At 45.3% G+C, this 72089-nt stretch overlaps 1 pseudogene; it reads right to left on the bottom strand.

Moving 5' to 3' along the window:
- Positions 1-37179: 37179 nt before the first annotated feature.
- On the bottom strand, positions 37180-38582 carry LOC144752496 (uncharacterized; annotated as a pseudogene).
- Positions 38583-72089: the final 33507 nt, after the last annotated feature.

The following is a 72089-nucleotide window of genomic DNA, read 5'->3' as shown; positions in this document are numbered from 1 at the left end:
AAATCTATTTCACAAAGCATTGCTTCCTTTCATACGTTTGCTGATTTTTACACCCATAAGAAAAGTGGTATTCTAAGCATAGTCCCCATTTACTTTTAAACTTTAATTGTACACATAAATCTCTGCTGTGGCAAGGTCAATGTATCTGGAAACCAGAGGCATGGCTGATTGCCTTGTCTCCTTCTACAATAGTGCGAGTTAATTAAAAGTAAAGTAAGAAAGCCTGTACTTTTATTATGAAGGTTATATATTTTCCGTTTGGCAGTGGACTCATTGCCAATGCGCAAGTGCCTTCAAGGTAAGAAAGAGGTTGAAATTCCAAGCACTGTGCAGCTCATGTAAATCTTTTCTAGTGTAGAACTCTCTCCTTTATTCTTTGGTTCCATGCTATCATTACCCCCTCCCCATGCCCCCAACACACTGCAAGAAAACTGCCATTTTATTTTTTTAAACTGAACCCCCACTATGGGGGCAGGTCTTGGAAAATACACACTTCTGTCCAGTCCTTAATGCCACCATGGTGTGGCAGGCCTACTGGCATTGAGTAAGCTAAATGAAAATGAAGTCGCTGGGACAACGTAACACATTTTGCAAAATATCACAACGCATATGATGGGCCTCTTTCAGTATGGCGGTGGACCATTATGGACTGTGAAGCAGGTCTCCACCAGTCCAACAGCTTGGCAGCCCGCCCACTTAGAGTTCCATATGGGTATAAATTTGGATGCCAGTTTAGCTGCTACTTTTGACATTAAAAGTGCTCCGTATGTGACATATATAGAGCATAACCCAATGTTGGAGATGTCCCTTTCTTCAGGCTCATCTCCAAACGTTTTGCTTTCCTCCTCCCCTTTGTGCCGAATTCGTTTTTGTTGGCTTTATGACTGTATATTTTACCACTGCTAACCAGTGCTACGGGCTTGTGCTCTCTCCTTAAGCAACATATGAGGAAAGGTACCCGCTAAAAATGCTTTATAGGTCCAGGAGCTAGAGGGAAAAAAACAACAAGAAATGTAAACATACTCCCACCAGACCTGTATTGCTTCTCTATAGGCTGCCTGGAGCTCTATGGGCTGCTCATCACTGAATTGTGTTAAATCAAAAACATAGGCATGCTAATATTTGTATTTTTATTCTGTTTTTGAACTATTTGTAAACTTGTTCATATTAGTGCAATTAGATAACCTGATTATACAAAGTTAAAAACCTGGTAGTAATGCCACAACTTATTCATAAGTGCAAGTGTACAACTCTTCCACGTTGTGATACATAAAACATTTATCCAATCATACTAAAACAAATCAACAAACTATACATATACAATAAAACACTTGCCAACGTTGACATATGGTATGTCCCCTATATCTAACAACACATACCAATTCTGATCTCATACATAGAAAAACATTCTCATATTCACATCTCGGACAAAACCTCCCCAACCACTAAAACATACTTCAATAACAATAAAGGAGAGAACACTTCAGGGAATATCCATAGTTGTGTTGTGGGTTGGGAATTCAAAACAACTAGGTCAACGCATGTTGCGGTGGGATAAGCAAATTACATCCACCTTCATCAGGACCACTCATTTATCTATTTTTAGGTGAGTGGTAGTGGGTATCGCCTAGATTTGGTTTGTACGTTTCATAGGCCAGTCTATCCAGTCAATAGCAAGAATGTCCAAAAGAGCAAAACTGAATCAATACAGTAATGTCCTTTTAATCATAATTTCATATCCAGGGCACCAAATGCCTAAGTTTCAACCTTTAATACTGAGTCCAGCTGCTCTGTATGTCTAGCCTTACTTGATGTTTTGTTGTGCCTTTGTTTGACCACGTCTTGTGTCAGACACTGTAAAAAATAGAGGTAATGCCCTGTGCTCTCTCCTTAAAACATGGTGGAATTGGCTTAATCCAATTAGCATATTTAATTTACTTATAAGTCCTTAGTGAAGTGCACTACATTTGAACAGTGCCTGTTAATTTAAAACCCTAACTTATGGTGCAGCCAGAATTTAAATTACCATTCTGAAAATGCCACTTTTCGAAAGTTGTCATTTTCTTGCCTTAGACACACGGTACCTGTAGCGTGTCTCTGGTCACATGACTGAGTGTACTTGACAGTTGAGCTTTGTGTATTCCTACTAGACAGCTACACACAATGGGAGCTTGGATGTGACTGAATGGGCCATCACTGGCAGGAGGAGCTGGGCTCATTCTCACTTATACCTGAATAGGCTGTGTCCTTTTGCCACACAAAGGGCTGCCTACCCCCTGTAGTTAGTCTGGAGCCAGGGTAGGGAAGGCAGGGATTCTGTGAACTTCAGGGGCATGCCTCTAGAAGCTTCTCCTCACCTCAAAGGCACAATTGTGTAGAAAAGGAGGACGTCAGACACTAGCACTTCAGGACACTTCTGGACCTGTGGATACTTCCAGGAAGAAGGACTGCTGTGAAGCTGAGGACTGCTGCTCTGAAAGAATTACTGCCCTGCTGCCCTCTTGCTGGGGTGAGAAGCACTGGACCCTCATCTCTTGAACCCAGACTGACTCCACATGCTAGTTGGCTGGCCCACTGATCTGAAGCTTCAAGAACACAACGGGCTTCCAACAACCTTGTAACTGCATCTGTTCTCTGCCATCTATGAGTCTACCATGCTAAGTGGTTCCACCCCAATCCTGGACCCTTCGGAGAGGGTTTAAGGTTTTTGCCAGTGAAAATGATGCATCTCCTCTGTTGAGCAGCAAACCTCTGAGCAGAACCAACACATCACAGTTGCTGCATGTATTGGACCTGTCGCAAAGAACTGCATCTTCTCTGCAGTCCTCGGAACCGACACATCTCCCTGAAGGTATGGTGCATCTATGACCCAGGTCCTCGCAGCTCTCCCTGACGGCACCCTCGACGACCGACTCCGCATTGCAGCCTTGCAGCTCCTTGGAACTGGCGCATCACCAGATGCATGCTACATCTCCGACACCAGACTTCTCATCACAAGCCCCGTCTACAGGTTTCTTGATGACAACACAACAGGACCTCGCACAGCACCCTTACCGCATCTTGGAACTGACGTATTGTTTTGGCTGCAAGTTCCATCTTTCGGGGTAGATCCACACAACTCTCGGCAACCTGGATTTAAAGTATTTTGTTCAGCAGGCTCAACTGGATCCCTGTAGCCAGCCCTGCTCCATTGTGTTCTGCCTGAACTTGTGACTTTGTCTCAGACCAGCATGACCAGATATCCCTGGTTGGCGCTTTATGCTTATAGGTCCCATTCTATAGCTTATTCTTTATTCCGAACTCCGGTTCTACTGATTGAAATTTTGGCATTTTGGTTTTATTTATTACATTTTGCACTATTTTTTCAAACCTGTTGTGGGATTTGACGTGTTGCACAAATAATGTACACATTGGCTTTGAGTTAAGTCTCACTGCTCTGTACCAAGCTAGCAGGGAGTTAAACACAGGTTAAGTTGGGGCCTTACCCTGACTGGGATTGTGGTTGCTGCTTGACAAGGGCTTACAGCCCAGTCAACCAATTACCCAATTTCTAACACCTAACTACAAAACAAGCACTATAAATTGTGGGATGTTTACAGTGATACAGGAGAAGGTGGGTATAAAAGATAACACATCAATGCAGGTGATTACAGTGAAAAATGAAAGGGAGCTGGGTAAAGCTTATTGAAAGGTCAAAGCAACAATGAGAGCTTATCATGTGAGATAGATGTGACAGAGTTGGGGGTAAGAACTCTTCGTCAGTGAACCGACTGATGTGATGAGGTGCTGTCTATAGATGTGGCTTTTCAGATCCTGGCAGGAGTGGAGAAGGAGAGGTGCTTGGTGGATCTGCAGATGGTGCAAAAAGTCTTAAAAGTGATGTGGTAAGGCAGTGGTAACCAGCAGATTTTCTGAGGATCTGGGTTATCCTGTCACACTTCTGAAGACCTTTGATGGGGCTTTCTGCTACATAGAGGGCTCTCCTCCGTGTACACAGGTGGATCTTCCGAAAACAATCCACCAGAGTGTTGATTCTGCTCAAACGGCACCTAGATGGAGGTTTTGAAATCTGCTCCTGATAGGGAGTCCTCGCTTTTGAGAAATCAGGATAAGTTGACGCCAAGAACTTTTAAATTTGCACAAAGTGTAAACCCTGACGCAGAGGTTGGCGTCAATGTAGAAGCTCGAAGCTCTGGTTAAAGTGAAGTAATGGGGTTTCTGCTCTTCATTTTCTCTTTGCCTTAAATACCCTTGTAACTTAAAAAAATGGGAACAACGTGTACCTGAGGTATGATAAGATGAAAGAGACTGTTTTATCAGTTTTAATTCGAAAGACGAAAGGCAGGAGGGCACATTTGCATTATATTTTGAGGATCAGGATAGTTAGACTGGCGCAAGCAGTATTCTTCCTTAGCATATCCCTCTGGGCCTCTGGTAATGAGCGCTTTACTGTGGAAAATATTCACTCTGGCTGCAGAATAAATCCATATGGAAGCCTATTTTATTGTGTGATTTTTATAATAAATACAGCCCTACTCCTATTCCATCTTTCCTTCAGCATCACTAAAGTAAGTCCATGTGCTTTTTCCTTTCTTCAGTTTCTTATGTGCCATGTAAAATACTAACACAAATTAATAATATCTTGCTTGGTGTGCTTATCTCTAGCTAAAGAAAAACATTATATTAATGGCCACTTTCTGGATAATTAAAAATACAATCATCTTTCTTAGCAATTGAGCATAATCTTGAGAATTCTTGTGTGGTGTACACATATTTCTCTTAAAAAGGAGATCAGATATTTAAACTCTAAATACAAAATTGCACGTATCACTAAAAAGTAAATCTAGGGCATTAAGAAAGACATGCACTAAAAATAATAAACCGCAAATGTAAGTCAAGTACCTCAACTTGAAAAGAAAGGGGAGGAGAAAAGGTTCACATATCACAGGTTTGCTTTAGAGTTATCTTGATGTTACAAAACCTGCAAGTTGGGTGAAGTGCTGCATCCTTTCTCTGAAATAGGATGTTGTTAATACAAGTGAAAGTGTTAAGGCTGAAGTTCAGGAGTTGCACGCTGGTGTGGGCAAGTATACTGAGAAGCCACCCAAAGCGTCCCTAGCCTGCTCAATGTTACTATAACTGTGACAAAGAGGATTTGGGGCACTCTACCCTGGAAGAGGTTTTTAACTGAAGTATCAGATGTGAATACTCAATAGATAGGGTGACCAGAAATTTCACTGGTTCCCCTCTTCATGTCTGAAGCCCACTATCATGTTTTCCCCACACAGCGTTCAAGAGAATAGAGATTGCCACCTGCACCCAAGGTGTTGGTAGAAATTGTGAAATTGCCCCTGCAGATCTATACAGAGTAGCCTTTATCTTTTCTACTCTGAACCTTTACCTTATTATTCACAACGATGCTGTGGCTGGTGCTGTGCCACCTACATCTCTTCCTCCTGCTTTTTTCCTCTCTTCACCTACAACATGTCCACCCACATCACCCCTTCTGCTCAGTTTATTGATGTCTATCAGAAGAAATATCACTCTCCTCGGGATGTGGCAGAGCTTCAACCTCCAGTCTGGGTGGGATCTGCTGGTTCCATTGATATGTTTATAGGGCAGTGATAGCAAACAAAACTCTGTCCAGTTCAAAGTCAATTCTGAAATCCATCCCCTACATAGAGCTCTAAACAAAATCAGGCACAAATCAAGAGCCAGTGTGAAATCTCTGAAACTGCAAAGGCGAATGCATACACAGCACAAATGACACAAAATAGTCACCACTTTCTATGCCAGTTGAACCTCTCTCACTCTTTTGGAATCGAGTCCCAGCAAACCAATTCATATTTATTAAAAAGGTACAGAGTTTTTCCCGTAAATGGTTGGTCAAAGAGGCGAGTCCTAACTAGCTCACCTTGTTTGCTTATCTAAATGTGAAGTGTAACCGGAAGAGGCTCCAAAGCGGTATGGGGGCTAAGTTGAGATGGCGAGGTTCTGTTTTTGGAAAATTAAAAGGGATAACTAAAGATAAAAGAGAAATGTTAAAAAACACCAGACAGCTTGTTCCCCCAGAGCAGTAACGGTTAGCCTCTTCCTTCATTTGTCTTTCTCTGTGTTCCATCCCCCTTCGATAGTTAGTTTTATATTGAAGGATAAGACCACATTACTCATTAAGGGGCTTATTTACAAGCCCATTGCGCCACCGATGCGTACATTTTATTGATGCTCCGGCACCACAATGGGTTTCCCCATATTTTCAAGGCCATGTGAAGTCACCTTGCATGACCTTTCATGGCCTCGTACATATGTTTCCCTTTCACGCATAACTCTGCGTGAAAGGGGCGTTCCATGGGTGTTGCTGTGAGTGTTCCCACACAAATCCAGGGAACTTGACGCATTCCCAGATTTACAACATTTTGTAAACCTGGGACTGCGTCAGAATCCTACGCCTCCATTCCTGCACAAAAACAATCATCCCCTCAGCACAGGCACCCTTGCAAAATGATGCAAGGGTGTCTGCGCTGGCACACAGCTGCTGTTTGTGCACCAGTGCAGTGAAGAAGGACAGGAATGTGCCGTATCTTTTAGATACAGCACATTCCTGCCCTGGTATTTTGACGCACGGCAGCACAGCTAGAAGGCTTGCCATGCATCAATATATTGTAAATGAGGCCCTAAGTGTTTATGTGGCAATTTATGATCTATCTTTTATATTATAATGTTGCTCTTCTACTGGTCAAATGCCAAAGATTAGCTAGTGACTCATCATTTAAGACTAATTATATTATTTTGTATTTTGTACATTTCAAGGCTTTCACATTGTTAGTGTACTTACAAGAAGGGAGGCTCATCTAATGTTTCTCAACTAAGGTACTGATTGGCTTGCTCTCCTGGTACCGTATTACAGAAGTCTTTGACGGCTCAATGAGCATTTGCACCCCCTTTGTGCACCACCGGGACACCTTGGTCTTACTGAAGAGGCCACAGGTGCTTGTGCGGCCCCTTCTGAAATACAGTTAGCACTGGTGCACATGTTGCTTCAGCACTATCGCAATGGACATTCCCTCATTTGCATGGGACAGTCAGTGCACTCCGTGATGGGAACACTCTGGAAAGGGTCAAGAGATCCACTAGACATCCCCTTGCAGGTGGGTGAAGTTACTCCATGCACCCGCCTGCAAGGGGATCTCTCTCCCCTCTTTAAAGTGCAGGCGAGTTGCTGCCCGCACAGTGAAAGTTGAGTGGCTTTAAAGCAGCTGTTCCCTATTTCACTTGAATGCGCTGCCTCCAGGACAGCACAAGTTTGCGGCTTCTCTGAGGGCAGTCATTCAACCTGATAAGGTGCACTTTCCCTATTTGTGCCCGGCACACCTGTTTGAAGGTGCGCTGTGGCACAACTGGGAAAGTGCACCCTGTACATAATAGGGCCCCCAGAAATCTCTCTCTGTGAGTTCACTGAGACTACCCTAGACGGTATGGATATATCATTAAATAAATAAATAAATCTAGGCACATCAAATATGATCTTTTGCTATTTCTTTCTGAATACGTGCTTATACTGCCAAATGATCCTTGAATTTACCAATGATGTGTATACCTGTGCAGATTACACTCCACTAACCATGTAATTTACTACAGGGTCATTTACGTTAGCCCACAATTTCACCACATGCTTGCTTAAGACTGCTAAATGGATGTACACCAGCAACCTAAAAACTGATCCAAATTATTAGTTTTAGATGCTCCCCTGGTCCTTGATTGTCAATTATTCTACCTGAATGATAGTCCCAGTCCAGTACCCACTGCAGTAAATCAGAATGTATCATTTGATGTAGACTTGTCAATGAGATTGTATTTAATAGCCTTACTGAATAATGTTTATTTTGAACAAAAGATTCAGAATCATATCTTTTCTCTCATAACTTTGCCGGGAAAGTCTAGACCAAAATGCCAATTAGATTGTGCTAACAGTGGGGCAGGTTTTAAAGAAGTAGTAAATCCACACTTACAGATGTTCATCTACATCCAAGAGAAGATTTACTACTTTTGAAAATCGCAAACATTTCCAGGAATCTGTACGAAAAGCTGTGCCAGGTGCTGGTTTCCATGTAGATTCCTGGAAAGTTATATTACTTTCCAATTGGGATCCAAATCCCTCAGTACAGAACTCTCATTGATGCGATCTCTGCATAGGGGGAATTGGATCCAATGTGCAGAGGTACTTGTTTTTGTTTTGTTTTCTCCTATTCTGAAAATATTTTTCCTTATGACGAAACTTTTCCCCCTGCACTCCATCCAGATCTGGGAGTGTTTCATTATCTTCCCACCCTGGCAAAGTATCTGCACCAGCACTGTGATGAAGTAAATATCTAACCCTATCTAGGCAAGCTAGGGGGATGATAGGAGTTTTTGAATGACCCACAAATATAAATGTTTGTTGGCATTCACTATCTTCCAGGGCTCCCCTACCCCGAAAAGCCCAAGAGCACCCCCATTCCCACCCCGTGAATGAAATTTAAATGTGAGAGCTACGTGCTAATGTCAGACATTTCTGCCCTTGTAAATGGCTTACTGATGCTAGGAACTGTTTTGTGTATTCCTTGCAGGTATGGGTAAAGTAAAATTGATCGTAAACTAACTTTTATAACAGAATTTACCTTTCTGAATAGGTCTGAGTGTGTTTTTAGGTCTTCGATAACATAAATGGATCAAATGCAGAGAGACTCGAGCTTTGCTTCATGATTTTCTGTCTTATTCACCAGAACCAAATTTCTCTCACCTTTAGATCTCGTGAGATAAGAGGAATTTCCGTCCATTGTAGAATATTCCAGGCATTCCATGACTGAGACATCTATTCTAAGAGAGAAAAATAGAGAATCAGAATCCCTACACCCCTCAACACACTACGATTATTTTCACGCCTATGGTCCTATATTGAAGAAAAATAGGAGGATTACTCCGTTCTCAATCCTCAGAGCCACCTTAGGTCGATCCCTATAAAGAGGATTAAAAATCATCGTAGACTATCCTCATCACCAGTGTTGTAAAACAAAAGACGCGATGAATGGTAAGAATGTGTTTATTTCGAAACACCAATACAGTCAGGTGCTATTTCGTCAACTCTAATGCAAGATTCCAGACGACAGAACGTACCAATGTAAGGGAGGTGATGGGAATGGTGGTCAAATGAGATGTTTTATTTATATAATGTGGTGAAGTAATGTTTAGTATTGAAACAGATTACAACAAATTGATCCTTAGAAGTCTACTTGTTCTCTTACTGATTTCAGAGCACCTCACAATATTCTATTCCGTTAAGGCTCATAGGACTAGGAGATCACATTTTGTGATGCATGATAATCTCTAGGCGAGGACAATCACATTGTAGCATTATGCTTTGCATATTGTTATGAAAAAGTAACCTAATATGTATTATGCTTTGCTTCTGTAAAACACATTAACATGAAATAGATTTCTGTATTAGATATGCCAATAAAAAATAGTTTAAATAGAAGTTGTTTTCTTGAGGTATTCCTGGGGCTGGAGCATGCTGTCTCTGAATTTCATGCCTTTACTTCTTTGGGAACCGTATACGCAGGATTTCTCCTGGTACTCTAACACATGATCCACAATGTCACTCAACAGAAAGTTGTCAGATGCACAATTGCCTACAGCTCAAGTTATCAAGCTGTAAATTTCAGGAGATGTGGTTCCCAAATTAAGAAGAAAATACAAATAACTGTATACGATTTTGTATAAAGATACCTAGGGCCTGATTTAGAGATTGTCAGACATAGTACTCCATCACATTTGTGACAAGATAATAAAACTAATCAATTAGGAGGCCAAAGGTAAATATTTTGTAAATGTCACCAAGAACCTTGAGATGGGTTTGTGGAACTTGATACATGTTAATCATTATACATTGTTTCTATAACATCTTTAATTTTATCCTACTGGCATGAGGAAAGATGTATATATTTTTCAAACAGAAAAATATTTATAGAGGGGTTTGCACTGCTATCTTCAATATTAAAACTAAGGATCGACCAATTCAGACTAATCTGTTTATATTATTAATTTACCTTCGATGGGTCACTCAGTAGATTGTGTTTAAGATATGTTATTTTTTCTGAGCAAAGTTGCACTGATAAAAAATGCATTTTAAAACACACAGTTATAGAAAAGATAAATTACTACCTTTGATTGTAAACTTCAGACCCCACCCTTCACCCTCCTCCAAAACACCTCCCACATTCCAAAGACCATAAAACAAAAGAAATTACTCCCTCTTTATACCTGTCCTACACCACAACACATCACAACACATCACAAGTAAACACAAAACTTACACAAAATTCGAACTATACCACTCCACCTACAACATATCACAAGAAGCTCCACCTCCACCCTACAAATAAATCCCACAATTTAATTCCTAAATTCTTGGAGCAGGAAAATGGCCCCACTGAATATATTCATGACCACACTAGGAATGCCATAACTCTAATCACATCTACCCTTGATAATGTCTACAACTTTACCGGATCCTCAGCCTTCTGCCACCAATCTATTCCTCCTATACACCAGCATCACCTCCTGAAATATATGGTACTTAATGCGTAATCAGTGTGGAAGACCTGCCCCTGTAGAGTCTGTGCACAGCTTGTAACTGCCATGTCGACTTGGCAAGTGCACCCACCTGCCAGGCCCTAACCTTCCCTTTTCTTACATATACGTCGCAACTAAGGTAGGCCCAAGGTACCCCTGAGAGCAGGGTACTGTGAATGTTGAAGGTAGGACATGTACTAGTGTGTGTGGCATGTCCTGGTAGTTAATTACAGTGCATTTCGTTTTTCACTCTGGAAGGCTATCTGTCCCATAGGGTAAATGGGAGTTTTGCTTATAACATCTTATGAGCATAAGGTCCCATTGTAACAAGATACGGAAATGGAGTTTAGTGTGTCTGGTTTCAGAATGTAGAAAACCATCTTTTAGTAAAGATGATTTTTATGTTCTGAGTTAGATAACTATGAAGAAAAACAAACCTAGGCAATTGTATATTCCTGTCTACACAATGGTATATGGGAAAATTAACACATCAAAACGAATTCTGTCTATACTGTCGAAAGTTTTTTTTTATTCAGTCATAAAAACAATTTATTTTAATACATTCGTTAAAAAACTGTATAGCCATACAGTCTAAAATAGATCAAGCATAGATTAATAATTAACAATTCATTCGAACCAACAATTTCAAAATACAAAATTAAATAAAAAATACAAATATACAACAAAGGCAGAGAATAGTGGCACAATAATTATCGACGCGCGTTTCGGCGAACTAGCGCATTCTTCAGGATTAGCCACAAATTACCTGAAAAGAGAAAAAGGTTCATAAAGAATACTTTTAATATAAAGCATTACATTCAATCTATAACAAATATAACAACAATACACAGTATATTAAAAAATGAAATTCGTTAGCTCATCTCATATTCATACAAAAACTGCATCCACAGAACTCAGATATTGACAACACTAAATCCAATTTTCCCAGAATGGACAAGTCAGACTTATCAACAATTTAAGTCTATAGATGTGGTCTGCATAAGTGCTCATCCATATTTGCAACCAAATGTATTAGAAAAAACAAGGGAGCCAAGATACCTCGCAAAAAGCTGAAACAGTAGCTATCAAGGATATAATAGCAGTTAACATTTAATAACGATACTTACTAAATTTCAATCACGGCACCCATACGAAAGGTACAGTCAAAAACTGCCAATTACACTGATAGTTAAAATCTTCAGAATTCTGTAAGTAAAGGAAGCCGTCATCAACCATAATGATAAAGGACAACATAAAAAAAATAAAAAACAGACGGCATATCAAGTTTGCGTCTATAAATTGTGATATTTACCTATAAGGGACTCTCAAGTTTCACCCTCACGTTTGACGCTTTCTTAGTACTAGTATGTGAATATCTGAGTTAGATAACGCCACTTTTAGAAAGTAGGTATTTTCTTGCTTAGCCCTTATCTGTACTTTGTTGGGTTTGTGGATTGGCTGTCCGGCTTTGGAGTGACAGTGGTTGGGGATGTGCATTCTCTTCAGACAGCCACTGGGGTGGTTGTGGTGTGTCTTGACTTTCCAGGACGAGTCAGGGCTGGGCTGAATAGACCTGGGCTGCATTTAGCGTAGCGGGAGGAGATTTCCTTGCACCTTAATGGGTCTGGTCCGCTGTGTAGACAATGCTGTCTCCGAATCACTGACAAAATATCGACGTTGAAAATATCGACCTACAGGAATATCGATGCAGAAATATCGGAGGCAAGAATATCGACATCCTATCTACAACATGGTAAGTACAAAAATATCGAAAAAAAATATAGATGTTAAAAATATCGATGTTAAAAATATCGTTTTTTTTCTGTAAAAATATAAATGTAAAATAAAGTAAATAACACTAATAAATAAAATAAACATAGTTAAAAATATCTAATAATGTTTAAAATTAATAAATAATACATATATAATAATAATACATTAATTAAACATATACAGAAAATACATAATATATACACACTTAACAATAAGTTGTAATAATTATTTTAATAATTTATAAATTAATAAAACATAAATTACAAATATATTTACAAACATAAAACATAAACATAAATAAAAAGTAAAGAATTATGTTTAATATACCTTTAATATTTTTAAAATTAATTATACACTACATTATCTAAAATTATACAAAAAAAATAAATAACTAAATAAATAAAAATACTATTCAAAATCCATAAGTAAAAAAATACATTAATAAAAATGTTGGATAGCATAGAATTTAAAATCACCATTCCCACTCCAGAGAGCACAATAGTAGAGAAACCGTTGTATAAGCGTAGAGGTAAAAAATACTATTCCAACTCCAGAGAGTGCAAAAGTAGGGAAAACATTGGATAGCATAGGGGTAAAAATTACTATCCCAACTCCAGAGAGTGCAACAGTAGGGAAAACATTGGATAGCCTAGGGGTAAAAATTACTATTCCAACTCCAGAGAGTGCAACAGTAGGGAAAGCGTTGGATAGCGTAGGGGTAAAAATTACTATTCCTACTCCAGAGAGTGCAACAGTAGGGAAAACGTTGGATAGCTTAAGGGTAAAAATTACTATTCCAACTCTAGAGAGTGCAACAGTAGGGAAAGCGTTGGATAGCGTAGGGGTAAAAATTACTATTCCCTCTCCAAACAGTGCATCAGTAGGGAAAACATTGGATAGCGTAGGGGTAAAAATTACTATTCCAACTCCAGAGAGTGCAACAGTAGAGAAAACATTGGATAGCTTAGGGGTAAAAATTACTATTCCAACTCCAAACGGTGCAACAGTAAGGAAAACGTTGGATAGCGTAGGGGTAAAAATTACTATTCCAACTCCAGAGAGTGCAACAGTAGGGAAAGCGTTGGATAGCGTAGGGGTAAAAATTACTATTCCCACTCCAGAGAGTGCAACAGTAGGGAAAATGTTGGATAGCGTAAGGGTAAAAATTACTATTCCACTCCGGAGAGTGCAACAGTAGGGAAAGTGTTGGATAGCCTAGGGGTAAAAATTACTATTCCCACTCCAAACAGTGCATCAGTAGGGAAAACATTGGATAGCGTAGGGGTAAAAATTACTATTCCAACTCCAGAGAGTGCAACAGTAGAGAAAACGTTGGATAGCGTAGGGGTAAACATGACTATTCCAACGCCAAACAGTGCAACAGTAGGGAAAACATTGGATAGCGTAGGGGTAAAAATTACTATTCCAACTCCAGAGAGTGCAACAGTAGGGGAAGCATTGGATAGCGTAGGGGTAAAAATTACTATACCCACTCCAGAGAGTGCAACAGTAGGGAAAACGTTGGATAGCGTAAGGGTAAAAATTACTATTCCAACTCCAGAGAGTGCAACAGTAGGGAAAGCATTGGATAGCGTAGGGGTAAAAATTACTATTCCCACTCCAAATAGTGCAACAGTAGGGAAAATGATGGATAGCGTAGGGGTAAAAACTACTATTCCAACTCCAGAGAGTGCAACAGTAGGGAAAACATTGGATAGCGTAGGGGTAAAAATTACTATTCCAACTCCAAAGAGTACAACAGTAGGGAAAGTGTTGGATAGCGGGTGGGTAAAAATTACTATTCCCACTCCAGTGAGTGCAACAGTAGGGAAAACATTGGATAGCGTAGGGGTAACAATTACTATTCCACTCCAGAGAGTGCGACAGTAGGGAAAGCGTTAATAGCGTAGGGGTAAAAATTACTATTCCCACTCCAGAGAGTGCAGCAGTAGAGAAAACGTTGGATAGCGTAGGGGTAAAAATTACTATTCCAACTCCAAAAGAGTGCGATGGTAGGGAAAGCATTGGATAGCGTAGGGGTAAAACTTACTATTCCCACTCCAGAGAGTGCAACAGTAGGGAAAACGTTGGATAGCGTAGAGGTAAAAATTACTATTCCAACTCCAGAGAGTGCAACAGTAGGAAAAGCGTTGGATAGCATAGGGGTAAAAATTACTATTCCCACTCCAGAGAGTACAACAGTAGGGAAAACGTTGGATAGCGTAGGGGTAAAAATTACTATTCCAACTCCAGAGAGTGCAACAGTAGGGAAAGCGTTGGATAGTGTAGGGGGCAAAAATTACTATTCCAACTCCAGAGAGTGCAACAGTAGGGAAAGCTTTGGATAACGTAGGGGTAAAAATTACTATTCCAACTCCAGAGAGTGCAACAGTAGGTAAAGCATTGGCTAGCGTAGAAGTTAAAAATAACATACTTATAGATAATTGATGTAAATAAAATAATGAAAAATTGTATTTTTAAATAACTCTACATCATTTGCAAATACTCATTAATAATTACTAAAAACATAATTACAATTGAATAATTAATTACAAATAAATTAACAATAAATACCAATAAATATTATTTAAGAAATATAAATTACCAAATAATAAATATTGAACACTAACATATTTTTAAAAACAAAAAACATATTAATATTTAAAAATGGATTAACAATAAAAAAATGGTAACACATTTTTTTTTGTAATCAAAAATTATTTACCAATTATTAAAATGAATTTCCAACTAATAAAAAGTAATTAACAGTTAAAAAAATCAATTACCAATTAAAAAAACTAATTACCAATTACAATTATTTAATTACCAATTAAATAATGTAATTACCGTCGTCAATAGACTGGTTCCATTGAGCACCCCCAAACCGGTGCCACTGTGAACTGACGTTCCCCGCGGCAGATTGAACATCATCTGTGATTCCAAGCAGCGGCGGATAAAGGGACTCAGCGGAAGTTGAACACTTTACTGCATCCTGATACAGTTTGTTTTTCCCACAGGTTGATTTCCGTATGTGGGTTTTTTGCGATTAAAAAATGGGAGGGATGTAGAGTCCTAGCATGAACACGGTCTAGTGTTCAGGAGTGATGTAACCCACTTTACACACACCCACCACAGACGTCATGGTGTCACATGACGCTGCTAATAAAAGGGACCGAGCGCACGTGCTCGAGGCCATTCCCACTACCCCTAAAAAAAAAAAAAAAAAAAAAATGTAATTACCAAATACAAACCTTAATTACCAATTAAAAAATTGAATTGCCAATTAAAAAATGCAATTACCAATAAAAAAGCTTAACTAGCAATTAAAAAAATTAATTACCAATTAATATTTAATTATAAATAAAATAATTATCAATATCAATTAAAAATAAATAGTTAATTACAATTAAATTACTTTCCACCCAATTCCCCTATAAACCCACAACCCGCTACAGGACTTAAACGCAAACATGATTTAAAATCAATTTACAATAACTAAAAATTAATAATTAATTTACTATAATGAAATTACTTCCCACCCTATTCCCCTATAAACCCACAACCTGCTCCAGGTCTAAAACATAAAATTAAATAAATATAACATTTTTAATATATGAAAAATAGTACACATATAATTTAAAACAAATAAAAAACTTAACAAAAAACATATAACACATACATATAAAATACATAATAAAATACATAACAACAAATAAATATCGATATTAGTAACATCGAAATCAGTAACATCGATATAATTGATATCGATATTACTAACTTCGATATTACATACATCGATATAAAAAAAAATCAATATTACTTACCTTAGGGTCGATATTCTGTCCAACGATATTCTTGACCTCGATATTCTTCACCTTCGATATTTTTAACTCGATATTAATGTTGGTCGATAATTTGGAATCGATATTTTGTCTGTGCACCGCTGTCTCCACCTCCTGCTGGGAAACTGGGCCAGAGAGGACCAAACTGGTTTGAAATAAGGTACTCTCTGCCTGAGAGGACAAAGGAATTTTGAGTATAAATATTGGGGCCCAGACCCCAGGACTTCAGAACTATTTTGGAACCAAGAAGACTGCCAAGAAGAAGAGATGGAGAAGCTGTGAGGAGGAACTACCACTTTGCTGTGTGGATGCTTCTGTCTTGGGCAGTGAAAGGGGTGGACTCAACTTTCAACAACTTCTTTTTGTGAGTTTCTCATGGGCTTCAGGTAGAGCTTCCCCCTGTTCAAGAAGTCTCAGGAACAGCAAAGACTTCAAGTTCATCTGTTACCAGCACTGGGGACTGTGTGATTTGTGCTGCAACAGAAGAAAAAGCAACCCGACGCCATCAACGATGCCGCTGCCGACTCCGTGTCCTGAAGGCACCACAGAGGGCACCGCCACACTTTGCACCGCAAACCCGGACTCACCGGCGGCGCCACTCAACGATGCCACCCAGCCACTCCTTGAATCGTGACCTGTGGGCATGGTGCTCCGCACTGCTTCGCTTCATGGCGCCGCCATGGTATCCCTGATGACGACGCTCTGCAACGACATCGACGTTGTTGCTTGCACTGTGGTTCGAGGGCACCGCTAGTAAGTTACACAATGCACCGTTCTCATCCTGCACTGTGGCCTTGGCCTACCGCGTCAGCGCCATCGACTTCAGTTCATCAGCGACGGCAGCGATTCAGCAACAACAATGACGCTGCTTGCACAACGACGAGCACCACATCACTTTGCATCGCAGCCCTGGTCTCACCGATGCCGTTGGACAACTGTCACCGAGCCACTGCCTACACAACGCAACCTGAGGGCACAGCAAACCGCACCGCTGCACTTCGCACTGCAGCCCCGACTCCTGCCAACACCGGTGCTCCCAACTTCAAACGTGAGGAGTCCGATCTACAAAGTGTGTGACTTCAAGGGTGATGACTCCTGCACCGGACTCCAGAACCAGCACCTGTGGACGCCAGCTCTTCGGGGCTTAGTGAGAAGTCACTGACACCCTGGATTTCTAAAAGGTAGTGTTTTCTGGTTCTTCCCGACACTATAGCTGGCCTGCGATGCCGCGGTCAGCCAGAACTTTTTGGATTTGTTGTTCACAACGCCGTGATAGCCCCAGACGGAGCTATCGACTTCAATGAACTGTATTTCATGTGTATGTTTGACTATTGAGATTCCAGACAACTGTATTGTGGATTTTTATTATTTTTGGTCAGTTTTGGATATAGAGAAATATTGTATATTTTTCTAAACTGGTGTGGTGTCCTTTGTAGTGCTTTCACTGTATTACTGTTGGTTATGTGCAAATGCTTTACTCACTGCTCTGAGATAAGCCTGACTGCGCTTGCCAAGCTACCAAGAGGGTAAGCAGGGGTTATTTTAGGAGTGTAACTTCCATATCCCGACTAGAGGTAAGCGTCCCTACTGGGATTAAAGGAGCAAACAATTGCCAACTAGAGACCCCCATTTCTAACAATGACAAACTTTCAGGATATCACCAGGTGCAACCTCTTTTTCTTTCCATTATCCAGGCAGCTGAGATGATGCATCACAGGCTGCTCCATCTTCCAATAGATCTCCAGGCATAGATGTATGCCTTTTTTGTAATAAATGTGAAAGGCGAGGGGAATTATTAGAAAATGGGGACTATTTATTAGTCAATGGGAGTGGTTTAGGGAAATTTATCAAGGGATTTAAGGGGGGAAAGATAATTTAATAAAAAAAACAAAAAAGAGTAAGACAATTTGTGTTTTTCACCAATCGAAATCAACTACATTAGTACTACTGACAAAATAGGCTCAACTTGCTTCTTGTCTAGCCTTAAAGTAAATCATGCACAACACATGGCCAATCACAGATACTGTAACATTCTCATAAGGATCAATAGAGGAAAGGAATATCACACACAAGAAAAAAATGGAAAATTAAGAAAACATTTTTAAATGTCTGAAAAATTATATTTTTATAATGTTATATATTTTTAGGTTTCTTAACATAATTGGAAAGATACAACCATGTTTATGAGCAAGAAATATAAATCAAATATTAGAACGAGGCAGCTTCAAACAAATGCAACACCTGCTGCTGCAATAGGGGAGCAAGCAAACATTCAGGAACATACCACTCCCATCGACAGCTGAACCGCACTACAACATCAACCATTCACAGACAGCCTGCCCACATAAAAGCAAGTGACATTGCAAAAAAATGTTGGTTCACTTTTTTAGAAAATATGTTTTTTTGCTTTTCCCGTCATTTTGAGGAACACTTAGTTAAGGATGAGAGAGTGGATTTAACAAGCAAGGCATCAACATATTGAAAAGTCTTGGGTAGCAGTCATTTCTACATGCTACTTCTCTCCAGATGTGCTCAGTGGCATTGTTGCAAACTGGGAGGACTTCAATTCACATCCAACCTGTTACCCAGCATTACCAGCACACATCAAAATACTGACTCTACTGCCTATCCTGGTCACTGGATCTTCCCAGAAGGTCAATGGGGACACCCAGCATATCTCAGGAAATCCAATCACAATGCTGACAACAGTTACTGATACGCATCACCAAATGAGTGCACCAGTTTATCACCATGTCATAATCACTGACAGGCTATGTTCAGCAAGAGAATTCTAGGCAATTGCCCTATTCTATCAAATATTAGATGCCTTATTCTTCACCCACGTGGCACTTAAGCAATCCCTCATTGGGGAACACCATTTCCACAACAGACGCTGCTGACACTCCATGGAATGCTTGATTGATGTGTATGCTGCCTTTCCTGGAATTACCCACATGCATATGTATATTTACATACATCCAACAATTATAACATGACAAAAAAGGATCAGTATGCAGATATTTTGAAGTGAAGTCAAAAGGCAACAGATTGGTATAAGAACAATTCATCATTCACATGTCCTAATGAAGTCTGTGAAGTTCTGCTGGATCAAAGCAAGTGGCATGAACTAGGTATCAATTTGACACACACAAACACCACATGCAAATTGTTAAGAAACCAACACATATGAAAAACAATTCAGATACCGTTATCAATGTTCAAATAGATCACAAGTGATGGTAATTACGTAAATATAGCTATACTTATAAATACAAATTAAAAAAGAAGGATGTATTGTAGTGAGCATATATTATAAAAGTAAGGTACATATATCTACACTTCACAAGTCACAAACCATACATGCAGAGTAAAAAGGTCTTGTTAAACAAACATACAGATTAATAGAAAGGATTATGGTTACATATATTGCAAATGAACTTACCAGCATCATCCATCTGTCTGTTGTCCATGGCAAAGCCACTTCTTAGTGCAATTGTTGGAGCAGAAGAGGAGGCTGTGGCACTTGGCTGATGGGCAGAGGACATAGGGCCAACATAAATTTCAAAGGATATGCTAAAATTCACGAGCTTATAAACCTACACATTATCAATATAAGTATAATAATATTATTTGAATAAATGTAGCGAACATATAAAATAAAGACACAGGTGCGTTACTGATGATGGATTTCAAATCAAAAGCCTACATTTGGAAATATCATAGTCGAGTAAGACACACCTTGCGAGCATTTAGGGATATACCCTCATTGTCGCCCTGCCACTGTATATGTCAGTCCTGTTCCGGCAGATGCTACCAATGTGCTTGAGATGGGGACTATTTAAAATAATGAAAGCATACTCAATAACCTTTTAATTAATAACTTCAATAAACTTTGGATTGCAAAATTTAATGTGTGAGTAAGATGTGTGTGAAGTGTACTGGTTGTGGTGGGGTAAGATGTGTGTGAAGTATACTGGTTGTGGTGGGGGGAGATCATGATGGGAGGGTGGAGTAGGGTAATAAATTAAAAATACTGGTGTCTATTTTCAAAACCAAAGCAAACCCAAGGAGATGAAGAACGGAGCGCTGAAAATTTTCAAAACACTCACCTCAAGTCAGCGATCTGGGTTGAATCCATCATCGTTCTTTAGCTCACTTCACCACCCCGGTTCAGACCTATCTACATCCAAACCAGTCTTGACCCTGTCCCTCATGGGAACAGTCCAGCCCAAACTGCCAAGCCATGTCCTCCCTGGACTGGAAACAAGCATCCTGGGACCGTTTTTGGGCTAACAGCCCTCATCAGCATGGCTAGCTTGAATCCAGTGGCAAAGTGAGCAAGGGGCCCACGTCTGGGCATACCCTGCCAACTTAGGGTGAACAAAGCAAACACAAGGAGATGATGGACGGAGTGTTGCAACTTTTCAGACACTCAACCCCGTCACAGATCTGGGTTGAATCAATCATCGGTCTTTAGCTTACTTCGCCACCCCAGTTCAGACATAGCTATATGCAAATCAGTCTTCACCCTGTGCCTCATGGCAACAGTCTAGCCGGAAATGCCAAGCCAGTCCTCCCTGGACCGGAAACAAGCATCCTGGGACCGGTTTCAGGCTAACATCCCTCATTAGCTAGGCTAGCGTGAATCCAGTGGCAAAGTGAGCAAAGGCCCCACGTCTGGGCTTAACCACCAACTTAGGGCGTACGAAGCAAACACAAGGAGATGATGGACGGATCGCGGAAACCTTTCAGACACTCGCCCCCAGTCACAGATCTGGGTTGAATCAATCATCTTTCTTTAGCTCACTTCACCACCCCAGGTCAGACATAGCTATATGCAAATCAGTCTTGAGCCTGTGCCTCATGGGAACAGTCCAGCCAGAACTGCCAAGCCATGTCCTCCCTGGACCAGGAACAAGCATCTTGGGACCGGTTTCGGGCTAACAGCCCTTATCAGCTAGGCTAGCTTGAATCCAGTGGCAAAGTGAGCAAAGGACCCACGTCTGGGCATAACCCTGCCAACTCAGGGCGAACAAAGCAAACACAAGGAGATGATGGACGGAGCGCTGAAACTTTTCAGACACTAACCCCCAGTCACAGATCTGGGTTGAATCCATCATCGTTCTTTAGCTCACTTCGCCACCCCAGTTCAGCCATAGCTATATGCAAATCAGTCTTGACCGTGTGCCTCATGAAAACAGTCCAGCACGAACTGCCAAGTCATGTCCTCCCTGGACTGGAAACAAGCATCCTGGGACTGGTTTCGGGCTAACAGCCCTCTTCACCCAGGCTAGCTTGAATCCAGTGGCAAAGTGAGCAAGGGACCCTTGTCTGGGCATACCATAGGGCGAACAAAGCAAACACAAGGAGATGATGGACAGAGCGCTGAAACTTTTCAGACACCCACCCCCAGTTACAGATCTGGGTTGAATCCATCATCGTTCTATATCTCACTTCGCTATATGCAAATCAGTCTTGACCCTGTGCCTCATGGGAACAGTCCAGCCCGAACTGCCAATCCATATCCTCCCTGGACCGGAACAAGCATCCTAGGACGATATAAAGGTGCCCTGACTTTGAGGTAAAGACACATTTAAGAAACAATTGTTCAATTAGACCACAAAATATCACCCAGTGAAAAGTTAGTACTACAAAGGTAAGGCAAAGAACAATGAAATTGTAACTAAATAACGTTTATGCAAAAGCAGTATAGCATGAGAAATGGTACCAAGTGCACTATTCTACATGCACAAATGAGTTTGCAATAGTGTAATTGCGCATTTCATTTTTTTTCTTTTTTTGATCCATCCCGAAAATAGTTTTTCTCATGGAGTAATCTCTTTCCTGTATGCAATTTGTGTGTTATTGTCTTCCCTTACTACCCTAGAAACCTTTGAGAGGAGAAAATATGCAACTGTTTGAAGGATAGTGAGTAGTTGACAAGTTTGCTCACATCCATCAACTCACAGGTTTGTGGCTATTCCCAAACTTTCCAAGGGTAGTCACACCCCGGAGTGCATACCCACATCTCACTGAGGGTAGGAGATTTACGTGATTGCGATATTACACAATAGTGGTGCAATATTACCCGAGTGAAATCAACAATTAATGGCATACACCTTTAGTCAATTACTAAAGTGCACTTGCTCTCGTAAATCGATTAATTTGCAAGTTGAGCATATATGTGTAAAAAGCTTTGTGATCAAGTAAATGAAGATATATTGACTATTTAAAACAAGATGCTATAAATGGTTTGGCTGAAAAGTAATGGAGACCCACCTCACACTCAAGGAACACATTGTCAAAAAACAGAGACAGCCTGGCCTGGTACCAGCTCTATCTCCTAAAGAAAGTGAAACTATTTCTTCCAGAAAGTAACTTCAGAATGGCTGCCCTACTCCATGGCCTCCCACACTCCACATTGGCCCACCTTAAGGGCATCATAAACTCAGTAGCATGTCTCATCAGTGCATGAAGAAATATTATTCCCCACCCTTTCCTGAAAAAAATAACTTGGCACCCCAGTGCTGCTGCACCATGTTTAAAACAAGCTCCATCATTTACAAAAGCATCCCAAAGCATTGCCATTTGCCTTGCAGGCAGGCTCACTATTATGGTGCCTCTCAGAACTTCTGCAGCCAGGAAACCATCAGAGTAGATACTAAGGGCCTCATTCGTATGGCTGGTGGACTTTGTCCGTCCGCCATACCCCCAGGAAATGGGACTGCCTGCTAAGGGTGCGGCGGTCCCGCACATCCCATTAGGATACGCCCGCCACACTGGCTGGCGCATCCCACATTTCTGACATTGCGGCGGGCGGTGCTTTCCGCAATTCCAGAAATGCAAGTTGTGCATTTGACAGTACAATGTGACAGGCACCGCGTGGTGCCTGCCACGTTGTACTGTCAAATGCAGGGGGGTACCATAGATACCCCCTTGTGCCCCCGCCACCCCCCAGAATCCCTGGGGACCCGCTACGGGCCCTCAATGCTGAGAACCGCATGCTCTTCCATGGTGGCGTTGCCGCCACGGAAAGGCATGTCCCGGCATGTATGCCAATATATATGGCGGTGTCTACCAGACACCGCCACCATATTAACAGCTTTTCCACCCGGTCGACGCTTTGACCAGGCAGACAAGTAGCGGACAGTCTTTCCGTCCGCCGGGGTCCCCCCCACCATGGTAATGTGGCGGGGGAAATTTACATGCAGTGAGGGAATATGTTGGGTGGATCGCCACCTCCATGCAGGCGGTGGCGATCCGCCCGACATTCTAAATGGGCCCGAAGGGTCTCATTCACAAGAGGGCTGAGATACCAATGTGTCAAAACTTTTGATGCAGTGGTGGCGCAGGGCATATGCGATATTTACAAGGTGACACCTGTGTTCAAATGCGCCACTTATAGAAGCGCTGCATTGGAATGTAGATGGATGTTAACTGGCTGTAAAATATGCAAGGTTGCTGTTCCCATGCTAAAACTAGCAAAAAACAGACGCTGTCATATTTATGGGTTTTAGGGGAAATGACACATTGTCGGCAAGCGGCGAGCTGAGACAGAAATGCATCAAAATTCCTCTGCGTCAGTACCCCAGTGGAAGGGAATGGCTGTGGTATATGAAGAAAAGACAGATAGAACAGTTTGGCAAGCACAACCCCACCATGGAAGTGCTTATTTTGCAGCTGGGAGTTCCTAGAAGATGACCATCTACCGCCCTCCACCCACCCCATCCCCTCACCACCACGAAGGCAGCGCAGGAGAAGGGAGTGCATTTATTGCCTCCGAACTACTCTAACTGATTTCAGGAAGGATGAGGTCATCACCTACTACCGGCTCAGGAGGGAGTCCATTCTCTAACTGCTACACCAGATAGCGCCATGGTTCCAGCCATCAATTCCCAGGGCCGCCAACATCCTTCTGCAACTCAAGCTCATGGCTGTCCGCCACATTTTTGCATCTGGCTGATTCTTCCAGCCATCTTTCTCGGCCTTCCTACCCTCGGTCCTGGAAGTCATTGTCTCCCTAACACCCCAACACCTCCTTTTCCACAACACACAACACAACCATCGCCGGGTTCCCACACGTGTTGGGTTCCATGGACTGCTCACATGTGCAACTGGTTCCCCCTGCATCAACATCTCATCTCTCCATGAATGAACTGGAGGCACACAATCTACCTCAATGCCCGGGCAATCGTGGACCTTCAAGGGATGTTCACCAATATGCTGTCCAAATACCCAGCGAGTGTGCATGGCGCATGCATCTTCAGGCACTCCATCATCTTCGAACGCTTTCAGAATGGCCAATATAGAAATGGCCTACTTGAAGGCAAGCAAAACTCAAGTACCTAGTAGACCCACTAACAGAAATTTATGACAAAATACCCATCTTTGTGTCTGATGGAACAGATCGCCACATCAGTATGAGGGATGTGCCCCATACATGCACCACGCCACATGTGACAATCTAACCCCCAATTTACACATGCCAGGACACTTAAAGTCATCAATATCCAACCTGGAAAAGGCACCACAGTGTACTCGAGACACCAATCTGAAAAGGCAAGGCATACAACTACACAATCCCCTACAACTTCTACTACTCCACATACATGTGAGTAAAAAGTGTATTGGGACTACTCATGCACTAAACAGCTCCTCATTATAACATCAGTCTGTCCCACATGAGCATGTCCCACATTGCAATTCATATGTGTGAAGCAAAGTGCATTATGACAACTATTATGCTCCCCAAAAATGGTGGATGGCAGATAATGAATAACATAACAATCCATGTGACATGTGTGAACTGAACTACATGTAAGAACTAATATCACATGGGCAAGTACGTGTACCATAAAAGGCTTGTGCCAATGTCATGTAGGCCACCAATAACATCTGTGTTTATCATGGTCATATGCCTGTGTGAGTGTAAACCATGTTATTCATGTCACTACCTAGCTAGGGAGGACCAACTAGCCAATTATCAGATCTCCAATCTCTCACTTCGCACATGTCATGTAGCCAGGACCATCTCCAAACAGCCATCATAGAAAGCTACAGGATCAATATGTATATTAGGATGTAGAAGTGTACTATGTTGCAGCACATGCTCAGCATTTGCCATTACACAGAGTAATGAAGGAGACATGTGTACACCTTTGACCAACTCTATGAGTAACACATATTGTGAAAACCATTTAAAATATGTATGACCATTTAGCTGCACATTACACACATGCACCAGAATGTATCTGTAACAGTGACCCAAAGCATTGACAGTTGTCCTATCTTTTTTAACTCCAGCTAACCAAGGATATGTGCTCCAGCCATGGGTCATGATCCCATATGCACACTCCCAGACCGAGCCAGAGAGAATTACAACTGGGCACACTACAAGACCCGCAATATTGTTGAGAAAACCTTTGCTCTGCTCAAGGCCAGGTTTCGATGTCTTGAAATGTCACGGGGTAGATTGCTGTACTCAGTCCTTAGTGTGTCTGTGCCATACTGCACAATATATGTGTACAGACAAATGTCCTGTGGGTTGGGGACCAGCAACAGCAGGACCCAATGGAGGAGGAGGGGGGATGGTGGAGACATCCAAAACTCAGTGGCTGGCATTAGGCGACGCACCCACATAGCACAACAGTTCTTCAGCTGAATCACATGTATAGTGATGGAGCTATAACTACTCTATCATGAATGTTCTACCTGCAAATAAATGTTTGAACCTAATCTTTGTCTTTGTGTTCATGTCACAGTCCCAGTAGGCATCTACTCACCCAAATCTCGTCAACTCGAAGTAGGCCTCAAAGGCTTACAATTAGGTCATCAGAATTGAGCAACATGGACTCATGCTGCACATCTATGAATTGTACATATGCAGAAATGCTACATGAAACTGTGTTCTGCACCATGAAAGCAACGAGGCACACATATGTGCACTATTAACATGCACATGTGACACATTACAAAGCCTACAAGCAAGTCTGCAAAGAAAATTTGAGGAAGAAAAGTGATCCCTGGAAGTGTTTACCTGCATTGCAACAATCAATACACTGTACCATACACAAAGGGCTAGTTGCGTCAATGAAAACAAATGCATTTCCCATTTCATTAGGGAGTCGTCAGACAAAAATGGCGTTTTAGCAGGAAACTTGATGCTTTAGTAGGAGTGGTCACGCTTTAGTAGGAGAGGTGACGATTTAGTAGGAGAGGTGATGCTTTAGTAAATGAGAAGCTTTAGTAGTAAAGGTGAGTCTTTAGTAGAAAAGGTGACACTATAGTAGGAAAAGTGATGCTTTAATTGGAAAGGTAACGTGTTAGGAAACAAGACGCTTCTGTAAAAAAGGTGACGTGTTAGTAGGAACGGCGATGCTTTAGTAGGAAATGTGATGCTCTAGTAGTAAAAGTGATGCTCTAGCCAGGAAATGAGGCAATGGCTCAGCTATGCTGCAAACCAGGAAGTGTGAACTTCCTTTCACTTTCACTTAGTATTTGTGTCAGTGCTGGCTGGTGGATGTGTTTGTTGTTAGTTCTTGAGGTTTGGTGTGTTATTTGGTCTTGTTGGTGTCTCTGCAATCCCTGTTGTGTAAGTTAACAGCAATTTGTATTTTATAATTGTATTTTGTGAAGTTTTGTATACTGTATTGTCTGGAGTTTGTCCATTTAGGGGTTATTAGTTTTAGGGGTTGGGGAAGAAATTGTTTTTGTGCTTTTTGGTTTTAGGGAGGCTAGTGTAGGTAGGGAGATGTCCGGCAGGGCCAGAGCAAAGAACCTGTCTGAGGAGGGGATTGGGAGCCTGCTGTGGCTGTTGGTGTGGTACATGCCACACATGATCACCAGTGGAGGTAGGGTGAGCCAAGGCTACTCTACACGTGAGAGGCAAGAGCGTTGGGAGAAGCTGTGCTTCCAAATGAGTGTGATCTTCAAGGTCCAGTGGACAATACACCAACTGATGGGCCAATGTTGTCAGCCTGGAGGCAGATCTCCTTGATCACCCGGGGATTGAAATTGGTGGGCCTACCAGTAAGCCTCTAAATGCCATTAGCTTGTAGTTCTGTGGCTTTCACACACATCTTTACATTTTTTTTCTTCATGAAGGCCCAGATATGTGTATGGGTTGGTATGGCATCATGCAGTCTAAGTCAGTTAAATAAACAGAACATGTCACAGGTTCATTACAATAGCCAAAACATACCATGCAGTGCAGGGGAGGTCCATATGTGCTGTGTGACCTATCCAGCACTGTGTAGGGAGTAGTACTATAGGTATTTATTCAATCATTTTGAGATCAGTCACTTAAAAAGCAAAACAGCTCAGATTATACCGTAAAAACTTAAAAATATTTATAAAAGTGCATCATAAAAACAACAAAGTTACAAACTTGATTACAATGATGGAACATGGAATATTTAACAAATTAAAATTCAATTAATTACTTAGTCGGGAAGGATTCATATGAATTCCATCATGGGGAGTCACCAATTGTATGTGAGCTGATATAGTCCTTTTCACAGATGTCGGAGGAGGGTCCACTCCTCACAGTAATCATTGCACATATTGGTTCCTAGATGGTAGATAACATCCTAATCTTAATGCACCAAGCATAAAGCAGATATCTTGTTATTGTAAACACCAGCCATTTAGTTGTGTCGGATCTAAATACATATAAGGCATCTGAGGGCTGTTTGAAGGACAAGAGGTGACACGCAGGAGTTATCCACCTTTTTTCTAATATGTGCATAGTGGGGACAAATAAAAATAAAATTCTCAATTGATTCTGAGTATAATCTACACAAGGAACACAGTGGAGATACGGTTGCATTTTTCCATTTACTTTTGGTAGCATTCAGTGGCAGGACCCTAACCCTGAAGTATATGTAAAGTGCATGTGCATGAGGTTTAATTTCATCCAGAAAATTTCTAAATAAAAATGATTTTTAATATCTAGAAATCTATCAGTAAAAGTGCCTGGCACCGCTTCGTGCAAACATGCGAGCTCAGTATAGTCCCAAAATCTGTTTTTTAGATGAGGGGGAGGATGTCTCTTGGATCTTGGTCCTCCCAGAAGATCCCCAATCCCAATTTATACAACCAGTACTTAACCTCCTTAAACCAACCCACCCACCAAACTTGTTTTTCAAGGGTAAGTAGTTCATCTGCAGCTTCCTTGACCGGGATCTGGGTATTACTGGTCCACAGTCTTACCCAGAACACTAGGATCTTGAAAACTGCAATGAATGAGATAGACTTTAGCCATCCGGTCTGCCAGGTCATTACTGATTCCAAACTGTATGTTGCATGGAACCACACTCACATATCATCAGACCACAGGTTGCACAGGGTGTTTGGTTTGCCCCCATGGTGGCAACATATATGTATATATTACGTAAAATGGAAATACATCCTTTATGAGCTTGTACAGGCCTTGAATAAGCATTGATCATTCACAGTGCACTGGTCATATGTAAGGAGCGTGGTGAAGAAAACAATTAAGAATGATAACTGTCTGATGTGAGTTGCATTGTAGAGAACATGTATTGACTTGAGAAGGCCTCAGCATTGTCATACTGTGCAGAGTGTGGTTAGTCAAATTGGACTATTCACATAGCCATCAAAGCCAGGCACCCTTGCATCATGTATCAAGCTAGGCTGGTTTTGTATCTTATCTGCACTCTGTGGACCTAATATGTGATGTGCCTAGTATTACCTAAGCACACTGCAACATGGCTTACATATGCCCAGCATTAGGGTAATCCAATTTAGCTTTATGCTGCAAGTCCAGTGCACAAACAATACTAGGCATTTGTTAAGTCAATGCACTGTGCTTTATTTGTACATAGAGTGCATGTTCAGCATTCACAAAGCAATGTACCATCATTTTGTCTTGTAGCTGGACCAAACCCATTCACCCGTGGCAAGGTAGGCAGCTTCAGAGATCCCAATGCTACCAGTGAGTGGTTCCAGTACTCTGTAAGGATTGTGAGTGTTCTCGTAAATTAGTTGCAATGAGATTTGTAAGGGGTATCATCAGTCAGCGGAAGGAAGCTTTAATTAACATGTAGATTCACAACAGGAGCTGGACAAAATTACGTGTGCAATTGGTACGCCCAAATTGGTATGTGAAATGAACTAATTCCCAATGTATGCAGGTCCACATGATGGATGGCTCTGAATCTGCTGTGCGAATGTTGTGCCAGCAATGGAGTGGATGCTTATGGCACATATACCATCCCCTGCCCCAAAGCCAACTGATGAGAATTGTTATAATGTCTCTCTCACCCATATTATGGACAGAAAGTGACAACAAGTTACCTGAAATATGTGACAAGAAAGGTTGAATGGGATAGGCTGTGATTTTCCTGAAACAGTATGTTTGCTCGAGTCACAATTTGAACATGAGACAGGTATAGTTGGGGTGTAACAAATATCCCAGACAATCCTTTAAATTGTCAGCATCACATCTAATGTTGTCATGTTCAAAGTGGGCAGCTTTTCCAAAGTACTGGCCTCCTATTGTATGTTCATATCTTACATTCATATCCCTGCAAAATAAGTTCCTCTACCCTACCAAAATTGGCACAGTCTAAATGATTGGAGGCATGTCAGACATTAATGTCACTCAAACAGCAAATTGTTATCGGATCCATACATGGACCTGTTGTCCAGCCTCTAGCCAAAGTTTGGACTCAAATGAACTTGGGTGAGTAGACTCAGCATACCAAAACATAGTTCCTTATTAGTATAGATGCTGCATATGTATTTGTGATGTGTCATATTTAAACAGTATTATTTATGATAACAAAACCAGTGGGCAAGTTACATATTCCCATTTGTTGCAGTGCATGTGTAAGTCCATTGTCCATACCAATGATTTACTTGGGTTCTCCCCTTAGCCCACTTATATCATGATTTGTGGCAAATGTCATCCCACATCATGGTGGCCTGCGCATCCCTAAGAGGACTGCATATCAGTGACATGTTAGAAAGGGTGACAGAGGAGCAATTGCCAAAATGACATGATGATATAAATGATGCGGTCACAAAAATCAATGTGCACTTGGATTTGGAGGGCTGAACTTCAATCTTCTTGTCTGGTGCACATTGCTAGTATATGTGTGAACATGGAAATGTATTGTCAATTTTTGTGTGGCAGGTCCACACAGGCCGTGATGATTCCTACCTCAGTGCAGACTTAATAGGTATGAGTTGATGTGGGGCATGTCACCAGTCCACACATACAGATGCAGTTACATGCCTGACTAATGCCTTCATATACCCCATGACCTACAATATCCAGATCCATCCCTTGGTAGTGTTTTCTGAGGAGTTAGGCTAATATGTTGAGTACCACAGGCATGTCATTTCACAGTCCACTTACTGCAGCTGTTACCCATACTGTTTCCACCAGGAATCGTCACCATTGAAACCTTTTGGCCAATTACCTGCAAGATATAGCACAATATACTCAAATGAGATATATGAGATCTACAACATTATTAACACAACCGCTGTGTGACAAGGCTGACTTGCCATGTCATGACACATATTGCAACAAAGTTACACCGCTCACTGGCCGTACCATTCCTGCATGTGTAATATTAGGTAAGGTTCACCTCTACCTTGGTGTTTTGCTTTGTTTTACACAATGCTTATACTAATTGTATTTTGATGTATTGACACCACGACTGTGCACATTGCACCTAGTCCCCAGGGTCCCTGTCACCAGTACTCTTCCCATAACTCCTGTAAAAGCGATGGGGGTTTGAACATGAATTAGGTAGGATCCTGCAGTCTGCCTTTCACTCAGTACACCACGCACTCTGCCTTGTTGTGCTGTTTTGCATGCACATTGTGCTTTCATGTGAGCAAGGGTTCCGTTTTTCACACACATCCTGCACACCTCTACACAGCTACCAACCTTGCCACACTCGATGAATGATGTGAGGGCATGTACTTATCATGGGTTTCCTATTTGTCTATACTCATGTGATTTAATTGCACACACAGTTGGCTCTAAATTTGTGGACAGTGGGTTCTGTGTAGCAATTCTGAGGGGTCTGGCCCATTCAAGCTAGGTAGCTTGCTAGCAGTGATGCTCAGCCCATTTAATCATTGCCAGTACAATGAATCGATAGAGGGATGGACAGGTGAAAGGATGGCAGAGTAAAGGGATAGATAGGTAGATGAGCAAGTGAATGGATAGGTGGATGTAAAGGGTAAAGGATGGCAGAGTAAAGGGATGTATGAGTGAATGGATGGCAGATTAGATGAACGTATGGATGGGCGGAAAGCAGGGTGTATGAGTTTATAATGGATGTATGGATGGATGGCAGAGTAAAGAGATAGATGGCTGGAAGAGTGACTGAATGGATAGTTGGATGGACAGGGGAAAGGATGGCAGAGTAAAGGGGTGGATTGATATGTGGATGGACATGTGAAAGGATGACTGTGTAAAAGGATGGATGAATGAGTGGATGAAAAGACGAGTGAATGGATGGCAGAGTGGACAAATGGATGATGTGTGGATGGCTGAATAGATGGCTAGATAGATGGTTGGATAGTTGGATGGTTGGATAGTTGGATGGATGTCACACTTAATAGATGGATGGCAAAGTGGATGGATGGCAGAGGAGAGGGATGGATGGCAAAGTGGATGGATGAATGAATGGGAGATTGGTTAGATGGAAGGATGGATGACAGAGTGGTTGAAGAGTAAATTGATAGATGGATGGGAGATTGGTTAGATGGAAGGATGGATGACAGAGTAGGTGGAGAGTAAATAGATGGATGGATGGATTGAAGGGTGGATGGCAGAGTGGATGGATGGAGGAAATAAGGAAAGATTGATTGATAGATGAAAGAATTAATGGATGACAGAATGTAAAGGTGAAATAGTGGATATCAGCGGGTGAATGGAAGGTTGAAAGTATGAATAGATATATTGTTGGATGGAAGAGAAAAAATAGCTTTTCTATCGAGGGCTGGGCTCACTTGCTTCGATTCCTTGTGCGATCAGAGGTTTAGTTCAAAGTGTAGGGTATTTTAATTTATTCCCTTGATTTCAACACACATGGTTCTCCGGTATACATCACTTGCGTTCACCCCTACACCCAGTCTGATGTACTTCATGACAGGAGTTCAGCAGAATCCTATCATGGCAGCTGACACCTGTATGCTCTCACCCCCATGACGGGACAGCTGTGTGCTATGTAGTTTCCTGCAGTTTACTATACATGTGACTCTTGGCATGTTCCTATGTGTATATCCTTCACATGCCCCACACCTGATCCAACCCCCCCCTCAGGCGTACGGTTTCTCCTTGACAAGCCCATTCCATTCTATTCCTTCACAGTCCAGATTTGTGTACATGGGCCCAAGTTCGACACAGTGGCATCATGGTGCAAAGTGGCCTGCATTGTAACAGTCAGGTTGGGCAGGATTAATGTATCCATGCATGATGTGTTGTTCAATTCCATGTTTTTTTGCTTTGTGTTCTGGGTCTTATAGTTCTGGTGAGTCATGTTGTACATTCCACTACAAGTATCAGTATACAAAGGTGAACCTGGTCTGGTACTGCACTTCACACATGGAAGGGAGAAACATGACAGAGCTGTACTGAGCTGTGCCACATGTAACTGGACAGTGTGACTTAAACGTATGTGATGATTATCGGTACTCGACCCAAATTCCTATCCTTTGCCCTGCACACAGCGCAATGGAGTGCATGGAGATATGTAGCAGTGCTGCACAACATGACCTTTTTAGCACACGTTGGGCTTTTTTGCAACTTACCCTGTTAGTCTTGTTGCTTCTTGTGGGTTGCACTGTCCTGTCCCGGAACTCCTGCCACCAACTCCTCTGGGAAGACAGCAGCCACCCATTCCCCCAAGGTATCCAGCTCCTCCTGAGGCACCTGACTTCCTCCTTTGGTCTGCATGGCCCCCTTCAGGTTGTTAGCCAGTTTCTCATTCGTCCTGCACTTATAGTTGTGCCAGCATTTTTTTACAAATGCAAAAACAATAGTTGATGGACAGAATGCAGAACAATGTCATACATTCACCCCAGTACAGAGATTTGGGCCTAAATCCATCATTTTTTGCTCACCATGCCATTCCAGTTTGAGCCCAGCTATATGCAAATCAGTCTTGACCCTGTGCCTCATGGGAACAGTCCAGCCCGAACTGCCAAGCCAGGTCCTGGACCGGAAACAAGCATCCTAGGACCGTTTTTTGTTGTTGTTTTTTTTTGGGGGCAAAGACTTTTATTAAGTGCTTAAAAGTTTGCGATACATAGTTTTCAAGGAAGTAGTACCTCCCCCTTAGGGAAGGCAGTCCACTTTAACTTTTTAATCAATGCATTAAAACATTTACAGGTCATCAGTTTGGGGTTCAGAAATGTCTGTAGATAGCGTTTGCAGTTTTTAATGAGGCCACTTTAAGAGTACAGTGGGGTGGGGGGGGGTTTGTTACAGTTCTTCCCCTTCCTCACTTTTCTGCTTGTCCATGGCTGCATAGTCTCTGAGCAGGCTGAGCACCATCCTGCGGCACCCTTCTCGGTTCACCACCTCTCCATTGGTCACCAGGCGGGTCCTGGCGAACAGGAGAATGTCTTTAATACAGCAGAGGAGCCTCCAGCACCCCTGGATAGCTTCCTCTGTGTGTGTCCCCGGAAACAGCCCATACATCATGGACTGTTCAGTAATGTTCTCGTAGGGGATGAGGGCTAGAAGTTCTTGTCGTAAGGCAGCCCTTAGCCTCTGGGCAAAAGGGCAGGCCCAGAAGAGATGGTGTACAGATTCCTCTGCGGGGCATCCCCTTGGGCAGTTCCTGTGTGGGCACAGGCCTCTGCTGTGCATGAAGGACCTCACTGGCAGGCCCCCCTTCACAGTCATCCATGCTATGTCCTTGTGTCTGTTTGTCAGACTTGGGGAGGATACATTCCCCCACACGTGCGTTGCCGTTGCTGGTGGCAGGTCGCTCACTGGTTCGGTGGTGTCCCTGGCCCTGATCACTTTGCGGATTGTCTTGGGCTTCCAAAGGCAAGGAGTGACACAGTTCAGCCCAAATTCACCCACAAACGTTTCCACCTCCCTGTAGGACCATGGGAGGTCCCAGTTGAAAGTCACTGCATTTTCCCACTTATCCCATCCCAGCCATCTCCACACCAGGAGGAGGAAAAAACGGAAGACTTTGAAGGCAGAGTGGTCCTTGTTCACATTTAACAGGGTTATTCGGACGCAGCCACACACAAAGAAAGCCCTGAGGATCGTTGGGATGTCGGGGACTGCCTTCCCCCCTTTGCGGTGTTCCTTGTGCATGACCGACCGTTTCACCCTGTCCATCTTCGAGTGCCAGACGAAATGGAACACCATGCTGTTGATAGCCCGTGCTACGCTGGCCAGGAGTGGCAAGGCCTGTGTCACATAGTGCAGCACGGGCAGGGCGTCGTTCCTGAGCACCAGAGCCTTCCCCTCAATGCTCAGGTTTCTCAGGCTCCAGAGACCCAGTTTCTGCTTCACCTTGGCCAAGCATTCATTCCAGCTCTTCGCTGCTGCCCCTGGTCCTCCAAACCAGATGCCGAGGATCTTCACCAGTCCTGCCTCGATGGGGAAGGGGAGAGGCTCGTTGCAGAGGTCCCATCGCCCCAAGAGTTTGGCCTGCGACTTGTCCACGTTGATTTTCGCCCCCGATGCCTTGCCAGAAGTCTGTGCATGACTCCAGCAGGGATTTGACTGATTCTCCATCCGCGCAGAAGAGGGTGACATCGTCCATGTACAGCGAACATTTGACCTCCTTCTTCGCGTCGCCGGGTGTCTGGATCCCTCTGATGTTTGGGTTCTTCCTGATGTACTCGGCGAGAAGTTCTATAACCAGAACAAACAGAGGTGGCGAGAGCGGGCAGCCTTGTCTTACCCCAGACCTGATAGGAAAGGGGTCTGTTTTACAACCATTTACAATGACTGAACTGAAGATGTCTTTATACATTACTTTAACGTAACCGCAGAAGCGCTCCCCCAGCCCAAACCCGTACAGTACCCTCTCCATGAACTCATGGGAGACGCGATCGAATGCCTTCTCCTGATCTAGACAGACCAGGGCAGCCCGGATCTTGCGGTCCGTGATGTACTGGATCGTGTTCTTTATCAGTGCCAGGCTATCTGCGACCCTGTGCACCGGGACCCCACAGGTTTGGTCTAAGTGTACTAACTCTCCCATGGCGCCCTTCAGTCTGTTCACTAGTGTCTTTGCAAGGATCTTGTAGTCTACATTCAGGAGAGAGATGGGACGCCAGTTCTTTAGGTCACATCTCTCCCCTTTATGTTTATACAAGAGAGCAACCATTCCTTCCCTCAGGGTGTGGGGCATGATTCCCTCCCTCTCCATCTCCTCATACACCTGCAGGAGATCCGGTCCCACTAGGTCCAACACTGAGGCATAGAACTCAACTGGGAGACCGTCACTACCCGGTGTCTTTCCTGACTTGAAGGATTTAACTGCAAGGTGCAGCTCGTCCAAACTCAGGGGGGCATTTAGGGCTTCTCTCACTGTTGGGGAAACAGTTCTTGGGATACCAGACAGAAACTTTTCTGCCTGGTCTCCCTCTGACCTCTTCTCTGAGTAGAGGTCCCCATAGAAATCTGTCACTACCTTCCTAATGTCCTCCCTTGTGTCACAGAGGGTTCCCTCCTTATTGCGCAGTTGAACCAGAGGGGTGTGCGCAGAGTGGATTTTCTTAAAGAAGAAGGAGTTGCATTTCTCCCCCTTCTCCAAGTTCTTCACCTTGGAACGGAAAATGATCCTCCTGGATTCTTCATGAAAGTGCCCGCTCAGCTCTTTCTTGACTTCTTCCAGGGGGCTCATGACGTCCCATCCCCGGAGTGGGAGGTCGTGCAGTTCTTGCAGCTCTTGCTGTAGTCTACTGAACTCCCTCTTTCTCCCCCTTTCAACCTGCCTGCCCACATTCTTGAAAAAATCCTGGAGCCTGCCTTTGACCCATTCCCACCATTCCCCTGTGGACTCGATTGTGTCTTTCATGGCCTGCCACTGGGTGTATGTCTCCCTCAACACCTCCATCACCCCCTCTTTCTCCAGCAGAGAGCTATTCAGTTTCCAAGTGCCTGGACCTGTCAGGAACTTGCCCGTCAGTTCCCCATGGAAGTGGATAGCTCTGTGGTCAGAGAAATGAACTGTCACCATTGAATGTTGCTTGAGCTTCACTGATTGAGAGGTGAAGATGAAGTCTATCCTGGAGCGCAAGGAACCATCAGGGCGGCTCCAGGTGAAGTTCCTGGCGTCTGCCCCCATGGACCCAATGACGTCTGTCAGGGAGGCCTCACCCACCATCTCTACCAGTAGTTTCGCAGCATCATCCATCCATCCTTCCCCAGCCCTGGCCCCACATCTACCACCTGCTTCTAGAATACAGTTAAAGTCCCCACCCATCAAAATTGTTCTTAAGGTGACCAACTGTGGCCTGAGGCGCTGAAACAGCTCCCATCGCTCGCCTACATCAGAAGGGGTGTACACGTTGATGAGTCTAACTGGCTCTCCTGCCCACGAACCGTCGACGACAAGAGCCCTGCCGCCCTCCAGCTCGGTGACTGAGTCCATCGTGAAACGCCTTCCTCTGACTAAGGTAGCCACTCCTACAGACCTACTGCTGTTCCCCCCAGACCAAAAGGAAGGCCCTAGGGTCCAATGCTGTTCTAGGTGTGCGTATGATGTTGCAGCAAAAGGGGTGGAGCATTCCTGAATCATGTACACATCACACTCCTGGCTGGCAAGAAAACTCAAAGTACTAGCACATCTGCGCCTGTCTCTAATACTTCTGACATTTACGGAAAATAACGAAATAGCCATCATTAATTCGTTTTTAAGAGTAAACTTAATACTTAAAGACTAATTATCAAGTCAAGGCAATTGGTTACAAATACATTCGACAAGGCTACTTACAGGGCTAAGTCAGCCTCCTGTCGGGTCTCTTGTGCTGGGCCTTCCTGCTCGGCAGCTGTTGCTTGCTGTTGCACGATGGCTGCTCCACCCTCTTGGCTGGGCTTGGGGTCTGCCTCCTCTGGGGTGACGGGCAGGTCTTGCTCTTGGCCTTCGATGGTGGTCTCAACCTCCTCTACTCTTGTTGGCGATGGGGGTGGGGACGCTTCCATGGAGCTTGCCAGCGCCCTCATTTCCCTCAACACTTCCGTCACTTGCTTGAGTTGCTCATTCGCAGTGTCTTATTCTGGCTGCATTTCTTCTTCTGGATCCTCGAGCGCGGAGGAGGAGTTGTGGGTGCTCACGGGTCTCTTGCTTGTTCCTTCCGAGTCCTTTGAGTGTCTCCTTTTCCTGCGATCCTGTGTTGTCCCAGCACCTTCCTCCGGGCCCTCGGTGGCAGTTGGGGTGGGGGTCTCCATTGACTCAACGTGCTCACCGGGGTCAGGGATGGTAGGTGGGGTATCGTTGGGTGTTTGTGTCTCTGGGACCTTGGCGGTGTCCTGCTTGGGCTTGGGCGCGTTCTGGTTGTGGCCCTTCCCTTTCCCAGTCCCCTTCTCCTGCCGCGGGGCTTGGACTGGATGCAGGGTCACTTCTGCCTCCTCTGGTTAGCCTCTCCACGGGGGTTTGGCAGTTTGGGTGTAGGATTTGGCTCTTTTTGGGCAGTCCTTAAAGAGGTGGCCTACACCCCCGCAGAGGTTGCATGGGGTTTTCTCTTTGCAGGTTTTTGCTGTGTGGCCTTCTTTTTTGCAGTTCCTGCATACTTGCGCTGTGCAGTCTTTGCCAGTGTGGCCTGGTTTGCTACACCTGTTGCATCGTTTGGGCTGCCCAGGGTAGTACAGGTATCCTGAGTCGCACCGTAGAGAGAAACTGGAAGGGGGGTGGTGGATTCCATCTGGGGCCAACGGGTCCGCCTTCAGCTTCACCATTGCTGTCCATTTACCATCCCAGATGCCGTCACTGTCCAGGTTACGGGAGGGTTCTTTAGTCACTGTGCAGTGGCGGCGTAGGAAGGTTGTCAGGTCATGGACATTGACATGTGGGTTGTAGACGTGCACGGTCATTCTCTTGACCTGCAGCACAAGCTGGCATTCCAGGGGTCCAGAGAAAGGTTTCTCCTCCCGTCGTGACCAGTACATCTGCCAATACCTCCTGCAGATTTGTTCGGACATGAACGTCAGCAGGTAGGTGCTTTTGGGTGCATCCGTCATGATGCACCAGATTTCTGCTGCTGTGAACCCCATCTTGGTTACCAGCAGCTCAGTGAATAGCTTCCTGCTTAGGTGTGGTGTGGTGCCATCTGACTCCACCTTTCTCTGCAGCTTACAGTGTTGTGGAACCATGGATTCAGAGGTCTTCTGCTCATCCTGCTGCTCTGCTGTGCTGTGCCCAGGAGAAGAAGAAGGATTCCTCATGAATGAGCATACCCGTCCCACTCGGGGTGACAAATGCAAAGACAATAGTTGATGGACAGAATGCAGAACAATGTCATACATTCACCCCAGTACAGATATCTGGGCCTAAAGCCATCGTTTTTTATCTCACCATGCCAATCCAGTTTGAGCACAGCCATATGCAAATCAGTCTTGACCCTGTGCCTCATGGGAACAGTCCAGCCCGAACTGCCAAGCCAGGTCCTCCCCAAGTCCTCCCCAAGTCTTCTTTGACCTGCCTGCATATACCCACTCTTTGTGGTACCCAGGCTTCAACAGTGCCTGGTGGAGCCTTACACACGGGTCCGGGAGATGGAGGAGGGTAGATCTGAGGACGTCCACACTGAGCTGTAATCCTTGCTCACACAGGAGCAGAGCCGTGTGTAAGGCTCCTCCGGGCACTGTTGAAGCCTGGGTACCACTTGGGGTAAAAGCGTTATCCCTGATTTACTTTACCTTTGTTTACCTTATATATTTTTGTAGATAGCTCTATTTTCTAGATCCTGAAGAATCGCAGGGTTAATACACCATTAGCGAGAAACATGTTGACCGACACACTTTAACAAGTGCACATAGGCACGCAAATAGTTCGTGATAGCGCCTTGTTATATTGCTTTTAATTAGGACAGGAGACCCCCAGAATAAAGTTTGTGCTTTCTAGGTACTCCCAGCCCTATTTTATCTCACATCACAGCATCTACACTGTAACGGCCCCACACCCGCACTTCACCATACGGCAGTTGGATAGAAGATCTTCGACAAAGAGCCCCTTTTTAGGGAGCCCGTTGAGGATTGCACCGCTGCCCCAACGAGGAGCAGCCCAGATGATGAAGTATGACACCTGAAAGGGTATGTGAGGGCATTATGATCCAACAAATGGAGCCCCACTACTACCCTCTCTAGGGAATAGTGAGATCCAGCCACTTGGCTTCTCCAAACAGCTACTATTTTTAGAGAGGAACAACATAGAAAGAATCCTTTTTGTATTACACTGAAAAGTGACGCTAGGGTGATTAGGGTTGCTTTACCTGCTGCTAACTAGACATAAGTCATTTTTGCTCCCGATGTGTACGATTCTGATTTGATATCACACCTGCGGAAGCCTCAAATTGTTTTGATGAGGCCTGTTCCTTAGGGAGAAACATAGGGGTCCATTAGGATGTCGGGCGGTGGCACTACCGCAACGATGGCGGGGCGGAAAAACAGCTTTTTCCGCCCGCTAGCAGTGGAATTCACGTCCGCCACATTAGGATATGTAAACACAGGTCATTTCCCGTCCGCCGCGGAGCGCCGCGCTCCGCCATCAAGGTGCGCCCGCCACCGCGCCGGCTGCAGCCAATCGAGACCATCCGCCGCGGCCGATGACGTCCGCCCCGCTCGACAAATTAGGATGGGCCAAACAAGCTGACGCACCGCACCGGAGACACCGCACAGCTCTAGCAGGCGGAAAGTCTACAGCGGAGCACGCACGCCGAGACCCGACATGAACCCCATGGACCCAGCCCTCCACATGCATCCGGTCATGTACCTGCTGCAACACTATCGCCAGATGGGCCGCCGCGGACGCCGCCGCAGGTACGTCACTACACATATACACCACACAACACACATGCCGACACAGGTCCCAAGCACCACACTGGCATCCTGCTGGGGGGCACAACACATCCACATGGGCACCCACACATCACCCACCTCAGAACAAGGCACCCCACGGCATCCGTAACACACAACGTCGGCCAACCTGCAGCAACGTCACGGTCACGGACACGTCACCGCCGCGGTCAACACATGCGCACTATGCAGAAGGCAGGGCAACACCAAGGCATGGACACTTTCCAAACATCACAGCGACACACCACCCCGACCAACACTGCACACCACCCGAAGTAGTCACAGGCCAGGTGCCTATCCCGTGCACCCCCTTGCACATCAACAAGCACTGTAACAACAAGCACAATACACACACACTGCGACACACAACCAGGGACAAAGGCACAGCAGGATTGCCTGACAACGGACACACAACACCAGTGCACTCCCCACAGCCCACACAATTGTATACAAACATCCACACAGGGCAAGACAAAACATACAACAGGCATACAACTCCTGCCTGACACATGTGTGTCTCACACCATACAGGGGCACACATACATACACTACAAACTAACACCCTTCACACTGCACACCTCTGCCACACACATGCCATGTAAGCCATGCCACCAGGACCAAGGGCCAACACAAGACGACCATACACATACACGCCAGGGCACACAGAAAGGGAAACACACACCTCATCACATCATAAACATCGACTACACCACAGCACAGCTGCACACCCTGTGCTGCCAGTGTCCCCCAAGGTGACCTGTGAACAGTGTATGCAGCAATAGCAATTCACCCACACGAAAACTGCATGGCCTGCCAAATAACCATCACAGAGTACAACATCAGCAGGGCCACAATGGACTGAAGACCCTGTCCCCCTGTCTAAAAATCATATGGGCACATAGAACCTTGCAATGGTGATGTACAAAATAGACCATGGAACTCAGTCAAACAAGAAAATGACTTTAATCAGTAAGGAGACAGAGAAAACACACCATAATGTACTGTATTTATTCACATATTGCACAGATGTAGCTACACAACATAAGTAGACACCAGCAAGTCTCAAAATCATGTGCAAATGCCATAGACTATGCACTGGTGAATCACAATCGGGAAGTGCAAAGTCCTTGGCAGGGCAGGGTACAGCACATCAGAGCAACAGGCCCAGTGTCCTTGGCAGGGCAGGGGAGAGCACATCAGAGCAACAGGCCCAGTGTCCTTGGCAGGGCAGGGTACAGCACATCAGAGCAACAGGCCCAGAGTCCTTGGCAGGGTACAGCACATCAGAGCAACAGGCCCAGTGTCCTTGGCAGGGCAGGGGAGAGCACATCAGAGCAACAGGCCCAGAGTCCTTGGCAGGGGAGAGCACATCAGAGCAACAGGCCCAGAGTCCTTGGCAGGGTACAGCACATCAGAGCAACAGGCCCAGTGTCCTTGGCAGGGCAGGGGAGAGCACATCAGAGCAACAGGCCCTGAGTCCTTGGCAGGGGAGAGCACATCAGAGCAACAGGCCCAAAGTCCTTGGCAGGGTACAGCACATCAGAGCAACAGGCCCAGTGTCCTTGGCAGGGCAGGGTACAGCACATCAGAGCAACAGGCCCAGAGTCCTTGGCAGGGTACAGCACATCAGAGCAACAGGCCCAGGAACACACACACATCGCTAACAATGGTGTACTGTAGCACACCTATGTGTGGCACAGGCGTCTGAGGGTGTTGACAACTCACTCCTGGCTGTCATGTGGAGTGGAACCTGGCTGTGTGTCAGGGACTGCAGGTCGACTTGACTGGTGTGACAGAGGGACATGTGGTGTGGCTATAACAGAGGGCCTGCAAGGTGGAGGGCTGTGCGGACCAGGTGGCACCGTGGCACGTGGAGGTGGAGTAATGCACGCCCTTGACACAGTGTGGGTGGGAGAGGTAGGAGGGGTGCCCTTCCACTTCTTTGGAATATGAATTTGCTTCCCTGTCATGGAGTTGATGGGAAGTGGCGTTGACACCACCTGCACACCCCCCAACTGTTCCACTTCAGGGGCAGACACTGCCACTCCCTCTGGAGAAGTGCTTGATCCTGCAGTACGCTTGTGCTGGCTACGCCTCCGGACCACTTTAGCCTCTCTGGAAGGTGTACCCCCCACAGTGACCACCTTCCCACTTACCCCAGGGGTGGTGTCTACACTGCCCTCCTGTCCCTTCTTGCCAAGGATGGCCACTACACTGCCCTCCTGTCCCTTCTTGCCAGGGATGGCCACTACACTGCCCTCCTGTCCCTTCTTGCCAGGGATGGCCACTACACTGCCCTCCTGTCCCTTCTTGCCAGGGGTGGTGTCTACACTGCCCTCCTGTCCCTTCTTGCCAGGGATGGCCACTACACTGCCCTCCTGTCCCTTCTTGCCAGGGATGGCCACTACACTGCCCTCCTGTCCCTTCTTGCCAGGGATGGCCACTACACTGCCCTCCTGTCCCTTCTTGCCAAGGATGGCCACTACACTGCCCTTCTTTGCCACAATGACTGGGTTGGTCACGACAGGGGTCTCCACTGCCACAATGACTGGGCTGGTCACGACAGGGGTCTCCACTGCCACAATGACTGGGCTGGTCACAACAGGGCTTCCCTCCACCTGCCTCGATGTACTTTGTTCTGGGGTTGATGTGGTAGGTGGGTGTGTCCCTGTGTTCTCCCCAGGTGTAGTCATGACATCCCACACATCCTCTGTGGGCATAGCAGAGTCAATATCTGGTGATGGCTCAGCAGCATGTGAGCCTGATGTCTGACACAATGCTCTTCTGGCCTTGCTCTTCTGTGACTTCACCTTGTCTGTGCATATTGGGGGGTCCCTGCCCTTCTTTGGGGATGGAGTCTGTGGACGGGATTGTTTGCTTTGGGTCTGAGCTGTGCTCCTAGTGTTGTAACGTTTACTTGATGTATGTCCCAAGTGCTCACTGTCATCTGATGTGGCCACTGACTGGGTGGACGTCACAGGCACCTGAGCTGCAAAGGGGGCATGTTGGAGGGCTGACGTCACTGTACCTGACAATGACAGGAGTGTACGATGTAGGCCACCCACGTCAGAGTGTATGCCCTCCATGAATGCCAGAACCTGCCCTATTTTGTAATCGTGGGCACTGAAGGCATTCAGCAGGGCGGTCTGGCCCACGCAAAGTTGCCGCAGGAGCTCTACGCACTCTGCACTGAGGGCAGCAGGGGGGACAGGTGCAGGTGCTGCGGTGCCATGTGTGAATGTCACACGTCCCCTCTTAGTGACACGGATACGGCCAGCCCCAGAGGAAGTGGATGGGAGGGTGGGCAGTGGCCGTTGGTAGTCAGATGCAGCAGCAGAGTCCCCATCCCCTGTGGCTGCTAACAGGGACTCATCCCCCCTGCCATCAGATGAAGTGGTACTCTGTGTCTCAGCCACAGATTCCTCATGCATACTCCTGTCACCCTCATCAGCGCTGGTGTGGTCAGTGTCACTTTGCTCCGTCTCACCCTGCTCTGCTGCCGCTGTCGTGCTGGTCTCGCCACCACTTTCAGGATCATGTTCCGCCGTGGTGTCTTCCGAATCTGCATTAGCGACAGAAACATGGTTGTATAAGTGTCATAGTCTGGTCACACGATATCAGAGCAATGCAGCACATGAGAGGCCTAGAGCTACATGGTAACCACCACACCCTCAAATCATTGTGCAGCTACACACCAGTTACACCACAACTGTGCCTGTCATGCGGACAAACAGGCAGGAGTGGACCAATGTCGATGACACACAGCACTACACCCTGCCCATGGATGGTGTTCCCCCAGCCCACATGGACCTGCCCCATGGACATGATGTAGCCACAACTAACATCACCACTTCCAGAGCCTAAAGGGATCCAGAGGGGAATACACACACCTGTTTTGTCTACACATGCCACATTGTCAAATAGGCCATTACAATCACCATGTGCCAATGTGGGTTCACATTGTTGTCAGATGTGTGGGCCACTACCATGCAGGTGCATGCAAAGTAGACTGACATGGTGTAACACTCATTAAGTTGACACAGCTGTACTGCATAATAGGGACTACACCCACCATCACAAAGAAGAGTGACCATGTGGACAACAAAATATATGTCAAGGACAGAAAACTGCAGCCAGGAGCTGCAGAGTAAGGCCATGGTGGGCCAATGCCTCATACAGACACACATCACAGTTGCCACTCACATCACATATCACAGCATGGCAGCACAGGCACATCACATGTGTCACCGCAGACACAGGCACTCTACACATGCATCCACTCCCAGACAAACTATCCCTCCCCGGATACTCACCATCTCTGTCTTGCTGCTGAAGCCCCTTCAGACGTGCATCCAGGTCTGGATAGGTCACTGCCAGTATGCGTGCCATCAGCGGAGTCATGGTGCGGCGTGCCACACGCCCTGTGCGTGGTACCATCCCCAAGTTCATCTCTGCCACTTGCTTAGCCAGCCGGCTGATGTCGTCCCACCTCTTGTGACAGTGTGTGTGTAGTCTGTTTGATACCCCCAGGGCTCGCACCTTTGCTGCTATGGCCCTCCAGACAGCCTTACGTTGGTGTACTTTGAGCTGCAGGTATGAGAGTAAAGAAGGACTAATGAACATTTACACATTGTCATATGTCAGCATCTATCAGTACAGCAGCCAGACACTGAATCTGGACGCACAGTGACCTCCCTCCCTCCAGAACTGGGGGTACCCTCACAAGGCCACTCTGCATGGCATAAACATTAGTGAATGCATGCACACATTGAGCTTCGTAGTCTCCATGATTATCACACTGAAGAATGATGATTCAACACAAATGCATCGACAGCACTGTGTAAATCATAAATTGTACAGGGCATTGATGTGGCATATCCACTAATCAGTGTGCAGCAACTGTAGCATGTAAGTTGGCTGATGGACAAACTTTGGAAGGGCAGCCACTGAACCTACTCTGTGGGGCACACTGACTATGACTACAGGGGCACCCTGAAATTACATCACAAGCGGACACTGTCCAACCAGCTACAAGGCAAACAACCGTTGGTCATGTCTGCCCCAAAAAGTAGCACATCCCACTCACACATACAAGTATAGGCCTAGGACTGAGTCATAATGCAAAACACACACTCCCACCACCTGCAAACATCTTGTCTGTCAGTGTTTGTCTGCACCACACATCCAAAATAACATACAGCTGCATCATGAATACACGTCTGACACCACCCTGCCCTACTGCTCCCTACATGGTGACTTACCACGACATTGGGGCCACCAAACAGCCGTGGGTACTGTGCCAGCACCTCGTTCACAAGGACATCCAGCTCCTCACTCGTGAATGGACTGGCACGGATCTTATCTGTTCTTGACATCCCTGTGGATATGGCAGACCTGTGGCGGAAGTGAGTTGTGAGGTGTCCCAGGCAGCAGGCTCTGTGAGCAGCAGGAGAGGGTCTCAGGCAGCAGCAGGAGAGGGTCCCAGGCAGCAGGCTCTGTGAGCAGCAGGAGAGGGTCTCAGGCAGCAGGCTCTGTGAGCAGCAGGAGAGGGTCCCAGGCAGCAGGCTCTGTGAGCAGCAGGAGAGGGTCTCAGGCAGCAGGCTCTGTGAGCAGCAGGAGAGGGTCTCAGGCAGCAGGCTCTGTGAGCAGCAGGAGAGGGTCCCAGGCAGCAGGCTCTGTGAGCAGTGGGAATGTGTGGCTCACTCCCACAGATTTATAGGCCCATGGGGTCGTTAGGAGGCTGATAAGGTGCTACAATTGGTTGTCTGGGTCAGCCTTATTCAAAAGCATCCAATGACCGGCTCCGCGGCGGCGGCGCGCCGCTTCCGCAGTTTTCAAATCTGCATCATGCCACATTGAACACACATGCCATTGGCTGTATGCAATGCACCATGGCGGTGACGCACCGCGGGTGTCCGGGGTGCGCTACCGCGATGGTGCATCATTCAAAAGCATCCAAAGCCCGCCTCCGCGGCGGCGGCGCGCCGCTTCCGCATTTTTCAAATCTGCATCATGCCACATTGAACACCCATGCCATTGGCTGTATGCAATGCACCATGGCGGTGACGCACCGCGGGTGTCCGGGGTGCGCTACCGCGATGGTGCATCATTCAAAAGCATCCAAAGCCCGCCTCCGCGGCGGCGGCGCGCCGCTTCCGCATTTTTCAAATCTGCATCATGCCACATTGAACACCCATGCCATTGGCTGTATGCAATGCACCATGGCGGTGACGCACCGCGGGTGTCCGGGGTGCGCTACCGCGATGGTGCATCATTCAAAAGCATCCAAAGCCCGCCTCCGCGGCGGCGGCGCACCGCTTCCGCATTTTTCAAATCTCCATCATGCCACATTGAACACCCATGCCATTGGCTGTATGCAATGCACCACGGCGGTGACGCTCCGCTGGGGACCGGCGGTAGGTACCGCGACTGATGCGGCGGAGCCTAGCCAGCGGCATGGACACCAGTCCATGTGCCAATGGCTACCTTGGCTGGGTAGATGGTGGTGCTGGGGTCACACCGCCGGGGACCGGCGGTAGGTACCGCGACTGATGCGGCGGAGCCTAGCCAGCGGCATGGACACCAGTCCATGTGCCAATGGCTACCTTGGCTGGGTAGATGGTGGTGCTGGGGTCACACCGCCGGGGACCGGCGGTAGGTACCGCGACTGATGCGGCGGAGCCTAGCCAGCGGCATGGACACCAGTCCATGTGCCAATGGCTACCTTGGCTGGGTAGATGGTGGTGCTGGGGTCACACCGCCGGGGACCGGCGGTAGGTAACGCGACTGATGCGGCGGAGCCTAGCCAGCGGCATGGACACCAGTCCATGTGCCAATGGCTACCTTGGCTGGGTAGATGGTGGTGCTGGGGTCACACCGCCGGGGACTGGCGCTAGGTTATGGCATTTTCGTACACATTGCTGTGTATGTCAATCATGGACAATGTATAAGTGCCATGCAGCTACATGGTGTAGGGCACATCATTGTACACACGATGCCACAGAGCCATTGCATCCACAGGAGGACGCACGTTCAGTCTGAGGCACTTTAGCATGTGTTTGTGCCATTTTAGTAAGGCTTTTGATGGGTGATGATTGCCAGACGTCATGCTCTACATAGATGTAGTGAGGTTTAATGTGTTGTTGGTCAGTGCAGACCTTGACCGGGCTGGGGGCACTGCATTGTATCGTACCTGACTTGTGCATTCAGAACTGATCATGCACACAACCAGAAGTGTCCCTGCTATTGTGATCATTGTGTTGATGAATGCTTCCACAATGTACATGATGCATTGAGGTCTGGCAGGTACGGCAGATGGGTATGACAGACATGTTAAGTCACATTAGATTTGTGGCTCTTGTAGCTCCATGTCTGCGCATGTCACTAGTTCAATCATTGTATCCACATTATTGTCACTTGGGTATTGTCACTGGAGAGGCCTGCCCTCTGTGTGTAGCTATTGGGCAGCCATGTAACCAGATGTGCCATGCATCTTTCTGGCCATTGTTTTTTACCCATTACATCATTGATGCTTTGTGCTATGGCCATCTCATGATGCTTGTCATTGACCTATTGTTTTTAATCCTAAACTAGGAGGAGGCCAAATCTCCTACGTCAGGTGATTGTGCTTGAGGACATGGAGAATGAGGCAATCATCAGGAAATTCCGGTTGGACAGACCGACATTGAAGATCTTGTGTGATCTATTGGAGCCCCACCTGCAGCCTCGCCGTCACTATCCTACGGCATTCACACCCGCCCACAAGGTAATGGCAGCACTACACTTCTTTGCGACTGGTTCCTTCCAGGAGACCGTGGCTAACGCTGGGGGAATGTCGCAGCCCATGTTCAGCATGGTGCTGAGGGATGTACTCGAGGCCATGATGATCTATCGGAATCGCTACATCCATTTCCCCCGGGGACGTGAATTGGCTGCCGTTAAGGGGGACTTCTATCCACTTGGGCACATCCCACATGTAGTCGGTGCGATCGATTGCACCCATGTGGCTCTGGTGGCACCGCAGGCGACGGAGCACATTTATCTAAACCGGAAACACTACCACTCCATGAATGTGCAGGTGGTGTGCCTTGCAGACATGACAATTTCACATGTGTGTGCTAAGTATCCCGGTTCGGCACATGACTCTTTCATCATGAGGAACAGCATGGTGCCACGGATGATGGAGAATCTGCATCCCGAACGTGCCTGGATTGTGGGTGAGTTACACAACTGCTATCACGTGCTGTGTGTCACTGCCTTTACTGTGGCCGTACAACATTGCAATGTGTGTTTTTTATTCACAGGGGACTCTGCTTATCCCAGTAGGCCATGGCTGTTGAGCCCACTCCGTAATCCCCAGACACCTGCAGAGATCCGCTACAATGAGGCCCATGGCAGGACACGACGGGTAATTGAACGTACTTTTGGGCTGCTGAAGGCAAGGTTCCGGTGCCTTGACAGGACTGGAGGCGCACTTGCATACTCGCCTGGGAAGGTGTGCAAGATCGTTGTGGCATGCTGTATGCTACACAACCTGGCCATCCACAAGGGGGTCCCCCTGCTCCTGGACGACGGTGAGGAACCAAGGCCACAACCTGCTCAGGGACCTGAATCCAGTGATGAGGAGAGTGGAGAGGAGGAAGGAGTTGACCAACGGCAGCAGCTAATCCAACGCTACTTCACTTGAAGGTGTGTGACGAGTTACAACGTCTACATAGTCTAGTGTGTTAGCTTATGTTGTGAATGGTTATGCGCAGATGTTCCCAATAGCCACATGTTCTGTCACCTATGTATGGTATTGTTGGAATGGACGTTACGTCCGGAGATGTATTATGGACGGCATTACAGCATTTCAGATAGACACTGTGTAGGGTACCTGTGATAATTAGGATATTTGTGGATCAGTGATCTGTGTGTGTTGCCACGATGAGACCAGTGACTGTAGTTCTGTTGTGTCTCCCTAGGTTCTCCAGCGTGTTCCTGCCCTGCATACTGTACATCTTGTTTACATATCATGGACATTATCATCATTGTAAATAATGCACTAAAGAATTCACTACACAAAATCTGGATTGTAAGGTATTTTATTTACGGGGTGGACATGTGAATTGTGCGTGAATATTTACAGGAAGGTGGGGAATGAGCAGTGAGTTGACAGTCATGGTCGCTGAGATGCAAGAGTAGACACCACATGAATGTGGTGACCCAGTCCAACAGACAGGTGCCATTGCCAAGGCAATGTGGGGAAAGATAGTCCAAAAGAGTCAATGCAGTTGGGGAGAGGGTTGTCTTCAAGGCTGGCTCCGTGACTGGCGTGTGGCAGGTGCTTGGCTTCCAGAGACTCCCAGGCTCTTCTTCGGACGCCCCCTAGATCTTTTTGGTGGTGGGGGGCCTGCTGAATGGCCAGCGGCGTCAGAGGACTCGCCCCTCTCTGTTGGCGCAGGGGAGGATGGTGGACTGTCATCCTGCTGCACAACAGGAGGGGACGGCGGTGATGGTTGGGACACAGGCCTGTCCCTCTGCAACGCCACTTGCTGGCCCATGAGGTCCACCATCTGTCCCAGGCCGTTATCGATGGACCTCATCAGCAGGATGAGCTCCCTGAAAAATTCATCCGACCGGCCACTTTGTCCCTGGACCTCTTGGTAGGCATCCACAACTCTGGTGAAGTGGTCCAGGGATGGTGTCCACTCCTCCCGAGGTCTGGTGTTGGCCCTGGCCCTCCCACCTGCTCTGCTGCCACGGACCTCTTCCCTCGCCACTGGTGCGCCACGCACTGGCTCCCTGCCCTCCACAGTTGTTGGTGTGGGCTGGTCATCCCTAGGGACAGGGAGGGTGCTGCAGGTGGTACTGGTGGTAGTGGTGGTGTTGGTGGCATTGGCTGCGGTGGTGGTTGCGGTGGAGGCAGAGGCCGTGACAGCAGGGGTCTGCTGCGTTGTCGTTGCAGCAGAGTTGGTGGTGGGGAGGATGGGGGCCTGGGACCTCTGGGTGTGTGGAACACCGGATGGGCCGGCCTGGAGCTCATCGTCCAAACTGTCCTGGGAGTCTGCATCTGTGAGTCCATGTGCCGGAGGTGGAGACTGGCTCTGCAGGTCGTTGGTGTTGTCCCCAGCAGTGAGTTCTTCATCACCTGTGGAGTAGATGGGGAGTGGTCAGTGTTTGTGTCATCTGTGTATCATCAGCTGTCTGTACACTAGTGCATTGTGCTGTCATCAGTTGTACAAATCATGGCAACATCGTGTTACATTACATAGTGGATAGTTAGATCATGGTGTCCTAAAGGTTGATTGTCTATGCATTTTGTACAATAGTAAATAGATTAATACACACACACTTCATGAAGATAAACGGTAGTTACATACCTGTAAGGTGAGCGTGCAGGGTATAATGGCTGACACTTTCTCCTGGGTGGGGGAAGCCTCCATGCTGCTGGGCTGTGGGCCAGGGGGCATGCTGGGAGTAGTGGTACAGGCCTCCCACCCTCACCCCCACAAACACCCTCCAAGTGAAGATGGCTACCTACCTGTAAGTTTGTTTGTTAAACAGTGCAATGGCTGACACTTGCTCCTGGGTGGGGGAGGCCTCCATGCTGCTGAGCTGTGGGCCAGGGGGCATGCTGGGAGTAGTGGTACAGGCCTCACCCCCACAAACACCCTCCAAGTGAAGATGGCTACCTACCTGTAAGTTTGTTTGTTAAACAGTGCAATGGCTGACACTTGCTCCTGGGTGGGGGAGGCCTCCATGCTGCTGAGCTGTGGGCCAGGGGGCATGCTGGGAGTAGTGGTACAGGCCTCACCCCCACAAACACCCTCCAAGTGAAGATGGCTACCTACCTGTAAGTTTGTTTGTTAAACAGTGCAATGGCTGACACTTGCTCCTGGGTGGGGGAAGCCTCCATGCTGCTGGGCTGTGGGCCAGGGGGCATGCTGGGAGTAGTGGTACAGGCCTCACCCCCACAAACACCCTCCAAGTGAAGATGGCTACCTACCTGTAAGTTTGTTTGTTAAACAGTGCAATGGCTGACACTTGCTCCTGGGTGGGGGAAGCCTCCATGCTGCTGGGCTGTGGGCCAGGGGGCATGCTGGGAGTAGTGGTACAGGCCTCACCCCCACAAACACCCTCCAAGTGAAGATGGCTACCTACCTGTAAGTTTGTTTGTTAAACAGTGCAATGGCTGACACTTGCTCCTGGGTGGGGGAGGCCTCCATGCTGCTGGGCTGTGGGCCAGGGGGCATGCTGGGAGTAGTGGTACAGGCCTCCCACCCTCACCCCCACAAACACCCTCCAAGTGAAGATGGCTACCTACCTGTAAGTTTGTTTGTTAAACAGTGCAATGGCTGACACTTGCTCCTGGGTGGGGGAGGCCTCCATGCTGCTGGGCTGTGGGACAGGGGCTATGGTGGGAGTTGTTGTACTGACATTCCGGCCCCATACAGGCATCCTCTGCAGAATGGGTGGCTACATGTTGGTTAGGGATGGACAGTGTATTGGTGGTTGGGTATTGCAAGGAGGTAATAGTCAATGTGGTCTTAAACATATGTCTGTACTTACCAGCCTCCGCTCCCCCGGCTACTCCTGTGTAACTCTCAGGTAGCAGGATAGCAAGCACCTTCTCCTCCCATGGTGTGAATGTCTTCAGTGGGATGGGAGGGCCACTGCCAGTCACGTTTGCCAGATTCCAGTTCTTGCTCCTCTTCTCCTTGACAACCCTCTTGAGATCATGCCACCGCTTCATGATCTCCTTCTTGGATCTTGGGGTGGCCCCAACTGCATTCACCCTTTGGACAATCCTTTCCCACATTTGTGTCCTGGTGGCTAATGGTGTCTGTTGGACTAGGTTCCCAAATAGTTGTGGTTCTACTCTCACAATCTCGTTGACCATGACTGTCAACTCACTCTCTGTGAATTTTGGCATTTTTGGTGATGTCATGGTGTGGGGGTGTTGAGGTGTTTGTGGGTGCAGGGGTGTGTGGGTGCAGGGGTGTGGTGATGAGGTGTGTTCTGTGCTGGGGGTTTGATTGTGATGGTGTGATGGTGGTGTTGATGGTGGTGGTGGGTGGGTGGGTGTTGTGTGCGATTTTGCCTCTCCTCTCAGATGTGGTGTGTGGCCTTCTGTTCTGGGAAGATGCAAAGGATTGTGGTGAGTGGAGGGTGTGGATTTGTACTCAGCTGTGTGGGTGTGTCCAATTGGATAGTGGTTGTCAGGTGTGTTGTGGGTGTGGTTATGTAGTATTGTGTATTTATTTGCCATTTCTGTATCTGTGTGTGTGTGTTGTATGTATTTGTGGCTGGGCTACTTTGTTTATGCAGTATTTGGCATTGCTGCGGTGCTTTGACATCGACCGCCATGGATTTCATGTTCGTCCGCTGCGGTGACTTTGCTGGTGCTTGTCCGTCATTTATCCCATGCAATCCTGCCTTCGACCGCGGCGGTCGGTGCCTGCCGGTCCGCCCGCGCCACCCTCGGGGATATCCTAATTTCCTGTGCGGTGTCTCCGCTTTCCCTGTGGGCGGTTTTGTATTTCCAGCTGCTTTTCCGACCGCCGCGGTCGGAGTTTTGTCATCACCGCACACGTCGGGCGGTTTCATTTTCACCGCTACCGCCGCGGTCGGTCTCCAGTGGCGGTCGATCCTAATTTGTCTGCCGGTTGCACCGCCTCCATGGCGGGCGGTTGTTTCCCGCATCCATGGCGGGCGGGGTGGTTTTCCGCCCGCTATCCTAATGGGGCCCATAGCGTTTAAAAATGATGTAGCAATTCACAAGTCATTTTGATGCAACGCAGTGATGCGTCAAATCTTGCAAATTAGTCCAGGCCTCTAGGACAATATTTATGGGGATGTGGTAGACTCGGTGTACTTTATTGTTTGATTATTTAAAATCTTACAATATACAATTACAAAAAATACTTTTAGTATAAAAAACCAATAAAAGAACTTTCATCATAAAATTCATTAAAAAAAATCCTTAATATACTTCATTTAAGACTTAGTCTGCTAATTTTGTTTTTACAATTAATAAAATTTTTACAAAGGTAGCATTCATGCCTATATCATTTCAGCACAATGGTACAGCACTCCACATGGTGTATCTTTTACAGTAACATTAAATATATTCTTCAAAAAACATTTCAGTAGGACTTGAGGTTCTTTTTTTCTTTGCTTTTTATTAACAATCTTCCAGTTTAAAAAGAAAAGTAGCCAACGCGTTTCGTCCGTAGGACTTCTTCAGGGCGGGAGGTTTTTCTACGTATTTCAAAGTTGTCACATAGAGATTGTTATGAGGCAATTGCTATCACGGCTTTGGATTATCAGTAACAGCCTTTGCTGAGCTCAGGTAATTGAGGACGTGTCTATTTACTGTTCACACCTCATCATTTCTTGCGAGGAAGGATGGCAGTCAAATCCTTCTATGTGTGCTGAGCTCGGGTAATTGAGGACGTATCTATTCACTGTCCACACCCCATCATTTTTCGGTTAAGCGCTGCGTCTGCCGTCTCTCTCGATCCAAGGTTCAGAGCTTATATCATTTGATTGAAGACAACATTTCAGAGCTTGCCTACATGTCCATATTCCGCGTACATTAAAAGGGACTTTAAGTAGTTTTATCCTTTCATTTTGGAGTCCCGGACAAATACAGAGCAAGTGGACAATATTCTCCGGCCCACTGTTACATAGTCTACATATTGAACTCCTTTCAGAGATTTTCCAAGGCGGGAGGTGGCAGGTTCCCGGAAGGAATCCAAATCTTGCTTTGAGAAGGATTTGTTTATTGTTTCCTGACCAGGGTATTTCCAAATAGTCTTGAACCTTCTTTGTTTTATATCCATTTATTATTGTCCAGGCAAGTTTTCTTTTTGTCAGACTATCTTTATCATTTACAATTGATAGTTGGTTTGTCGTTCTATTAATTATTTTCTTAAAGGAAGCATTAGTTATGGTATTATTCCAAATTGAGGTTACTGCAAACGCTTCTATAGCTTCTTTAAGAAAGATGCATGCTGCTGCTTTTGTGTTATTACTTATCTCCTTCCATAATAACTGAGAAATTTGGTTATCTTGATCGTTTTTAATCCGGTTCCAGGTTTTGATAAAATGTCCCTTCCTCGCATAATATTGGTTAGTTAAGCCAAACTCAAGTCTAATTTGGGCTGGCGAGGCATTTATTGGGAGATGAAATAGTAATTTATATGTTTTAGATACATCATTATTTATTGTTTCCGTATCCCTTCCCATTAATGACTCACTGCCGTATGTGATTGTTGGTAGTAATCTTGCCCCTATAATCTTTAAAAAACGGCCCATATGTGAGGTTGCCCAGCGATTTCTGCAGGATTCTAAATGCAGCTGTTAGGGAGTTGGAATTCCTCTGAATATCTCTTATTTGCGGCTGGTAACTACCCTTCTCATCAAAAAGTACTCCCAGATACTTATATACTTCGACTTGCTCTAGTTTGGTGTTTTCCATATACCAACTACATTTTTGTCTTAATTTTTGCTCTTGGCGACAATCATGATATTTGTTTTGGTTTCATTAATCACCATCCCATTTTCCCTTGCGTAGGTACATGTTCCAGAGATTAGTCGCTGCAGCCCGATTTTTGTTTGGCTTAACAGGATGGCATCATCGGCATACAGTAAGTTTGAAATATGCCTATCCGCTATTTTCGGAGGTTGAGCATTTAATTCATCTAGGGTCCCTGACAAATCTGCCAAGAATAAATTAAAAAGAAGGGGGGCCAGTACGCAGCCTTGTTTCAATCCTTCGTTGGCTGGGATTTCCTTCGACAGCATTTGCCCATCCCCCATCCTTACCCTAACCCAAGTTTTGCTATACAATAGCTGGATCATTTTCAGTAAGGCCGTTGGAATGTTCATTTCTCAGAGCTTTTTCCACAGTAAATTCCTTTGAACACAATCGAAGGCTGATTTAAAATCAACGAAACAAAGATACAAGGGCTGTTTAAGACTAATTGACTTGTCCATTATTAGCGATAATGCCAGGATGTTTGTTGATGTCCCCAATCCTTTAACAAAGCCAGTTGGATTCAGTGGCAGGATCTTACTTTCTATTGCCCAATCATTCAACTCATTAAGCAAGATCCTAGCAAACAACTTGGCATCTGTGTCTTGGAGTGTGATGAGCCTGTAATTTTCTGCGAGCGCCCAGTTCCCTTTTTTATAAATTGGCGTAATTAATGATCCTCGCCATGACTCCGGGATATCGCCTTTTTCAATAACTTCATTAAATACCTTTTCTAAATGTGCTGCCCATAGATCTGGATTCTCTTTGAATAGGGCAAAAGGGATACCATTCGGTCCTGGTGCCCCATCTTTCTGTTTTTTAATACATTTTCTCAGTTGATCTTTGGTTACTACGATTGGGGTTTCCATATCACCATCGTGGGTATCAGTCGGTTGGCTTTCAATTTTTTCTAATGTCATACCATTTTGGTTTAAATGTTTTCTAAGAAATGTCACCCATTCTTGCTCAGTTAGAACGGAGGAAACAACCCTTTTATTTGGTCTAGCCAAACCATTTATAATTTTCCAGAACTCTCTTGTGTTTATCTGTTTGCTTGCATGGTATATTTTTGGCCAAAGTGCTTGTTTTTCCTGATTTTTCTCATTCCATATTAGTTCCCTCAAATTTTGATTCGCATCTTTCAGTTTGCCTGATGTTTCCTCGTTAGGAATAGTTTTCTTGATTTGCCTTATCATCCTATTCCCTGCTCTTTTTAGTTTAGTAATGGTATATGGCAGGTTTATGTATGATTTATTTTCGTTTCGATCGTCATTTTGATTACTTTTATCCCGTCGCATTTGATATTGAGGTTGGGGTTTAACCAGCATCATAGTAAATTTTACCCATTGTTCTATTGAGGTTTCATTATTTGGATAACTTGATCATTCGTCACATCCTTGTTCCTAGTAGTCCAAATTAGTTTTTTATAGTTTACTGTTCCAATATGACCCGGGACAGTTGGATACGGTTGATTTGCCGTATTCATAAGGTTAATCGTTGTTATCTGCTGGCAGTGATCACTATCCGTAACTTCCTCTATTTGATATGCAATGATATTATGGAAGGCATTAAAGATATCATTGTGTAGTCAATCCTTGACCTTGACTTGTTCTTAAAATATGTATACGCTGGAGGTGAATCTTCTTTAAATCGACCATTTAGTATACGCAGGCCCATCGCTTCCATGTCTTTGACAAAAGATATTGCAATTTTATTACTAAAAGCAAGGGTTCTTTTCCTAAACCCTGTTGTGGGATAGACCATTGATAATCCTGTGTTTGACAGGTGTCATCCCTTGTGAAAGATGGCATTAGATTAAGGTTAAAGTCCCCAGACATAAAATACTCCACTAGAGGGTCTGACAGCATTAAATCCATGAGAAGGTTATACAGTATACCGCAAGTTGACTCCCTACTAGGGCCTGTTGGCTGTATATAAACATTAATCAGCTATACAAACTTTAGTTTCCGTTTCGTTATTTTATATTTCAACTTAATTATTAAAATATTTGCACTTCTTAGGTCGAGCCTGTCAATGCGCTTGCGCATGCGATAGATATTGGGGCTTAACCAGAGCTTAACCATCGGGCGATTTGATGCTGTGCCCGTGAAAAGCAAGGCTCAATGCGCAAGCGCATTGACCTAAAAAGCGCGTGCACATCAAAGCCACCAGCCTCCCTCCCACAGGCATCCCCCAGCATGCGCTGTGCCTCAGGCATTTCTCCTCCCCTAATTTATTCACTGCCCACGGCTTTCACTTTGACGGCCGCCAGGCCGTCTCTCGCTTCACGCTTATCACACACCCCCTTCTCTCTAGTTTTCTTATTTCTTTACAGCTTTGTTTGAACTGAATCTTGTTTTTTGTGCCTTTCTGCCCCTATTAGACTCGTTTTTTTTCCCGTTTTTTTCTGCCCTTCTGCCCTCTGTTAGACTCGCTTTTTTTTTTTAAGTTCTCTCTCCAGTCACAAGTCTATTCCGTGATGTCCTCCCTTATTGCACACACCCTTTCTCATATTGCCCCCCTACTTAATTGAGTGCTACGTGAACCCAAATGTTCCTCACAAACAAACACTAACAATGAGCAGCCTTTCTGCCAGTCTCATTCCTAGTTTGCCTGTGGTCTCACCCACAGTCTGGAGTCCACTTTGCCCATCTCGTCCTTCATTCACCTTTCGCTCTTCCTGTTACCTACAATCTCATGCACATGTTGACCTCCGGTCTAGGGCCGTGGCCATCTGACCTTCACTCTCCTTCCCTTGGCTTTGTGCCATCTCCACCCCGCCAGTGCGGATGTTAAGGTCCTGAAAACTCAACAAATGAACCGCCTTCAGATACAGAATGCAAAACATGTACACTTGCAAGAGTGTCCAGCAAGAGTGATGGGGCGGAGTCTGAAAATAATCTTGAAAGCAGGCTGCGCAGGGCCAGGAGAGCAGTATTTGTGCAGAGCGACAAGAGCGATAAAAATGAAATAAAAAAAACTGGTGCAGCGTTGATACAATAACTCTTAAATTATACATTTACAAAGTTCATTCGTGTTTTTCCAAAGCATTGCTCCATAAGCCAAGCGAAGGGTTTGCCACTTTGAAATCTGATAGTTGACGTCCCTCCTGGCCCCCCTCCCGGCACACTGACCACGCCCCCGGGTCGCAATCTAAAATAAGTACAGAGGTATCGGACTTCTTTTTTATGAGCACCTGAGCGAAGGGTTTGCCACTTTGAAATCCGATAGTTGACCCCCCTTTTAACCCCCCTCCCGGCACACTGACCACGCCCCCGGGTCGCAATCTAAAATAAGTACAGAGGTGTCGGACTTCTTATTTATGAGCACCTGAATGCATGAACTGGATAGATGTGGTCGCACTTAATGATACTCGCAGGAAATGGGCACAGCCATGCAGAGCGGGCGAGCTTACGAGCCCGCCATTAGCATCCATCCATCAGCAGCTCGGCGGACGATCACAGGTACTGCCACGCTTTGAAGTGTGCAAGGGGGAGTGCGTCACCTCACCTCACCTGGGGGCACAGACTACCAACACAAAGGTGAGCATGTTGTCCGTCATTCTGCACTCCTGAGAGGCACAGACTACCAACACAAACGTGTGCATTTAGTCGGTCATTTTGCGACTCTTTGTCGAGTTACCAAATAAAAAAAACACTAGCATAACACGTAACGCAATTTGTAGGCTGTTCGAACAATCAATAAACAGATTACTTTATTACAGTTTACAAACTCAAGAAAAAAATACGTGTGCTCACTTGGAATGCTACATATTTACCCAGATAGGAATGTGGGAGGTTTGACCAATCTGTGGTGAACGCAGAGGACACATTCCCATCCTTCATCTCCATCAGAGGGGGCGCCTGCCTGGCCTTCACAGCCATCCCTCCCACCGCTGTAGATGGCACAAAGGGTCCAACTGGAAGCCGGGCCAAGAAAAGGCCGGGTCAGACAGAAGGTGCCTGCACACACCGAGATAACAGCTAATCTTACAAGGTTTGAAAGAATGCAAACTATTTCATTTTGGAAGACGACTCAAAGCACAAATCAAGCGTGAGTAAAGATGATTCACTCAGGGGAGGAAAGAATCCATTACTGCAGAGCATAGCCCCCACCCTGCACTCAGCCCCATCTCAATGTCAGCACCTCCCATTCAGCACCTCCCATTCAACTCCTCCCCACTTTCCACCCCAGGTCACAAGGTCTCGCTCTCTGTGGCAAAACCGAGACCTTTAGACATCCTCAAATGTTTGGACACCCTCCCTCATCCCTCGCCTAGTTTTTTTTTTGTCGTTCTGAGTTGCTAGGGTGAATGGAACATAGCACAAACGAATGAAGTAGATGTGCAACTGCTTTTTCTTATTAGCTACTTTTTCTTTCTTTGTTTAACTTTCCCACCTCTCACTTACGACCTCTAACACCGGTTTGAAATCTCTACCACCATTTCCGCAATTGTAATTCCTGCTCTCCACATTAGCCTCAACCCTTTGTGGAATCTGGCAGTGCATTCCCCGAAATACTGCACTACGGACTCCCGCGTTAATCACTCGTCTCTCACACCATTTGTAGGCAGGTGACGCACACTACATTAAAGCACTTACTCCGTGAAAGTGACACTATTGCAGGGTCCTTAGAAGCAGATTAATTAATGCAACTCCCAACTTAACCCACTTAAACAGCGATGCTCTGTGCCCATGCTGATCTGCTGCTCTCTTCCACCCGCCCCCTTCTCCAACTCCCTGTTTTCTTCTCCCGTGCTGATCTGCTGCTCTCTTCCACCCACCTCCTTCTTTAACTCCCTGTTGTCTTCTGCTGTGCTGATCTGCTGCTCTCTTCCACATGCATCCTTCTCTAACCGCACACACACATACATACAACCACGCACACACACACATACAACCACACACACACCCACATGAACATACACAACCAAACACACACACAATCGCATACACAACCACACACACACAATCACACCCAACCACACACACAACCACACACAACCACACATACATACAACCACACACAACCACACACACACAACCACACACACAACCAAACACACACAACCACACACACACAACCACACACACACAATCACACACACAACCATACACATCTATCTATCGCCCTCACTCTATCTATCTGTCGCCCTCACTCTATCTATCTGTCGCCCTCAATCTATCTAGCTGTCGCACTCACTCTATCTATCGCCCTCACTCTATCTATCTATCTATCGATCGCCCTCACTCTATCTATCGCCCTCACTCTATCTATCTATTGCCCTCACTCTATCTATCTATCGCCCTCACTCTCTATCTATTTATCAATCTATCTATCTGCCTCACTCTATCTATCTATCTATTTATCTATCTATCTATCGCCTTCACTCTATCTATCGCCCTCACTCTATCTATCTATCTATCTATCACCCTCACTCTATCTATCTATCGTCCTCACTCTATCTATCTATCTATCTATCTATCTATCTATCTATCTATCTATCTATCTATCGCCCTCACTCTATCTATCTATCTATCTATCGCCCTCACTCTATCTATCTATCTATCGCCCTCACTCTATCTATCTATCGTCCTAACTCTATTTATCTATCTATCTATCGCTCTCACTCTATCTATCGTCCTCACTCTATCTATCTATCTATCTATCTATCTCCCTCATTCTATCTAACTATCTATCTAACTATCTATCTATCTATCTATCTATCTATCTATCTATCTATCTATCTATCTATGTATCGCCCTCACTCTATCTATTGCACCACCACAGCATCACTCAGGGGCACCACAGCATCACTCAGGGGCACCACAACATCACTGAGGGGCACCACAACATCACTATGCGCTACTACAGCATCACTGAACGCCACAGCATCACTCTTCGCCACCACAACATCACTCAGCGCCACCACAGCATCAATCTGTGCAACTATTCTACAACAACTGGTTCAAATATGTTCTCTCAATGTGTCAAGCTTTATTACAAATGTCACAAAAATATGTTAATATTTCACTTCTGTTCTTGGATTTTCGCCACAATAAAATACACTGAACATAATCTTCACAAAAGTTATTTACTGAAGTTTAAGCTATTGCCATTATAAATTACAATAACTTTTATTTAAGTATTAATTATTTAAAAAAAATAAAAGCCATTGTTATTTGTACTATCAATACATCTAAGTCGCGTAAATACAAAACATGTTGCATTACAAATGCTATAGATCTCACATTTGCAAAAGTTAAAAGTATTAGCATTGTAAATGACAAAGCTATTAATTTCATTATTTTCAAAACCAACACATAAATAAAAAAAATTGCCATTTACAAGACCAATAGCTCAAACTTTCCTAATGCGAGACCTATTGCATTGCAAATGCTTGTTGACTCGAGTCGTTCATGTTCAACCTGTAAGTCCGTTGAAATGAAGATTGCTAGCCCTCCGCTTGGACGGCCAAATTTGTGGTTTTTATTTGCATGTTCAAAATGACCTGTGAATCCATGTAGAACAAATGGTTTGGTTTCCCACGTTTCTTGTAAAAAGATAATCTGAGAGGGGAGCAATATTGAGTCTATATGTCCATTATGAACCTTTGCTCCCAGCCCATTTATGTTCCATGAACACATTCGGACAAGACCTATCTCATCTACTTTGGCTGTAGAGCACCTAGTAATATTAAATCATTGTTCCTTATTACTGTGTAGTGACTTGGTGATCAATTTTTCATTTATTACAGGGTTTTTACCCATATCCTTTTGAGACAACCATTCTCCTGCTTTCTTGGGTGATTTTCCCCAGGCGTTTTTGAGTACTGGAACTATTTGTCTGTCTATTTTAGCATGCTTGGTATTTTCTTCATCAATAAGCGGTGTTGGATAAACCTTTGGGCCTTGTTTCGTAATTAGTATACCCCAAGCCTTGAATGCGTGTTGTTCTGTCAAAATCAATTCCGCTATTACCGGGGAGTTTAGTGTAATTAGCGTGGGAGCATGTAAACTCTTGTTTCCTGTCATAAGTTCAATAGAATAGATATCCTTACTCACTACCTTAGAGAGGGATGGAATTGACTTGAATAGTCTGAGTATATTGCCTCGATTTAGGGTATCTTGCCTACCTCTAGACTCAAATTCTAGTTTAAAGATAATTTGTACTTTGTTATTTGGTGAGTAATTGAAATGAGGGACCTTTTCGTTTGATGACTTTGTTTTGAAAGTAATTCTTTTTACCCCTTCACTGCTTTCTATAATCAACTGATCCCATTCTGTAGTTTTTGAGTTATCTTTGTCTTCCTCACTTATACTGGATTTGGTGGATAATTCTGGTTTTTCACCAGCGTGTTGATATTGCTGGTTAGTAGTTTTTATTATTACTTTTATTGGGGTTTTATCCTTCCTTCTTTGCTGACTGTTGGTTAATGGACCAGCCGCTTCCTCCTCCTCCCATTCGAGTATCTCTTCATCCAATTGAGGCGAATCATCCATGGTCCTTTTGTTCTCCTGCTGTTCCATTATTTTCCTAACCTCCGGCTGTATTTTTTTATCTTTATTCACCCATTCACCTTTAGATTCTAGATTCCTCCTATTGGTGTTTCCATCCTGTTTACTTTTATCGTTCTCTTTTTGCTTTGTTTTGACGCATTTTACATGAACAATTCCCTTGGATAATTTTTGATCAAATAGTGGGAAGTATTTGTTAGTTCCAATCATATTCGATATTGCAACCTTTTTTCCTTCATTAGTTAATCCTATTTCCTGCCTGTTTAAATCTAAGATTTTCTTATTTTTTTGATCTACAGCACTATCTTTCCCTATCTCGTATCTATTCCCGTCTATGGTTGTTATCTGGTCTTCATCTGCTTTTATTGTAGCACACTTTTTAGTTTTTATTTGTTTCCTCGCTTTCCGTAGTTTTTTCTTTTGACGTTTGGACAGCATAGTGAAGCCATTAATGTTATCTTCCTTAGTTTCCTGATCTTCCCTTATTTCACTGTCAATAGTATCCTCCCTTATACGGTCCATTGATTGTTCCTCCAATGTGTGTAAGTACATTATTCGATTTTCTTTACTCGATGCTACTGTTTTTATGTATAAATTTGTAACTAATATTTCTTCTGTTCCCTTATCATTTTCTGTGAGGCTGATAAATTCATTATCCAACTTATTAATTGTTTTGTTGTTTTCGCTGTTGACTTCCTTGTTTTCATAGTTTTTACCTTTTTTCATTTCCATACTTCGTTTAGTGTCTTCTATTATACTGTTCAAAACCTCTGGTATTATTGCAAGTTTGTCTATGATTGGTGAATAGATATGTTCTGTAGATGTTTTCTCATTCTCTTTCTGGGCCCTAATTATCAATCCATTTAGTTGAGCAATTTTATTGTCAATCCCTACAACTGTATTTGCCATTGTTTTTAGCAGTTCAATTTGTATATCCATTTTGCTGGATTGGTATTGTAAAGTAAGAGTCGATGTTTGGTAGAAAATATCCCAACTTATCTCGAAATGTTGTTGTTTTATTCCCAATTGGTTATTTTGTGTAGTTTTCTGATTTTGTGTATTATTCTTTAAAGCTGTAGTTTGTGTTGCCATGTTGTTCTCACAAGTATTTTCTGTAGATACATATTCCACCAAGCTTTCATTTATTTTTTCATCTAATCCATTATTTGCAATACTCCCTATATCTTCTCCCCCTTTTAGTTTGCCATGACTTATGCCTTTATGTTCATTGTCCTCATGTATATCACATCCCTCTTTATGTTCGTAATTATTCTGAAGATTTAGCGAGATTTCATCGGGTGCTATGTATAACCTTTTATTTATTTGTACATTTACTTCTATAGGCATCCTTAGGTGTTTTCGTTCCTTCTTACATTCCTGATTAGTTTGGTTGATTTCATTGATGTTGCACTCGGTATTTGTGGTATAGCCTCTTATTTCATTGTTCACTACCTCAGGTGTACTGGTTTCATTCGATTTAACCACTTCCTTTGGTTTTTCATATTGATGTTGATGCATCCCTACCTCTGATATACTCATTGAATCGTTTATATCTGGGTTTTTTTATTCTCCTTGGTCATTCATCCTTTTCGTTGTGATTACCCTTAATAGGTCTTTATCAGTGATTTGAAGTTCAGTGATTTGAAGTTCATTCCCCTTTTGGTCTTTCAACTGGGTTTGAGAGTTACACTTCTCGAATTGTAGGCATTTCCGTATACTCTGTTTATTGATTATTTCACTGGCTATTGGTTTAATTGGGGTCTGTAATTTTGTGTTTTCCCCCTCAAACTGTTTTGTCATCAACACCCCGTTGGATCCTTCATGAATGAGAATTTCTCTGGTATTTTACCTGATTTCTCAAACATCCTCGCTATTGGGGAGATTAACGACTGGTTTGGTTCAACTATATTTGATTGAACCTTTTTCGCTACCCTCGATTGTTGCATTTTCTTTGTGCGTTTTACCTCTATGCCTGTTGTTCTCTCCTTACCAGAACGCATAATTCACCAATATCCCCAATCAGATCACTTTTGTTCTCCTCCGGCTTATCACTAATTCTCCAAATTAGAGCAAAAGGAAGAAAAATGAAGGAATGAAGAATTACCGGTTAGGACCTGTCTTTCGTTCTGTTTTCAACACCCTTTACAACCCCGTATCAGCTGTCTCCACCTCCCCAGCCTGTGTGCTCCTCTCCCCCACAGACTCAGTCACTTAGTTCTAAAGATGTTAATTGGGCCTTTGAATTAACAAGCAACCAGACGACTGCGGGTACCGGGAACACCAGCCGTCGGGGTCAAGCAGTGGAGGCTGGTAGAGACCAAGTGGATGTTGATCTATGGAACGGAACGGAAACTCCGTTAGGCAGGTCACGTTGGAAAAAAAGCCACCCCGAGGGAGCCTTGCAGTCCTGCCTTGATTTGAGTTAGCCCGCAACTCCTGCTGTCTTAAGCAGCCTTTCCAATATACTGTTCCTAATGTCTTGAACCAGTATTCGCTGATTTATCCTCTCCAGGTAGAATTGCTTCAGCACAGGCGACCCTCTGGTCTATGGTTTCCGTCCGTGTTTAGGCTAGCCTTCTGATATACAGCTCCTGCCTTATTTAGCAAACTTTCAATTCTCCCACTGCATACCCCGCCCCTCCGCCGAGCAGCACCCTCCACGGATCCTACTACAGTGATTAAGCTCTTATTACGCTCAAGCTCTTATGCCCACTGCAGTGTATCGCGGCTCCAAGTGCCTCCACCCCTGAGACAAAAAGTCTGATCACCTCTCCTCACCTCTGGTGTAGAGGGGCCAGGGAGGGCACCTTATTCACTATCTGCAGGGGTCAGTCCGTGGCTCAGTCCGCTGCTTAGTGCACACACCTGCCCTGCTCTGTTCTGCTCCTCAGCTCCTTAGCTCAATTCTGCTCCTCAACACCAGAGCACCAGAGCTCTCCCGCATACTCCGGGGCTCTCCTGCATTACTCACGTGACCAGAGCAGCTTCGTGGCTTCTTGGGTTCTTGGCTTCTGTTTTGGCGGTTTTCGCAGTTTCTCGACCCCACGGTTCTCGGGCCCCGCACTGCAGCTCCTCCTCTCTGCCACTACTTTTCAGGCGCTCACAGGAACTCCTCTCTTCTTGCCCCTCAGACCCCTCGGACCAACCGCACAATCGACGACGGCTCTCCCGGTCGTGGCTCTCCTGGCGTATGCTCCTGGCGTATGCTCCTCCTCTGCATACACCACAGGGCCGGGTCCGGGTGGAGGAGTAAAAAAAACGCAAAACACCAAGGTGAGCCGTAACCTTCCCTTAGCTCTCCACCTTGCTCGCTCGTTGGCGTTCGGCTGTTTGGCTCTCTGGCTCTCTTATGGGGATGTGGTGCGGGGCAGAGCGGCAAGTCACCTTGCTGTGTTGCCCTGCATCAAAGGGCAGGAATGCACCGTATCTATGGCATACAGCGCATTCCTGTTATTTCCTCCTGCGCTGGCGCTGTTTCTGCAGCCTAACACCAATGCAGACACCCTTGCACCATGGTGCAAGGGTGCCTGCATTGAATAAAAGATTGCTTTTGTGCAGGAATGGGCACCTTACTGCACAAACACAATCCTGGGAGGCTTTTTCCTCTTTCTATGTGTGCTGCAGAATGCAGCACACATAGAATGATGAAAAACGAGTAGAAACTGAGCCAATTCCTTTCATGGCACTTTTTCTGGGGATGTGTTAGGTTTTGGCACATCCCAAGGTTTACATAGTCTTGCATGTCTGGGGATGCGTCAAAATCCATGGGTGTTGCATGGGCAAGCCCACCACAACACCCATGAAATGCCTCCTTAATGCAGAGTAAGGCAACGCAGTGATTTGCACTGCCCTGCGTTACTCCATATCTATAAGGCCAATCAAAGCCACGCAAAGTGGCCTTACATGGCCTCATAAATGTGATTTGGTGGTTTGCACCACAGTTGCACCACGAAAAGTGATGCAACAGTAGCGCAAGGGGCTCATAAATATGACCTAAGGGTTGTACAAAACAGAAAACAAACAAGACAGTAGGCCATTTCCATCTATAAACCCAAAATCTGAAATAACACCCCCATATTCGTCAGGCCCACTTCAACCTGCTCCAATTTGGCAGCGATTTGACAACGCACCTCTTTAAAGAACACTACATCACAATGCAGTAACAGTACACTTCTGCTCTGATACCCAGCTACCCCCCACCACCCGTTGACTGTTAATTGTTATGCAGCTAAACAGAGAACAACAGTTCTGTTTGTGAGAAAAAGCAAAACATTTAAGAGGAAATGCTTCTTCCAAACCTGGTGTAAGGAGATTTCTAGAGAATGCCAAACCAGAAACAGGACTGGATGCAATTGTTCTCAGCAGTCCCAAAGAGAAACATAATGAGACAGTAAGGCATATCGGCTGGCAGACCTCTTCCTAGAGCCCCACTGGAAACTGAGGATTGAGTAGCGGGGATGGCACAAGTCACAATGCCAATCACATTTAGGAAGTTAAGCACATTTGACAACGGTAAGATATCAGAAAGAAATGGCTGATGTGTCAATGGGGCTGAAATATTGAATTTTGTACCAACATTTGTAGCATCCAAGTGCACAAATGGTATCTGCACCAACGCCGAAGTACACAAATGATGATTTACAACAATTAGTCAGTGTAATTTCAATTTGAATGTGAGTGAAAACTCAACTAGGGCAATTTATTGTAAGCTTGAAATGGATGTGTCAATTGCAACAGCACTAGGACAGCCTGTGTCATCGGCTCCAGGTGAGTAGTGCATCCAAGCTGAATATGATAATTAGATTATTAGTCCTCCTGTAGCAAGTGAAGTGCATACTCTTTATGTGTCCATGCACTTGAGCTCACATCACAAGTCGCACAGTACTGGCACTATACAAACTCTGCCTACCTAATTAATGCTGTCGGGCTCCAGATTCTCCTAATGCTCCAACTACCTTTTCCTGAAACCACAGACATTCCTCAAGAAGAAAATTTACAACCAATCCTTTTCGGGCATGGCCCCGAGAATTTGGAACACTTTGCCCCCCCGAACTCAGAATAAATCCTTCAACTATCTCTTTCAAGAAAGAAGTCAAAGTACTCATCATGAACAAATTCCTTCCCTAGAATCTTAGACTTAACCACACTTATGACTACTCTCATCAACTACCTCTTGACTCTCAATCCAATCATGACTTCCTCTTACCGTTTACTGAATTCTATTTACTGATATTGCCTTATAGTTCTTACTAAGCGCTACTTTGGCCTTTTTTATTGTCTTTCCCCCATACTCAACAATCCTGTAAAGCATTCTCTACTTTCCCTGGTTTGCACCTATTTATTGTTATTGATTGTTTTACTATCTCTGTCTTGATCATCTGTAAACCTGTAAACTAGTAAATCTGTAAAGCGCTCAATTTTGAGCTATAAAAACTTTCTAAATACAAAAAAAAAGTCAACACTACATTGATGTGGAATTTATATGTGGTATCCCCTATTCTGAGGGGTTTCATGCACACATTTGCCACCTACTCTGAGTAGATGGTAAATGTGTATGAGAGGCTTCCATGTGGATCATGAGTGAATGGAGATGGGAGAGAGAGTAGGGAGGAAAGAGGAAGACTTGTAAAAAACAGACTAGTTTTGCAAGAGAAGGCATTACATTCTCCCCACTTGTCAGAGAATAAATAGCAGGTGCCTGGTCCTGAAGCCTGGCTGCTGTTGCAGTCAGAGCCCCAAGAAATTTTCAGGCTAGTAAAATGGGCCCAGTGTTCCAGGGCCCAGGGAAACCAGGCGAGGGGAAAGCGAGCATCAACAGGCAGGGCAATGTCGTATTCACAGGTTGTGCTGTCACAAGTGGGACGCTGACATAATACACTTGCAGCCCTGCCTAGACCAAGCATGTACTTGTAGCCCTTTTTGATGGATGTCTCACATGGCAGCCCCAAATAGCACGATGGAGCAGTTGCAGCCTTGTTTGTGCTGATGTTGTCGTAAAGCAGTCGTATCCGCAACTGGCCAGTTAGGTAGTTGGAGCCCCAATCGGGCCAATGCTGTCATACAGCAGTCGCAGCTCTAATTGGACTGAACAGATGATTAAGCAGAGTGGTTAATGTAGGAATATAGGCTAGGTATGAGAGACCAGGGGACTCTCCACAGCAGGGGTAACTCATAGCTGGCTCTCAGCAGTCTTCTTCCTCTGGTTATTCCACAGTCCAGGGGGCATGCAAACCTTGTCCTGCTGGAATTTCTCTCCTCCTGTCGGTAGAAATAACAGGGCAAGGCAGGAGATGGAGCTTGGGTCCTATAAAGGCGTGGCACTAGGCCCACATGCTAAATAAAGGACCACACGGACAGTAGTGGTATGGGTGATAACTGGCCATGAGCACATGCACACAGTCCCTTTTGTTAACAGGGTCACCTGACCGAAGACACCTGTGTTGGATGGGTGTGAGGTGAGTGGTAGCACCACCCCTGGGGAGAGGCTGCTGCATGCCGGGTCCTGTAGTGCACTGCATTCTTCCCAAAATCCAAAGGAAAAATAAAAAAATAACTGTGGAAACAAACCAAAATAAACTGGATACCACATAGTCCATCAGTCTCTAGAGTGAATCACCAAGACAACATTGGATGCATGGACTAATGAAGCTGGCTGCAACAGGTCATCTCTTCTCGCCAGTCATAATGTAACCTGAGTGATTCAGGACACAAGCACTGGCTCAGTGAAGTGCAAAACCTTCTGACCTCAAGCCAGCTTGAGTCATGTCCATTGTGTGGAGTAGGCCCACACTGCTGATACTCAGAATGGTTGGTGGCTGGCGTCAGCAATTCAAAACAGGGTGCATCAGGAGCATTGTCAGAATCTGTCGCAAAGCATCAATCATGAAGCATTCTTTGGTGATGTTACTTGGCTTGCTGAAGACAGTCCTGCCATGCTGCAACCTGTTGAAGTCCCTGCTGCAAGGCTTTGCCACTTCCTGGTATCCGACGGTGGGACAGTGTCAAATCCATCGCTTGTGGATTCCCCTTGGACTTGCCTTGATTTCTTGGACCACTGAGAATTATGGTGACCAGGTGTTTTTTTCTCTTCTTCCAAGAAGCATCTGCATCCTTTAGTCTGGATGCTCTGTGTTGCTGAGCCTCCGGTTACTGTCTGGATTTTTATGCAGGGAAGCATAAGGCAGAGACATGGAATGAGCATGCTTGCAGCTAAGTTGCAGTTCTCCAACTGGGCTCGGGGCAGAGTTTGTCCCCTGCTGTGCTGTCACCAGGCCATCCTTGTTTCATCTTAGTGGCTTCTTTGTGTGTATAGAGGCGCTCTGTCAGTGGCATGAATCCTTTCAAGTGGCTTGAATCCATTCAAGCGCGCCTTACAGACTTGGTCACTCTTAATCTTCCCTCTAGGGCTTAGTCTGCCATCAGGTCTCCCAGTGTGAACCGGTAGGTCACACTTCATTCTCCTCTTCCTTCTTGGTGTTTTAGCCTGCAACTTCTTTCCAATGATGAAGTTGAGACTTCTCATTGGTAGAGACTCTTCTTCAGGGTGTGGCGGCAGGCACCCTCTTGAGGACTATGCAGGTGAGACTTCTAGTCATTTGCGTCTCGTCTCCTTCTGGGTGCAGCAACATGCACCTTCTTTAGAGCCTGCCAACATGCCCTCTCAGTGGTTGACTGTCTCTATATTCCGGTTACCGGCCTCTGGTGTTCGGATCCAGATTGGTGATGATCAGGGCAATTGCTGATCTAGTTCTCCTTGCTGATCCAGTTCTCCTTGTCTCCATTGGTGCCTTGGGGCATTTGGCCATGTGTTGCATGTTCCCATTTTTAAGGACCTTTTTGGAGTTCCTACTCAATGGGTAGATATGTGTGGCTGGCCCTCAGTCTCAAGGGTCTTCCTGCTCTCTGAACCTCTTCTTCTCTGGGTGGGTATGGCATCATGTCGTGTGTCCTCATCCCCTCCTCCGGGACATTCTTGGAGCTTCTACTTCTTGGTGTTCAGTATTTCGGGACCTCCTTCCGTGGGCGGTAGGAAGCGGTGGCTCTGTTCCACTTTATCTGCATGGAGCAATACTTGCGCCTTGATGCGTTTCTGCCATCAGGCATGGATAGTGAGGTGTGGCACAGTGTGCCTTACAGGTGCTGGACAATGTGGTTCTAGTGTCTGGATAACAGTCACAGTGTCATGTGTTTCTGTCCACCTTTTGCTCCTGCCATGCTTTCCTTGGGCTTCCCACTGGTTGGGGTCATGTCCACTTGGCAAACCCAGATGGTCACAGTGGTGTCTCTTTGGATCTCAGTCTGTTTGGTGGATGTTACTCGGTGGGTTGCACCTCATGTTCTGGGTAGCTTCCTGGGATGATTCCACTTCTCCATCTTGCAGATGCAGAGTCAAAGTGCTTTGTTTTCTCCCTCATGCTGCTCGGCTTCTCGGATCCTCTTTTCATCTCCAGGGGCAATGAGCTTTTGGCAATTTCACAGTAAGGCTGGCGGCAACCGGTAAGGCTGGCAGGGACCCTCCAATACTATGGCATCTCGATGGCACAGCATCCATGCAATGCCATTAATCAGCATTTGACCACACTCTCTTGCCCGCTCGCTGTACTTTGGCTGTACCACGTGCAGTTACTGTTTGGGCTTTGTCCAAGGTGGGCCTTGCCTCTCTCTCTCTCCTCTCTTACTCCCTTGGGGTCTTGTTGTTGTTAAAGCATTTATTAAGTGCGTAGCTGCCTGGGGCTTCCCAGCGCTGAGAGTGAGATACAGTACTGAGAGAGTAGGGAGCATTTTTAGTGGTACTGCTGAAAGATCCATGTCTTTAGCTTTTTTTCTGAAACTAGATTTAGCTTCCAAGAATCATAGTTCACGAGGTAAAACGTTCCACAATTTAGGTGCCATATGTGAGAAAGATCTGCCACCCCATCTCGTTCTCTTGATTCTAGTAGTTCTATGTAGAAGTTCAGAGAGAGATCTTAAACATCTGTAGGGGACATTTGACACCATCAAGTCTCTGATTTTTCCAGGTACCCCTCTTGTTTATACCTTTGTGTGTCAAGCAGAGGCCCTTAAATTGATTCTGGCCTCAATCGGTAACCAGTAGAGCAATTTAAGATGCTTTCCCTTTGGTTCCTGGATTGGCACCTTACACAGGAGCCAAACTGCAGCATTCTGCACAACTTGAAGTTGTTTGATAACATATTTTTGGGGCTCCTAAATAAAGGGAAATTCCGTAATCAAGACGTGTAGTTACCAATGCATGTATTACTGTTTTTCTCAAGTGTTTTGGAATCAGCTCCAATACCTTTGAGTAGTCCGAACCATGCACCTGCTAGTTTTTTTGCTTGTGCCTCCATTGTTAGTTCCCTATCCATCCAGAATCTGAGATTCTTCATGAAAGAATTTCGGAGCTGGTGTGTTAACCATACAGCTTGGCCAGTTAGACAGAGACCTGGGGACCAATTTCTTCCCAAGAACCATCAGCTCTGTAATGTCCTCATGCAGCTTTAGACAGCTACTTGTCATCTACTCCGCCACCCTTTTCCCAAACATGGCGCCAATTGTTCAGAGTCAAGGTTTGTTCCAGTATCAAATGAGACCACCAGCTGCGTATCATCTGCATACGAAACCATGGATATGCCAAACTCCTGGACAATGTCAGCCAGCGGACGCATATAGATATTGAACAATATTGGGCTGAGCGAGGAGCCCTGTGGCACCCCACATATCAGTGGCATCTTAGCAGAAAAGTACCTAGATTTCATGACTTGGAAGGATCTGTCCTTCAAGAAGGATACCAG

This window comes from Lissotriton helveticus, chromosome 5_1, assembly GCF_964261635.1.
Source record: "Lissotriton helveticus chromosome 5_1, aLisHel1.1, whole genome shotgun sequence".
Taxonomy (NCBI): domain Eukaryota; kingdom Metazoa; phylum Chordata; class Amphibia; order Caudata; family Salamandridae; genus Lissotriton; species Lissotriton helveticus.
Note: the sequence above shows the minus strand (reverse complement) of the source record. Positions and strands in the feature narration are given on the sequence as shown.